Raw genomic sequence first — 72,089 nt, 5'->3', positions numbered from 1 at the left:
CCACGAACAGGCAGAAAACGCGTGACTACAAAACGCTAGGACAGAAAGTTAATACGCGAGTCAGTGAAAGATAGGAAGAAAACTTCCTTGGAGCTTGCTGCTGCCTTATTTAAAGAGGCTGGAAAGAGGATAAGCGAGAGAACAGTGAGAAGAAGACTCGGAGAAGTGGGATTAAAGGGATGTAAAGCCAAAAAGAAGACATTTTCAGAAGATAACAAAAGAAAACGGCTAGAATGGGCTTTAAGGCACCAACACTTCACGGAGAAAGATTGGTCTAATATGGTTTGGTCTAACGAATCCAACTTTCATCAATATTATTAACAATGAAAACAATTTCCTTTATACTATGTGTCAGCGATATGTTCGTTTGCGAAGGCCGCATGAATAGTGTAAAAAGTACATAGATGTACTAGAAACTGCGCTTATACCTTCGTTAACTCGTGTTTTCGGTGGCACCACCTTAGATGAAGTCATATTCCAACAAGACAATGCTGCGTGTTATAAATCATTTTATAGCGCTGGTTTAGTGAAAAGAACATTGATTTGTTGAATTGGCGTGCTCAGTCCCCAGATCTAAACCCCATCGGACATCTTTGGGATATTTTGAAACGAAAAATCAAAGAGCACAGCATTATATAAAAACCGCAATAAAAACGTGTTGGTGTAAGAATGGGACGCTATATCTAGTACTCAATGTACGCAGCATGCCCAGCAGAATTGCTGTTGTGATAAGAGCAAAGGGTAGACCAGCTAGATTTTAATAGTTTATTATTGTTCTTAAGCAAATAAAGTAATTTAAAAAGTAAAAGTCCTTTTTTCCTTTATGTAAGAAATATTGAATAAACTATGGGGTGCCTAATACTTTTTGCCAAGGCTGTAGACAGGTGAATGTTCTAGTAGCAAGAAGTAAGTAAACACATTGTAAAATGTGTAAGAATTTAATGAATATATAAAAAAATAACGACATTTAATCAATTGATACTTTTGGTCATTTGAAATTTTGATCAACTAAAAAGGAGCAGTACAAAAGAATAAATTTATTTTATTTATTTATTATTATTTTTTGAAGAATTTAATTACAGGTTGCTCAAAGTAATAACAAAAACAGGAATTAAAAATACAATAATGTTTGTAATTATTTATTATTGAACAAAATTTAACTCCATATTAGGTACCTTGATATTCTGAATTCGCCATGTTATAAATAAAGAACAAGGTTAGCATTTCACCTTAATTTTTTATTGCAAGGATTTATGGTCAATGACTTTAAAGTCAAACAATTTAGTAGTTATTAAGTTACATGCAATTAATTACTATAATTATGTTTATAAATCCTAAAAGAAAATACAGGGAGGGACTTCATATTGATTAGTGTTTAAATATGTAATCTTATTATATATAGTTAAAATATCTTGAACTTTTACTTATCCTTATAGGTACAAATTTTCCTTATATAATAATGTTTTAAGATCGGAATCTTTAGGATCCTTTTAAGAGATTATTCTATCAGTGAAAGCGATATTTTCCTTCTCTATCACGGCACGACGATTGACATCACTTGATTCGTCTTGGTTCATCCTTTATTAATTTGTAACTATAATTAATTATATTTTTCATGTTTAAACAATTTTATTATTTTAATTTCTAAGTACGCTTATATTTATACCTCTCAGGCATCTGTACTGTATATTATTTAAGTTGGTATTGGATTAAACTTTTGTGTTTTTATACCCTTATAACTATGTTCACGAATGCTTTTTCTATTAAAATAGAGGGCGCTAATTTTGCAATTAATTCAAGTGCGAGCTCGTGGACTCGCTCCTAGTTTAACAACTTTATATAGTTATTCTATTTATTTTATTACACCTTTCCAGAAATAACTAAGTATTATAAATTAACTTATTTATAATCATGTTAAATCTTAACATTGTACAACTGGTAATTTAAAAATTCTAGTAAAAATACTGAACAGTCATTTGAATATCTTATTTTTTTTACATAAGTGAATACAATTACTTACAATAGTTTAGTCTCTTATAAAACATTGATATTGATTAATTTATTAGTTTGATAGTTTCAAATATTAAATATTTCTGTTTTTAGCAAAAGGAAATACACTTATTTAATTCATTTGAATAGAAATAATAGTCGAATGAGAATATTAATTTCTGTTTGTAGCAAAAGGAAATATAATCACTTATTTCATTCATTTAAATAGAAATAATAGTCAAATAAGAATCATAATTCTGTTTGCAGCAAAAGGAAAATAATCGCTTATTTCATTCATTTAAATAAAAATAATAGTCAAATAGGAATCTTAATTTCTGTTTGTAGCAAAAGGAAATATAATCACTTAATTCATTCATTTAAATAGAAATTATAGTCAAATAAGAATTTTAATTTCTGTTTGTAGCAAAAGGAAAATAATCACTTATTTCATTCGTTTAAATAGAAATAATAGTCAAATAAGAATCTTAATTTCTGTTTGTAGCAAAAGGAAATATAATCACTTAATTCATTAATTTAAATAGAAATAATAGTCAAATAAGAATCTTATTTCTGTTTTTAGCAAAAGGAAATATAATCACTTATTTCATTCATTTTAATAGAAATAATAGTCAAATAAGAATCTTAATTCTGTTTGTAGCAAAAGGAAATATAATCACTTATTTCATTCATTTAAATAGAAGTAATAGTCAAATAAGAATCTTATTTCTGTTTTTAGCAAAAGGAAATATAATCACTTATTTTATTCATTTTAATAGAAGTAATAGTCAAATAAGAATCTTAATTCTGTTTGTAGCAAAAGGAAATATAATCACTTATTTCATTCATTTAAATAGAAGTAATAGTCAAATAAGAATCTTATTTCTGTTTTTAGCAAAAGGAAATATAATCACTTATTTCATTCATTTAAATAGAAGTAATAGTCAAATAAGAATCTTAATTCTGTTTGTAGCAAAAGGAAATACAACCATTTATTTTTATCGCGGATTAACTTTATGATTTAATAGAAAATTCAAAATCATTTGTGTTTATGAAAATATTTTACATTGGTTTATAAAGGTAATACCAAGTAAATTTTTCCTCTTTCGCTAAATAACGCTTGCGCCGATATATATTATTAAAATAAATAGAGAACCCTATGAAAATTATAATAATGTAATTTAAGGTATTAAAAATTAAAAAAAATAATTATTAATTTCTATTTACCCGTAAAAAGCCCCGGTGCTTCGCTAGTTATTAGACAAGTATGTAAATCGCTGCCTAGTTAATTTAAAAATGAAATCGCGCGTTTGTCTATACCAATGGCGGTAATTTAGTAGGTGATGAAATGATGAAGCTGAAGTTAAATTAGTTTGACACATCGTGAAAAATATTCCTTGAAAAAGCCATGCTGGTTTCCAGAGGGGGACAGCTTAGAGGTAGTATGTAGTTGTTATTGATAATTTCGTCATCAGTTTATATAATATGGGTAAACCAATTTTATCGATTCTTATAAAAGATATCAGTATAATATTAATTGCAATATTCATAAATTTATTACATTTACAATTAAAAATACCTGTTCAGCAAACATCTCTCCCATCTAAAATTGTAGTTGCACTATTTTTATATACTGCGACTACAATAATACCCAGTAAATTTTTTCTATATTTCTAGTTTATAAAATGTATATTAAGCGTTATGAATACATACCCCCTTATTCATATAAACATTACAAACATGTTAACTTCTCAAAAACCTATTTTAGTTTTTAACTCTTTTGTCTTTTTCTTTTACTCTCAATTCCCAATTTGAAAAATAAAGCGTTAAAACAGTATAATAGTCAAAGTAAGTATATAGGTTTTAGTTTTTATGAATTATGGGGTTAATATAAATTTGAAGAATGAATTTTTAGTTAAAGTATTTACGAGTAAGATGGCTTATATCTAAATACACCATATTTATTGATTCCATTTTTTATTACACTAGGTATCTTCTACGTCAGCGCACTTGGCTAGAAAGTCGTTTTATGTTTTTAACCTAAGTGTATGAACATCAATTAAAATTTGCTACGTAGTTATAATATAGCCCAGAGGAAGGTTTATGTTAGTGATAAAATATAGGTGTATTCACCTTGAAAAGTGCATTTTAAATAAGTAGATCACTAATTAATTATAATGTAGACATATATACGATAAATTACATCAGTAAAGATAGAACAACCAAGTGTGTTCCTTATTAGGAATTGTGATTTAGGTATTGCAATCAAAAATAATAGTAGATGTGTTGTTTGTTTGAAAAGAGTGTTTTCTCATTGAATTATATAAATATAGAATAGAATAGAATAGAAATCATTTATTCAAATAAACTTACATTGAAGCACTTTTGAAAAGTCATTACATTTTTTTTAATTTACCGCTCGTTCGGAAAGCTGTCTCATCACAAGAAGAACGAGCAAGAAACTTGCGTGATGCTCTTTTAAATAATTTTATTATTATTTTACATTTTTAAGTTTAATTGTGTGAATACAAACCACCAATTAGCACTAATTCAATTAAATACTCAAAAAGAAAAAAAAAAATTGAATACATAACCAACTGGTTAAACAATTAATAAGAGGAAATCAGTCATAGTGATTAGAGCAGACCAGTCCCTACAAGCAGCACCCGTTCACGAGTATGACGGATGAGCCAGCCATCACTGCGCTCGACCATATTTTAGGGAGCCCAATGACCCGGCCCACCACGCCGCCACAAGTCTGGACATTTTAGTGAGCATGACTACTCAAAACACTAGACCACGTCAAAGCTACTCACAATTGCCATCTGATAGTTATAGTATTCACATTTTACATAAGAATGCATGCGGCAATTAATACAAAAAACCGCTACGCTTTCATATTTCTAAAATTAATCAATTAAATCAAGAAAGCAATGAGAAAAAAAATAACGTTGTATGCTAATAAACTAATTATTTACTTGATATGTTGTCATCTATGAATTCGTCTATCCTGTAATAGGCTTTCTTACATAAAAATTGTTTAATATAAGATTTGAATTGCCTCTCTGTCAGATTTAATGCAGATTCCGGCAGTTTATTATAAAATCTTATGCAATTACCATAGAATGAATTACTGATTTTGTGCAGACGGCATTTAGGTAAAATAAGCTTATTTATATTGCGTAAGTTTCTACTTGTACAGTCTTTGAGTTTTTTAAAACTCGCTAAGTTCTTCCGTGTATACATAATATTTTCATAAATGTATTGTGAAGTAACTGTGAGGATATTTGAGTCTTTAAAGCACTGACGTAATGACTCTCTCGAACCCATACCATAAATAGAACGTATGGCTCTCTTTTGTAAAACAAATATAGTATTTATATCGGCTGCTTTACCCCACAGCAGTATGCCATAAGACATTATGCTATGGAAATAACTAAAATATACAAGTTTAGCCGAGTTTACTAAAATATAGAAGTTTAGGTTCTCAAAAACCAATTAAACTGCAACCCAAAATCAAATAAAGATAAATAACATGCCTATTCAAAATGTTAAGAACTTTAAGTACTTAGGAAAGTATAATCACAGAGGACGTTAGGTGCACATTGGATATTAGAACTAGAATAACGGTCGCAAAACAAGCCTAGGATAATAAAAACATATATTTGGATCAAAAATAATTCTTAAGAAATTTATAAAAACTTCTATTTGGAGCATAGCATTATATGGATGTAAAACATAGACAATGACGCAAAGGGAAAAAAAGGATGCTTGAGGTATTCGAAATGTGGACATGGAGGAGAATGGAAAGGATAAGCTGGACAGAAAAACTAACGAATAAGAAAGCCTTGAAAAGAGTATATGAGAAACGAACATTAATTAAAATAATTGAGAATAGAAGAGGCAAAATGCTGGGCCGTCTTATATGACATGACGATTTTTTAAAGACCGAGGAATAACTACATAGGACAAATAAAAGAAACACTAGGTGTCATGTCGTATAGGGAGGTCAAGGATATGACCTGGGATAAAACTGGTTGGAAGAAGATGCATGAATTAGTTGCACCGACAAAAGAAAACTCTTAAATGAAAAGAGAGAGGCTTTTTATATACCTTAATAGCGGTCATATCGAAATTTAGCCACGTGTGCAATATTTATAGAATTTGCCTGTATTTGTTAACTGTGATTTTTCGCGTTTTTAATACAACATCGAGATTTAACGCGATGGAAAATTTTTGCAGGTAAATAGTATATACATATCAGCTTTTTTTATTGCCGACGTTTTGATGTGGTCACGATGTGGTGCTCGCAAAAATTATTCATCACGTTAAGTCCCGATAGTGTATATAAAATATTGTCTGTATTTGTTTTTGTATTATGTGATATTTTTACCATCACATGTGACCCGAATTTGTTAATTTGAACCAACAGATTAGTCCTATTGATCCCATAATTATTTAGTGACGATTAAAGAGTTCCTTGATTGAAGATTTCATTGTGAAGCAAAATCTACTTATGCACATAATGCATTCATGATTATGTGTTTTAAATTCAAATAATTTTAAACATCTCGTTGTTTACTAGTGTATTTATATTAATATATAAATACAACATATATATTTTTATGTGATATTAATAAAGAATTACTGGTTTTTGTCTTATAAATCGACATTTGTCGAGACAAAAATATTTGGGTAAGTATGCACTGATATGAGATCAATACACGAATAAATCTAATTACAAAATCTTTGATAATTAGTTAAGTAATGGAAGTACTTAACTAAATAATAGATGTGAAAATTATCATTATCTCCAGTTAAAGCCATTTGGTTTGATAAGATATGGAGTACCATTAATATTTATTAATGGTATTTAACGTCGTCTTTGGAGGGAAGAGATTGTTAGTTATGCGGACTATCAGTTCCATTGCTAGCAAGATACCCCGTCAGGTCGACTTCCACGTGGCCCCCCCTGGAAATCATCGTGCTGTTTTCCAGATGTATTCATCACGATGAGCTAACTAACCTGCCTTTTCATCCTTATTTATCAACCCTCACTGGTGCCTCGCCAACGTTTACCGTTTGCGCAGGCGGAGTTACCGTAGTTATTATCATCCATTAAAAAAAACACATCGTCTTAAGTAGAATACAATGGCTTTAATGTCACTAGAAAGAGTATGAACGGTAAAGCTCGATAATGGATCTGCATATCTAGTTATTAATGCTCAAGGCTCGTGTGCCTTATACTAAATCGTCATATGTAATAGTAAAAGGAACAAATGAAATTGAAAGGCTATCTCTGACTCAGAGGCGTAGGCTATTCGAACATTGTAATGTACAACCACTGGCTCACCTTGGCAATGAAAGTGAAATGGACAATATAGACGGCACTTACGCGTATAAAAACCAGAGCATTACTTGTCGAAATTATTCAGTTGCCAACTTTAGCAGCATCAACATGTACGCCAAGGTGTGTTCTAGAGTTTGACTTATTTGGTGCATCACATCTACTATCAATATATTGGTCAAATTAGAAGTTTACCAGATGTTCTTGTATATGAATAAAAGAAAATAAAGTGATTATAAAGTGATGGATTTTTCAAAGCAATATTTTATTTTCTTTTCTAGCTGATCGTCGCTCTGTGCGCTGTGGGCTTCGCCCGTGCTGGTGGTCTCTTGGGAGCTGCCCCTCTGGCATACACCAGCCAAGCCATCGCCGCACCCGCTGTGGTGACTAAGACAATCACCCCCGCCGTGTCATCCTACTCTTCTTACTCCACCCAGACCTCTCACGGATCCCCCGTTGCGGCTTACGCTGCTGCCCCCGTAGTAGCTAAGACCTATGCTGCTCCTGCAGTAGCAGCCTACGCCGCTCCCGCTGTAGCGACTTACGCCGCTGCCCCCATTGTCACAAAGACCATCGCTCCCGCCGTCTCCTCTGTTTCCTCCTATTCTACCCAGACCTCTCATGGATCTCCTATTGCGACTTACGCCGCCGCTCCCGTGGTAGCTAAGACCTACGCTGCTCCCGCCGTGGCTGCCGTCGCTGCCCCCGCCGTCGCTGCGTACTCTGCTCCAGCCATCGCTGCTCCTGCTGTTGCTGCGTACTCAGCTCCCATTGTGACCAAGACCATCGCCCCAGCTGTCTCTTCAGTTTCCTCATATTCCACCCATACTTCTCACGGCTCTCCCATCGCGACCTACGCCGCCGCCCCTGTGGCCTCTTACGCCGCCGCTCCCGTCGTTGCTAAGACCATCTCCACCTACGCCGCGCCCGCGGTAGCCACCTATGCTGCACCCGCCGTCGCCTCCTATGCTGCGGCCGCCCCCGTCCTGAAATCAGCTATCGCGTACTCTGCCGCTCCTGCCGTCTCACACATCGCGTACAGCGGCCACGGTGCTAACTATGGTTGGTAAACTGAATCTCCTATCTTATCTGTAAATAGACCATTATAAAAATAAAACAAATTGCCATATACTTTAAATTTTTTTAATTTACATCCTTGTGTAGAGAACCCAATGAAATAAATTATAACTAGGTACGATTGAGTAGCTACTTGTGACGATAACCGGAACTAGTACTATTTAGAATGTATTGAAAGAAATCAATTCAGATGGATACTTTAATTTTTAGCATATGAATGAGTAAGGCTTGATATGAATCAAGACCTTATTCACTGGTATCTTTCCTGTTTGTCAAAATCAATTTAGCACTGTCGACACTTCAAGGCAACAAGTAAATATAATTTCGTTTAATTGCTTTCAAATTTAATAATAAAAATATTTTATCTTATAAATATCGATTACTTAAATGTTCTCAATCATAACGAATAAGAATAAATTTATTATCACAAGATATGTTTATGGTAAAGATTATTAACAGAGAAAATATACTTACCAAAGGGAGATTTTGTACAAAAGTCATTTGCTTGGGCTTTTTACTGTCCCATTTGTGTTTCTACCGTGAAGCGGTTGTGTTTGCATGGCGATTTCGGTTTGAAGGGTATGGGTATATGGTAGTAAATTTACGGGGTACAGAGGAATAACATCTGAGTCGTAAGGAATGGCAACGAATGGGGGTGTCATGGGCGAAACAGTATACTCTGTTATGTCCATGGTCTGTCATGTCTTTAGGTAAACAACAATAATGATAATAAAAATAATAGGTCAGATTTTTGTAACGGGTGAAAATGGAATAGTCAACCCGCCTGCGCTATCGGGATATGCTAATCGGATACCAGTGAGGGATGACAGGCGAGGATAAAGCAGGTCAATTGGACTATCGTGTTGAATTCATGAAAAATTAACCACGATGGTTTCCAGAAGGAACCGCGTGGAGGTGGACTTGTTTTTTTTTTATGAGTGATAATAGAATAACTGGGCGAGGCACCAGTGAAAGATGATAGGTGAGGATGAAGCAGGCCAGATAGCCCATCGTGACGAATTCAACAAGAATTGTTCACGATGGTTTCCAGGGGGAACCACGCGGAGGTCGACCTGATAGGGCATATTACTAGCAATGGGGCTGTCAAACTCCATTGCTAACAATCCCTCCTTTATTTAACAGTTGCGTAACATAAAAAAAACGAGTATTCATTATTCTATTTTCTACGATTGGCGTTTACTCTTTGAAAATTAGAAATTATTTTTTACGGTATTTGTCAACACTTATAAAGTGGAAAAAAATCTATTAAAAACATTACGAATATAAAAATAAGTAATTTAATTTGTTGGCAACTATATAATTGTTTATTTTAATTGCTGTACGTTTGTTGATTTTAATGTACTTCAATACATTTAAATTTTTTGTGTATAATTTAATTTTAGGTATGTTAATGGCTAAAGTTTATAATTATGAGCACATAGTGTAGAGTCATGATATAGGTATATGAACTACTAAGTATATGAATAAATAGTTTGTGTTAACTTTATAAAAGTTAACGCTGGTTAGATATTTAGGTATTTTGCAAAAACAAGATTACAACATTTTTTAAAATAACTTTTTTGAACATGTATTTATTAAATTAGTATTCTAAAATACGGTTTCAGAATAATTTAATGAATTCTTTATAGTGCTTAAGGTATTTGAAATTGGTAATTAGACAATTAACAATAATTGTTAAATAACATCAATATACGCTTAAATTATTATTAAAGTTACTGGGGATCACAGGAACAACTCTTAATCTACGCTGGAGACTTATCAGATGATTTTATTCGATAATAGGACTTGTTAGGATGAAGAAGAATATTTGAAATAGGATTTTACATTTTGAGGGAATACATTACTAAGACATTTTATTCAGTCATGGTTAATGAAGAGATGAAAGTACTGGATTGTTGTTAATAGATGCTAATAAAATGGTAGCTTCGCCTGCGTTAACGATATATGCTGGCGGGATCGATGATAGGTAAAAATGAAAAGGCAGGTTAGTTAGCCCATCGTGATGTATACATCTGGAACTCAGCACGATGGTTTCAGGGGGGACCACGTGGAGGTCGACCTGACAGGATTTATTGCGAGCAATGAGACTGGTAGTCCGTATTACTAACAATCCCTACCGTTCAATGTCCTGGATTAACAGATAAAATCGATTTTACCTTATCAATTTGGTGGAATTACTTATAATACTAACTACTGTACAAAAATAATCCTATGGGATCAAATCACTAAGGCTAAGATTCGTCTCCAATGCGGCGTTACTTCCTTTTTTTTACCATTGAGGTGGCAAACAAGCATACGGCCCACCTGATGGTAAGTGGTTACCGTAGCACATTATATTCTAATATGCTCAGCACAAATTGAGCTTGTCAAACGTTACCACATTTGAAACAGTAGATATTATGCCTCCATTTACTCCATTGGAAATAATAGCAGTGAGCATAATTCTTTTAAATTCTTTGAAAGCGAAGTTATGAGAAAAATAAATAAAATATGAAAGTAAAATAACAATAATAGGCACCTATGAATACAATATTTTAAACACGAAACAATAAATACAAAATGACCTTGACAAGACTGGTCATTGATCGTAAAGCTTAACCATTAGCTATAGGTATAATTTTTTTTATCTAGATCGTGGTTACCTATTTCATTTCGTGGACTTGTCAGTGCCAGAGGCAAGTTAATAAAATATAAGTAAAGACCAAAGATATTTTTGTTAGCGTAGCTTTTAAGGCTTTCTCAATCTAGAACTATAAAATATTCAAATACATTGTATTTTTTTTAATTATATTTAAAAAAAAATTGCTGTCCGGTCCCGGCAAAGAATTAAGCACCCTTTCTTTCTCGTGAGGGTCGTTAGAGACAAAGAAGGGAGATTAATGGTCGAGAGATGGGCAGCAGCGTCCCTCTCAAATTATCACCAAAGTCTAACTGCAGTTGCTAACTGTACTGATGTGGTATGGTATGGTATTGCATCATTACAATATTGAATCGATTTCAAAAAGAAGGAGGTTCTTTTAATGTTTGTTACCTCATAATTCCGTTAGTTCTGAAATGATTTGGCAATTTTTTTTTATACGAAAGGATATACTTACTGATCGGTTTCATAGAAATTTTAACAAAATCGGTCCAGTAATTTAGTTTTTAGATCAAAATAACTAGTTTATAAGACGGTTTTTTGTGGGACACAATCTTTAATTATATATTTTCTATATTATTTATTTTTTATATGACTTCGTCCACGTGACTAGGATGTTTTTTTTTTTGATGGGTGAAAATGGTATGGTAACCCGACCGCGCTAACGGGATACGCTGGCGGAGCACCAGTGAAGGGTGATAGATGAGAATGAAAACAGGCCACTTAGCCCATCATGATGAATTTATCAGGAATTAACCATGATAGTTTCCGGGGGGAACCGCGAGGAGGTCGACCTGATTGGGTATATTGCTAACTAACTAACTAAATGTGTATAGTAAACAACTATCGGTTTAACTTACGTGTAATTACATTGAGAAAGCTCTATTTCTATACCATGAAGGTGATTATTTTTTATACCACTGAGGTAACAAAGAAGAATACGGCCCACCTGATGATAAGCGCCCATGAAAGCCGACAATACCAGGGATATTACGCAAGCGTTGCCGATATGGAAGAAACCTCTTTATTTCCCTTTTGAAGAACCCCATACGTCTGTAGGAAAAACTTCGGCAGGGAGATCATTTCACAGCCTGAATGTTTGCGGGAGAAAATTCCTTTGAAGCCACACTGTACGTGACCATTTAGGTTCAAGCGTGTGAGAATGAATTCACTGTCAATGGCGAGCGGTCAGACGATAAAACGTAGCTGTAGGCATCATTTTAAACAAACAAAAAGCTTGGTTATTTTCGGGACCAATTCGGGACCCTTAATCGTGAGCGGTAGTGATGTGAGCGTGAGCCGGATTGCACACTTCGGTCCGCTAAGCGCGAGCTGTAGGCGTTTGAGGCAGCGTCACAAATAAGAAAGACGGCGTTCGGAAATATTCGAGTATGAACGGCTGGGCTCCGTAGCCTTCCTCTTCGTCTGGCGTTGTTAATAGAGTACAATGAAGAATGAAACGATAAGGATGAATTTAGTTTATTATTAACCAGTAATTAACAGGATAGGGGTCGCGTCGAGGTAGATCTGAGAGAACAGTCTGTCATAATGGGATCGCTAGTCTCCATTCTTAAAAACCCCTACCTAATTAATGAAAGTTGTTTATCTTTTTTAAATTAAAAATCATTCAATGTCAATGATAGAACTTTGCGACACTTAGCTTTCATTAGACGGCTTCATTTAAATAATAAATGTATAAATCATGCTATATGTAAGTATGGAAAATTTTATGCTGATTGTTGTAGTCGTTAAAGTGCCAAGAATTTAATAAACTTACTTTTACATTTATTTAAAGACTAAGAATAAGGAAGTAAGTGTATAATAAATAAATAGTGCATAACTACCATGATTCTGTATGAAATTCTGATAAAAAACTCAAGAACCTAAAGAACTTAATTACCGTTACATTACTAACACAGGTATTAGGTCATTTATCTATTCTTCCATTTTTTTTTCTATTGATACCCAAAGTTTTAATCAAAATTATGTATAACACATATAAAAATTTACTTTTCAAATTAACGTTGATAAGTTTATGTAAGTCTGAGTGTTAACAAATATTTGAAGCTCTGTTTTGCAACTATAATAATATATATGTTTTTGTGTTTGTTATTTAAAGTACGGGAATGGATAATGAAAATGTCTGAGCAAATTGTAAATGTCTATATATTTACAGTACTTACTAAGTTAGTTTTATACAGCTTTGAGGTTTGTTAAAGGTTTATTTTGAATTGATGATAATGGAATGATAATTCCGTCTGCGCTAATGGTATGCACTGTTGGGATACCAATAAGACAGGGAAATTTCTAATTGGTATGGCTAATTCGGAGTCATATTAGTAAAATTAAAGGGTCTTATATGATAATCCCTTAGTTTTTAGGAGTAGTAAAAAATACGGGGTACTATGGGTTTTAATTACTGTATACTCTATGATGCTTATGGTGCCGCTCATGTCTATAAGCAACGGTTACTATAATATCATTAAGTCGGTCGTAAGTTTGTTTACTTATATGTTTTAAATGACATTTTGTTAATGATAGTTGTTGATTTATTTGAGTTGTTTGCTTACGACAACTTTGCATTAATTGCTTTATTTAAATAATACGTTAGGTACGTTATATATATACAATGTTGATCGATTCGTCACTATTCTAGATCCACTGAACTACCTTATATTCACGGACTTATGAGTATTTCGAAAGTGAAATGCAAAGTGCAGACGGCATCTATTTGATATAAAAACCGCAGTATTACTTGACGAAATTATTCAGTTGCCAACTTTAGTAGCATCAACATGTACGCCAAGGTGTGTTTCAGGATTAATTAGAATAAGATTAATGTTTTATAATGTGATATAACATAGTTGTTAGTGAATAATCTCGTCTTTTTTAGAATATTAAATAATGAACGTAAATTTTATTTCATCTCTGTGAATATAATTGATAGCTTTTTTTTAATGATACAATGGAAAATAAGCTGACGGTTTATTTAGTGGAAAGCCACGGACACCACAGAATGCACTGTGATATCCATGGTATCTCTTATGTGTACATTCCTTAGAAGTTTTATGCATCTGTACCCTCTAATTTTACTTCCATATCCCACACTGTCACCCGAGCAAATCACTTTTGTATAAAGTATAAAAATACTGTAACTAGTGTAAAATCAAATTGTAAATTAATATTTTTTAATGTTATATTTACAGCTGATCGTCGCTCTGTGCGCTGTGGGCCTCGCCCGTGCCGGTGGTCTCCTAGGAGCTGCCCCTCTGGCCTACTCTAGCCAAACCATCGCCGCCCCCGCTGTCGCTACTTATGCAGCTGCTCCCATCGTCACCAAGACCATCGCTCCCGCTGTATCGTCGGTCTCTTCATACTCCACCCAGACTACTCATGGCTCTCCCATCGCGACATACGCCGCCGCCCCCGTTGTGGCTAAGACCTATGCTGCTCCCGCCGTGGCTGCCGTTGCTACCCCTGCTGTCGCAGCGTACTCTGCCCCCATCGTAACCAAGACTCTCTCTCCAGCTGTATCTTCGGTCTCTTCCTATTCGACTTACTCCGCTGCCCCTGTGGCTTCCTACTCCGCTGCCCCCGTTGCCACCTATGCCGCCGCCCCTGTAGCCTCTTACGCTGCTGCCCCTGTAGTCGCTAAGAGCATTTCCACCTATGCCGCGCCCGCCGTAGCCACCTACGCCGCCGCCCCCGTGGCCTCTTACGCCGCCGCCCCCGTGGCCTCTTACGCCGCTGCCCCCGTGGTTGCTAAAACTATCTCCACATACGCCGCTCCCGCTGTTTCACAAATCGCATACAGCAGCAATGGTGCCAACTATGGTTGGTAAATTGAATCCCATGTAAATAGACTTATTATAAAATTAAATGAATTATCTGTGATAACTTATCATTTTTATTTTTATCCTTTATTAAATTCCGTTTCTATATTTATTACGAAGGTCTACCAGTTGCAATAAGTTACGATGCCTGTTTGATAAATGTCAGATTGCCGAGATAAAATAACATAATTGTTACGAGCTATATACAATGGATTAATTTAATTAAACAATATAAAGTTTTGTCAGTTACTGATTACTTGCAATTTTTTGCAAACATGTTTATAGTTAAGTAATCGCGTAGCGCAGTGCTATAAAAATAGTTTATTTTAATAGATGTTTATTGTCATTATTTGCAAATATACAGATTAAACTTTACATTTTCGATATTATATTACATACAAAATTCGGTTTAAGGTTTTTTACAGTCGTCCAAGATTATATTTAGAGTTTCGTGCCAAGAAGGTACAAAGGAATCTTCTTGACTATGACCGTCTTTTCGTCTGTGTTTCATAGTTATATCTTAGTGACTACTAATATTATCAATTTGAATTTTGTTTGGGATTGTTTTACATATTGTAAACCCACATATACTGCAGTGGAAAAGTGCCAAAGAAAATAAAAACATATTTTTATTTTGTTTGCCAAAAGGGATACTTAGAATTTCAAAATGGCCTTACTAGTCCAAATGAGATATCAGATGAAAAGGCTTCATTTGTATATTTTGAAATTAATTTTTATTTATTTCCGAAGTTTGCGAAGCAAAAAACCAGAATTAATTAGGATATAAAACATATACGCGAATATTACAGGAAAAATAAACCGATGTTTCGAACTAGCACGGTGTTTAATATGTTAAATTATCAAAAAAACCTCCAATAACAAATTTAGTTTTCGGTCCAGTTTTTAACCACATTTATAGCCTAAAATTACGAATTTCACTATCAACAATAATAATTATTGGGTCTCTATTAGATAATGTTAATAAGTGCGATTTCTGTATAATTTTGGCGAACTTTTTGATTTTGAGTATTCAGAAAAATTAAATTTCCCGGAAAGTCTTTTATAGAATCCTTCTGTTTTTCTGGTACTTCGGCTTTCCTGAAGAATCTAATTAAAAAGCAGAGTTGTAAGATTCATTGCAGCTGAATAGGGTTCGGTACTTGCTAAAAATAATCCTATTTCGTATAACAATTGGAAAAAATATCAACCAATCTTATATGTATATTTTCGGAACCGTCTGCATGTAACTCTTACTTGGACGATTTTATTTTAAAGTAGTTATGAGTCTGCCTGTGATATGTTCTACATAATATTTTATCCATAATTATTATACTATATACAAAGTGAGAATCGAAATCATCACCACTGATCACACCACACTGACATTATTTTAAATGAAAAGTGTGTCGAAAAACGACACAAAATTTTCAACTTTCCATAATTAAACGATGTATTCATAATAATCAGCGTTATCATTAAAACGGAACGGGATAACGGAACTTGTATTAAATATGGACAGCAGAAATATTGGCTTTTTAGAATTATTTCCTACATATGTTCCATATTATATCTAACACAACCAATAGCCAACAAAGCCTGTGAATACGACTATGTATTCACTCGTAGTATTTTACATATATTACATTACATAGAAGTTAATTATATATCTTTTTAGAACATGTGACTCAATATTTATACAGCATACGAATGTGGAAATGATAGGGAATGAAAAAATAATTATAATGCTACACAATCAGACCAATTTTCTGATTTTTAATCTGAGATGTGCTGTGTTTTCTCTTAACCAGACAACGAATACTTGAGAACAGATTCCAAAAAGTCAAATAAAAGAAAATTGACATCATCATCATCATCTCAGCCGTTATCCATCCACTGCTGAACCCCAATAGATTGCCATAAGGGACAGCTTGAGTCACCTGCATCCACTGACACCCTACAATGCATTTGAGGTCGTCATCCGTGGATGCGTCCAGCTTTTAAGTAAATACGGGAAGCTTTTTATTATTAAAATTTTTATTATATTACTTATTTTTATTATATTATATTACTATATTATTAGAAAAATTATTATTATATTTCGACATAATTCTTTAGAAAAAAAAAGTTTTTTTTTTTTTATTACTATGATATGGTAGTTAACGAGCATATGACCTATTTGATGGTAAAAGGCGTATGTGACATAAAGACGCTTGCAACAACAGAAGTAACAAGCACGCGTTGTCAACTTTCAGTGAGGAGAATCAAGTTTTAAAGTCAAAAGATTTCGAGGTCTAGTCAGGATAGCCTAAAATTCGATTACAATGATACATTTCATTAAAAAGAAATAGTATGTTATTGGTTTGTAGGTGAAGAAGTATTTTTTATAATTTTTTTTACAATTATGATTGGCAAACAAGCTGACGGCCTACCTGATGGAAAGTGGTAACCGTCGCCTATAGACATGAGCAGTACCATGGACATAACAGAGTATATTGTTTAGCTTATGATACCCTCCATGCGTTGCCATTCCTGAGGACTCAGTACCCATGAGATAAGAATAATTAAAACAAGTTGACGTAGATCCAGCCAGGAGGGGGGAGGGGGAAGAAGCATCCCTCCTATGACCCCCTCCTTAGGTTCGAAATAGATATAGAGTATCGAACCAGGCAGTAAATTATTATCATATCAAATTTCATCAAAATTCATGTAAATTCGTGATGCGTACTTAGGTGCAATCTGGTTACAATTTTGATAATGTATGGAAGGCATCTATTTTTTGTTTATTTATTTAGCCGTTTTTAGATTGAGCCAATTCAGAGTTTATAAATATTATTCTTGAACAACATTCACGGTTTTATAAATAAATGTATACGATACGTGGATTTGTATTTTTATAAATAATTAATGGTGTTTTTTTAAATGAGTTTTTGCTATTTTAGATGCAAAGTTATTTTACGGTTTAATATCTGTCGATAAATTGTAATATATTATTAGGTTACCTATAATTATGTAAGTATAAGAAGATAGCGACTTATAAATAGGTGAAAAGAAAGAGAATGAGTATACCATAAGTATTTTTCTTTATTTTTTAAATTAGTCTATTTACATGAGATTCAATTTACCAACCATAGTTGGCACCACTGCTGCTGTACGCGATTTGTGAAACAGCGGGAGCGGCATATGTGGAAATGGTTTTAGCGACCACGGGGGCAGCGGCGTAAGAGGCCACAGGGGCGGCGGCGTAAGAGGCCACGGGGGCGGCGGCGTAGGTGGCTACGGCGGGTGCGGCATAGGTGGAAATGGTCTTAGCGACCACGGGGGCAGCGGCGTAAGAGGCTACAGGGGCGGCGGCGTAGGTCGTAATGGGAGAACCGTGAGAAGTCTGGGAGGAGTAGGAAGAGACTGAGGAGACAGCGGGGGCGATGGTCTTGGTCAGAATGGGAGCAGAGTACGCTGCGACGGCAGGAGCAGCGATGGCTGGTGCAGAATACGCAGCGACGGCGGGGGCAGCGACGGCGGCTATGGCGGGGGCGGCGTACGTCTTAGCTACCACGGGGGCGGCAGCGTAGGTCGCGATGGGAGAGCCATGAGTAGTTTGGGTAGAGTAAGAAGAGACCGACGATACAGCGGGAGCGATGGTCTTAGTGACGATAGGGGCAGCTGCATAAGTAGCGACAGCGGGGGCGGCGATGGTTTGGCTAGAGTATGCGAGAGGGGCAGCTCCCAGGAGACCACCAGCACGGGCGAGGCCCACAGCGCACAGAGCAACGATCAGCTGTAAACACAATAATAATAATTGTTTTAATTTGCATTGTACTGTTGAAGAATTACTTTTTTTATGCAACTTAGAATGGCAAACATGCTAACGGCCCACCTGATTGAAAGTGGTAACTGTCGTCTATAGACATGAGTAGTACCATGTACATAAAAGAGTATACTGTTTCGCCCATGATTCCTCCTTTGCGTTGCCATTCCTGAGGATTCAGGTGTTATTCCTCTGTATCCTGTAGATTCACTGCCATATCTCACCCTTCAAACCGAAACACAGCCATGTAAACACAACTGCTTCACGATAAAAACACGAATGGGACAGAGGTACCCAAGCAAACGACTTTTGTACAAAATCTCCCTCTGGTAAGTATATTTTCTCTGTTAATAATCTTTACCATAAACATATATTTGATAATTTCTTTATTATTCGTGTGAGGTTATTACCCTCTGGTGTCAAAGAGTTATTGGATCGCCTTTATTACACGAAGACCTCTGAGGCGGCTTACGAATGACAGCTGTACGTGCCCTCGTAATCACAAAGTAAGTGACAATCATTTTTAAATGACATAAAATTAAAATGAAAATTTAAAGATTTTAGCTGGGATCTCTTGATCGCCGTCAAACTTTATCCAACCGTCTTGTCAGTGTTGAATATATATTAAAATAATAGAATAACTGGTTGCAATTTTTTTTTTATTTTTGAGAGAGAGAGAGAGAGAGAGAGATGTTGTAAATCTATAGAAGTACTGTAGTATAATTATTAAAATGAATCCTGTAACAAACCTTGGCGTACATGTTGATGCTATTGAAGTTGGCAACTGAATAATTTCGACAAGTAACGCCCTGGTTTTTATACTGCATTACCGGCTGTACTCTACATTTCACTTTCATAATACTCGAAGTCCATGAATATAAGATATATATAGTTCAATAGAAACAGTTGCTTGTTTTTCAATATCTTTTTGCTATATTTTTTATAGATTTTTTTTTAGATTACCTATCCACATCCATTTCAATGGCTCAGCATAAAAGTATAGCTAGGTAAACGAGTAGGTATCATAATTATGACTATTCTAACATATTTTGATTCATTTTTAGTTGCATTAATTAACACTAAGTAGATACTACATTTTAGAATAACATTGATTAAGTATTGGAAGAATGAAATAATTTAGTATTTATTTGCATTTTTATGTTTATTATATTAAATATAAAAAGATTTATAACAAATATTACCTATACCTAATTAAAAAATCTTTAACCTAGTTATCTAATTAGGATTCTGGTAAAATCCACAAATATTTTTAATATGTTAAAATATTCGCACACTTATTAAATATTTAGATATTTCTTAAGCAATGATACACACGGCTTTGTAAGAAACTAGGTTTTGGATTATCCATTATATAGTTTATTTCAATATAATGTTCTTTGTATCTAACCTAACCATGAAAAATATATACCAAAGATAGAAGAAGCCAAAAACTAGCTACCGTTTGCTAGTCGATTGACTATGTTCTCATGGTTGTTTTTTTACTGGACAATGATAGAATATTAAAACCCACCTGCGCTATCGGTATACGAGTATGCGGACACTAGTTTTATTTTTAATACATAATAATGGAATGGTAGCCTTTTTTTCGTATCCTGTCTTCGCACATTCCCTGGAGTGGGAATGGGGAAACCAGTCCGGGGCTGGTTGGCCCCTCTCTGGTTGTTTTCCACGCAATGCGCGACTACGCATGGGTCGCTGGGTGAGCCTTATGCTGGTGGTGGCTTGTCGTCTTTGTTTGCGATTCGATTATGTTCCTCACGTGTGTGCCGACCGGCTCGCTCAACGCGGTCTGGTCGGCACACACGTGAGGAACATCGCCTGCGCTAACGGTACTTATACGCCTGGCCGGGCACCAGTGAGGGATCATCTATTAGCATTTAATTGTTCATTGTTGAACATAAGCCCCCGCCCACCCCGCATTACTAACAATTCCTTCCCTTCCTCCCACGGGGCAGTGGCAATAGAAAAGAAGGTGATAGGGCCGCTAGTCCCTATATGTCTCCTATATATCCGTTTACTTGGTTTTTGTATAAATGATAAGATATGGTAGTAAAATTACAGAGCATGAAAGCATAGCACCTTAGTCCTTAGTCGACTGAAGGTGTCGTGGTGTATTCAGTAACATTCATGGTGCTATTTATATTTACAGATCACTTTACTGACTACTTATTACACTTACTAGATTACTGCATTTATTTAGGTGAATTCGTAAATCTTTGTTTAAATAATACATGAATTAAATTATACTTGTATTAATTACCTAAACACCTGCTTCTAATTTCATGCCTTTTTTATTAATCATAATTTATCCCAATTTTAATTTATAACATGTAGAATTCTACAAGAGTCATCGTATAAAATCTATTAATAAATCAAAATTATGTTATGTAGGTAGTTCAACGCTAAAAAGGCAGTTTCGCAAAAAAAAAAACGAGAATTATAAATTTATTAGAATAAATTTTGGACAGACTGTTTGGTGGGTGACTGATTATACGATTTGATTAGGGTTGGTTATTACTTAAAACACGAGTAAGTTTCAAATAATCTACTTGTATTCATTAACTATACAAGTTAAATAAAAAGTAAGAGTTAAAAAAATATATTTTTTAGTAAGTTTTAATCCAAAGAATATTTACCAGTATTAAGTGAATATTTTTCCATTTTGTTTGATATATATATATATAAAATTATCAATTTACATGCAAAATATTTTTCAACATTCTGATTTAAAAAAATAATTGACAGCCCTATTGGATAGATCGAGTCAGTATGAATACGGCGTTTTTGCCGAAATCTATTATTAATCTTATTTAAATGTAAAGAAAAATTTGAAGAGACACAATTATTGAAAATTTGCATACCAAGTGTGATAATTTGCAGATGTATCATTTCCAGTTTTAGGCAATGGTATATAAATGAGCGTTTGTGAATTTGAAACTATTCTGTTGTCTAAATACAAAGATCCAAGATGTACGGCAAGGTATGGTGAAGTGGTTCAAATTAAAAGGATTATTTATAGAGCGATTCCTATAGATTCGGTGTTGTGTATATAACGTTATTTGTGGTTTCAGTTGATGGTATTCCTGTGCGTGGCGGGCATCGCTTCTGCGGGCAACCAGGCCCCCGCTGGATACACGACCGCTGCCCCCGCAGTGTCCTCTGTTTCGTATGCGTCACAGCCTCGAGTTGTGTCCACGTACGGTCCCGTCGCTTCGTACCCCGGATCATCTGCTCTCTCTAGATCATACACCGGCCCTAGCATCACGACTTATTCCTCGTCTCCAGTATCGAGACCTATTGCCAGTGTTCCTCAATATACCGCTGCTCCAGTCGCGTACTCTCCTCAACCCTACAGTGCAGTTTCAGTAATCCCTAGAAGTGGCGTCCCTGCTGTATCGTACTCCACCCCCGCAGCTATACCTTACTCTGGAGCACAGGGATATACCGTAGCTGCGCCATACACTGCCCAGGCGTACTCTATTCCCGCATACTCTGCCCCCGCGTACAATACAGCACAAACGTATTCAGGTGTTGCTTACCCCGGTTACTCTGCTGTTACCCCCGGATATTCTGGATACCCTTCACCAGTCCAGTATTCCTCCGCACCGGCTGTATCTCAAGTAAGCTATAGTGGTTTAGACGGCAGCTACTCTTTTTAAACACCAAATCTAATACCAAAAATATGTATTCAAACCCGCAAGAGACTGTAAAACTGTTATAAAAAATGTTAAATAAAAATACGATAAAATATACGTATTACAATTTAATGTGATTTTTATTAGTTTTCCCTTAGAATAATAATTTTATTATTACAATAAAATTATAAATAGATTTCTAACAATAGAATAGTTGTAGAAATAATTAAACAAAGATATTAGACATCTAGTTGTTATTCTAACAATAAGAAAGCAATAGGTTAGTTAAAGGTGTTTCAAAATAGGATCCGAAATATTTGGTTTAAATTTTCAAACTTTTTTTTAAATATTTTATAATTCACGTATCTAGCGAAGTTGGTGGCAAAATAGATAGATAACTAGGAAACTATATATTTGATGTAAAGTGGCAGCCATCAAATCTTTGGTTTAAAGGTTTAAACTTTTTTTTTTATATTTTATACTGGACGTATCTAGCGAAGTTAGTGACAAAATAGATAGATAACTAGTACTGTATATTTGATGTAAAGTAGCAGCCATAAAATCTTTGGTTTAAAGTTTTAAACTTTTTTTTTTATATTTTATAATTGACGTATCTATCGAAGTTGGTGACAAAATAAATAGACAACTAGCAAACTATATACTTGATGTAAAGTAGCAGCCATCATCTATAAATATGAACAATGGAAGATATTACATTCAAATTAATAGAATTTTAGTAGGATTACAACGCCTTTGATGCTTTGTACGAGTATTTTATATCTTGGTGAAATACCTAAGAAACTTTTTTTAAGGGACCGTCCGTCCTAAGAAACAGAATATTTTTGTCCAAAGAAACATATTTCGTAAAAAGACAAAAATAAAAACTACATTTTTTTTTATATCACTGAGATGGCAAACAAGCATACGGCCTATCTGATGGTAAGTAGTTACCGTGACCTATGAACACCTGCAATATTATTACGTGTGCGTTGCCGACCCTGAAAAAACCTCTTTACCCCCCTTTTGAAGAATCCCATGCTGTAGTCTTTTGGGAAAACCTCGGCAGGGAGCTTATTCCACAACCTGAGTGTTCGTGGGAGGAAACATCTCTGAAACCGTTATTGAGGCTGTAGGACATGAGGATGAACTCCCTGTCGATGGCGAGCCGTATGATGGTAAAATATAATGGTATAATGGTGCGTTCAGTCAAAATGAATAGTAGATAAAAGAATCATGGTGCAAAAAGAGATCTGTCGGGAGACTAAAAGACTGAAGAGTTATGTCGGATGGACTGTAGAAGTCGTAAGTTCTGATGCAATCGATATCATATTATTATAATTATTTTAGCCGTCAACTGTCCAACTGTTGGCAATCGCAGTTAGGCTTTTAGAGATGTTTTAAGAGGGACGTTGCTGCCCATCCCTCGTCCTCCCTTAGTCGACTCTTACGACATGTTCACCATAAAGGTGATAGCTTGCAAATAATTTGTCCACTCCATTAGAGATTTAGTACTCAACATATTTTTTTTTTAATTTAAATATTTTCATCTACAGGGTAAAACTAATTTTACAATATGTTTAAAAAATACAAAAAGATATATATATATATACATTATATATACATATATAACGTTGTCTTAATTTGTTATTTGATAATTAATTAGTGTAAAGAAGTCATGGAAAAAAAACATGCAAATTTGTGAGGTCATTTTAGATATAATATGTATTTATATTGTATTTGTATATTAATTTATTAATTTTATTATTTGAATAAATGGCATTGATTTTAAGTTTCTTGACACGTGAATGTCATGCTATATTTCTCTTCTATTTATGATCTGAATATATTTTCCATTTGTCTACCGTTTTGAAAATGAAGGAGGTATTTTTTGTAAATAAGTATATTAAATAATACGTTTCGTTTTATATCGATTTTGATGATACAATCTTTATCAAAACGAGAACAAAAATAAATAGTTTATTAAATAAATAATGTAATAATAAAACTTTATGTTTATATAAAATAAAATGTATTTATATTACATTTTCTTCATATAAATTAATTTACAATACACTCATAAATAGTCTACATCTACTGTACATAAATCTAAAAACACAGGTACACTGAGTCTTATTTACCAGCCGTAGCTAGCTCCTATTCCAGAGTATGATACGTGAGATACAGCGGGAGCAGCTGAGTATGTGACTGCGGATTTTAGTACAGGGGCAGCCGCGTAAGAGATAGCGGGTGCGGCAGCAGCGTAAGTTACAGCGGGAGCGACGGTCTTAGTAACTAGGGGAGCGGCGGCGTAAGTCGCAACTGCGGGGGCTGCGTATGACTTAGCGATCACGGGAGCTGCGGCGTAGGTTGCAACTGCAGGGGCAGCATATGTCTTAGCGACTAGAGGAGCTGCGGCGTAGGTCGCAACTGCAGGGGCAGCGTATGTCTTAGCGACCACGGGAGCTGCGGCGGCGTACGTTATAGGTGAAGAGTGAGTGGAAATCGACTGGTAAGATACAGCAGGTGCTACCGCCTTGGCAACAACAGGCGCCGCATAACTTTGTACGACGGGGGCTGGAGCAGCGTAGGCTACTGGAGCAGAGATAGATTGGTACGAGACAGCGGGAGCTAAAGTCTTAGCTACCACGGGAGCAGCGGCATATTGGATGGCGGGTGCTGCCGCATAGGCTATAGGAGTAGATTGTCTAGTAAAAGATTGGTATGAGACAGCTGGAGCGATGGTTTTGGTGATGACGGGTGCAGCGGCGTATGTGGCAGGAGCGGTCGCGTATGATATGGGAGCTGTCTGGATCAGGTTGCCAGCGGAAGCAATGCTTGCCGCGCAGAGGAAGACTACGACCTGAAATAATAATAAATAATACGTTATTTTTAACGTTAATTTTACACGAATAAAATTCAAAAAAATATTTGATAATCATATAATGTGATATGATTTTAATATTATGTTAATATTAAATCGTGAAGCTTCTGTACCTTGGTGTACATGCTTGTTGTTTGTCGATCGTGTTTATGATATTTCAATAATCTTTTCTTACGCTTTTATACAGTCACCAAAAACCGGTATTGAAATTATATTTACATCTAGTTAGTTGATTGCCCCGGTCGTTCGCTGCAATGTCAAGGCTTAAGACTGTCCGATTCGGTAGGATGTAATTGTGCAATAATCGTTTATATTCCATATCTTTAGCAAAATAGATTATTTAATTCAATACTTCTTTCAAATATTTGCAAGGTTGATAATGGAAGATGTCTTTATTTGTTGTAAGTATATTCACGTATCTATTGTATGTTTTTTAAGGTATCAAACTCTTTCCTATGTGAGTACAAATAAAAATTTTAAACAAACAATTTATCCAAAAGTAATTACAAATTTACAATCGAGCGAAAATTATTATAATTGAAAATTGTAGATTTTTTGCGTACATACGTTATTTACGTATAAGTATAATGTAGATATATGTTTCTATGCGAATTAGATACCTCTAATAATAGTTCATAGTTAGTGTCATCTAATAGGAAGTTGAAACTATTGGTTTATATAATCTGTTGCTAATCCGTGTGGTATTACTACTCTTATTACTCTTTTGAGGATGCCTTTTGATGTCAAGAGAAAAAAACTTTAACATGGCTCACTAAACAACAGTTTTACATGTCCTTCGAAGCAAGAAGCAAACGACAATCACTTTAAAAATAACCTAAATATAAATTTCAAATTTAGAGCAAACAAGATTATCAAGTTTGAGTCCCATACTCGATCTTGGAAATAAGGTACCTACACCCTATCCATTACAAAAACAAACACATATATATCTGAGTATATACCTGTGTTGATGCTTCATTAATATTAAAGCTGATGCTTTTCTCTGCGAAATGAAAAACTGCTTGTTGTGAAGTTAAATGTAGACTCCCTATTTTATATTTATATATTTTCAATACATAATATATACAAATTATTTTCAATGTATAATACATTTATTTTCAATGAGAGAAATTTCGTTTTTCGTCGGCATATTCCTGTATATTCATAATTGAAGTTTTTTTTTTGTAAATTTGAGCATAATACACTTTTCCGTCATATTGTTTTTGTCAATAAAGTAATTTGAATAAATAAATACTATTTAGGCATCAACTAGTAAATATATAATTTATAAAACAAAGTCTAATGAATTAAATTAGTTAAATAGATTAAAACGACGCCCACGATACAATTACTAACTAGCAAGATGAAAACAGTAGCTAGTTTAATAAACTAGTTAAACTACTAAGGTAGCTAGTTTAACAATCGACAAGAATACTATCATAATTGTAAGTACTATCCTGGAATTTGATTATTTCTATAATAGACAATATCAATCACTATCAACTATACCATATTTATATTTAGTAAAAATTGCCAATTTTCGATAATTGTAATTAAAGTATTAATTAATAATTATGTATATTGGAAAGGAATGTAATTATGACTGTTTGTTATTATGTATATTGGAATATAAGGGAGTTGGCAGGATATTTATTTAGTCGTTACTTGGGTAGTAGTGGATACAGGGACGGACTTGGTAGTAGTAGACAGATACAGGGGAAGGATTTTGTTCTAAGTAGTTACTAATTAGTAAAATAATTTGAATACGAAAATCAGTATATTACTAGTTTAGTAATAGTATTATAAAATTAGTAATTACTATTTATTGGAATAACAAAATTATTTGGATTTGCGCACCGCTGATATAGACGCTATGGGTGTCACGTGCTCGCTGCTGATCCTGAAGAAACTATAATATATTCTTTTTGAAGAACTCCATATTGTGGTCTCTGGGGAAAACCTCAGCAGGGAGCTCACTCTACAGCCTGAGCGTTTGTGGAAAAAAAAATCTATGAAACCGCACTATACGTGACCACATAGGTATATACCTATTGTTAAAACATTATTCCAGAACACATACTTAACATCCTAGAAAGTATACTTGATATACTCTACGTGTACGTGACACCCCTAGTGTTGCAGGCGTCCATAGGCTGCTGTGGTCGTTTACGATGGTAATGGCATTAGACGGGCTGTATGCTTGCTTGCCACCTTTGTTGTATAAAAAATGTAGGATTATTTATCTTCATAATTCTTTTATGAATTTTGTTGTAAATTTACGTAACATAGTTATGCTTTAATAATAATATTTTCACTACAAATTCCATTCTTTAAACCTAAAGATAGTCACCATAATAAAAATAATAAACTATGTAGAAGACTTTTGTATAAAGGTTTCTACTGATACTAAAACATACTGTCATATGATTACTGAAATATAATGGATACAATACGCATGCTGAGTATAGGTACTCCTTTAAAAATGCCCATAAGACTACAGATAGTAGTGTTAATACGTTTGCATAATTAATAAAGAAAAATAAATTCTTTAATAGTACATTACTGCAGCGGCCAGCAACTGAGGCATTGATGGACGAACGTGCAAATGTGGGCCGAGGTGTAGCCGAGCCGAGCTCAAATAATGCCCGGAAATCAAAAACACAATTTTACTTTTTAAGTTCAATGACGAATAACGAACAATAATAATTTTTCACGCGCCATAATGTTTTGTGTGTGTTTTTTTTTTTTCAATAAACAGCTTTCTATTTGCAAGCCAGTTCGAAATTTAAATAAAACCTTTTATTAGTTACCTCCTTGGTAGCCATGTTTCGAAGCAAAAGATCATTCCATTTTCAAATTACAGGACAGATATGAGTTTACATAGTAATTTATGTGGCCACAAAACACGACAGATATGGATTTTCATACAACTTTTGCCGGCCGCTGCCCGCATGTATCTGATCAGTACGCCAATTTTGATTTATCTCTAAGAAGATTGTCAGAATAATGCTCACATTTCCAAGCATGTTTGAGAAAAACAATTTAATATACATTCATCATTATACTAGCTGTTACCTGTTAGGCTTTGAAGATGTTTTAAGAGAGACGCTGCTGCCCAGCCATCGACCATTAAATTTACTATATATATATATATATATATATATATATATATAATACTCGTGCATCAGTAAATAGTTGACTGTATTTTGTATTATTTTTTAAGTGGTGCAATAAAGAGTTAATAAATAAATAAGGGACCTGGCATGACTTAACCTGTATACTTGTAGTTCAATAGCATTTTTATGCTTTTATGATTTATAACAGAAGTTGTAAATATGTATTAACATTGTTGTAAATGTTTTTATTTTTTTTTTAATTATTTAATGAATTATTAATAATAAGTCATTATTAAGTTTTTATATTATTATGGTGGCAAACAAGCATATATCTGTCTGATGGTAAACAATTATTGTATGATCTTTTATACTTTCATTAATTACGCCTAAGACAATTAGACAATTTTTTAGACATTTTTTTTTCATTTTCATTTTACATATTAAGTCCTTTTTGAAGTACCCCATTATCCATGCTGTAGTCTGTAGGAAAAATTTTAATTGACTTTATAAGAAAATTGCTCCAAAATGCCTTTTTCCTCTCATGGTAGTTAGTTTTTCGCTGCAATTAGGTGTATTATAAATGTAAATTGCGGTCATAATATTAGCAGCTTAAAATGTTATGGTTATTATAGATAATTAGTATTATAATAACGTGACGTCCTCAAATTTTAATACACATATATATGAAGGGCATAGCTACAATTATAATGAATACTATGAATACTTTCTGTTGTGTAGTGTGATCCGACCTCCACAACGTGAAGTGACGACCTCAAGTGTTGTTGGAATCGATGAGTGCAAGTGGCGCGGGATTGTACCACGGTGTAAAGAGGAGGGTTCTTGATAATCTGATTGTATTTGTAATGAAATATAATAGAAGTTTTAATAGTTTCAATCTGTTTATAGTTATATATTTTTCAGTCTTATTGAAAAAATAAATGTTCATAACATGACTTTGTATTATCATGTTATTGGTTTCCAGTTTGGATCTACATTTTTACTATTGATAGGTTAAAAAACCGCATGGTACTTGAAAATAGATAATGATGACAGTTAGTGATTAACATACAACTTTAAGAGTATTTTTAGTTAAGATTTAGTATATAAAGAAAGTAAATATGCTCACAAATATAAACCTTAAAAGGGTCAATTTGGTGACTTTGGCGTGTCGTTGTGGTTTAACATGTCCACATTTAGCATCAGAAGTTTACTATAATGAAAAAAAGCATAAAGTTCAAAAATTTATATTTATTTTTATAAATAATAAATTAGTTACTTGTGATTTGGTTCGTGAAATTAATAACAATTAATCAGTCGTTTACCAGCCGTAGCTAGCGCCAAGTGTGCTGTAGGAAACGTGAGAGACGGCGGGGGCGGCAGAGTATGTAACCGCGGATTTGAGTACCGGGGCAGCCGAGTAAGATATAGCGGGTGCGGCAGCGGCATAAGTCACAGCGGGAGCGACGGTCTTAGTGACTAAAGGAGCAGCGGCGTAAGTCGCTACTGCTGGGGCAGCGTAGGTCTTGGCGTAGGCCACAGGAGCAGAGTGAGTAGAGATGGATTGGTAAGAGACCGCTGGAGCAACAGCTTTTGTTACAACTGGAGCTGCGGCATAAGTAGTCACTGCGGGAGCAGCATAAGTTTTAGCAACCACTGGAGCCGCAGCATAGGCTACAGGTGCCGAGTGAGTGGAGATTGACTGGTATGAGACAGCAGGAGCAAGAGTCTTGGCGACTACTGGAGCCGCGGAGTACTGGATAGCAGGGGCAGCCGCAGCGTACGCTACTGGTGCAGAGTGAGTAGAGATCGACTGGTAGGAGACAGCAGGAGCGAGAGTCTTGGCAACAACTGGGGCTGCAGAGTACTGAACAGCAGGCGCGGCCGCAGCGTAGGCCACAGGTGCAGAATGAGTAGAGATCGACTGGTAAGAGACAGCAGGGGCGATTGTCTTGGCGACGACGGGCGCAGCGGCGTATGTAGCGACTGCGGGGGCAGCCGCGTATGTCACAGGGGCTGCGTGTAGGAGGTTGCCGGCGGAGGCGATGCCCGCGGCGCACAGGAAGACTATGACCTGAATAAAAACAATAGAAATCTGGTTATTAAAATATTCGTTGACCTTAAAATAGGAAGAAATCTCTTTGGCATTATGTAGGTGTAAAAAACATAACATAATAATAATAAATATATATATATAAATATGTACCTTGGAGTACATGTTTGTATTGTACGATGGTATTAATGGTAATGATTTTTGAAGCACTTACTTTCGCTTTTATACTGGTACATACAAACTGGTATTAATATTGGGTGCATGCTGGATCGCTCCGAGCGTTGTTTTTCGCTACAATGTCAAGGTGAGGCTCCACCCAGTGTTCAATTAATCTCATGTAATCAATGCTCACAATGTCGGCTATCAATATGTTTTATGGCTCCATTAGGAAATCATTATTGGAAGTATATCAAAAATTAAATTAAATGAAGATTGTGCACAGTTTTAGTTATATGAAGAAAAATTTACGTTTATGAAATTAAACTACTACTATTATTACTATATATTAGTACTGTGATGTACTCATTAAAGTTGAGACTGCAAGTCCCCCCGCTCCTGCCACTCCTCTGGGTGACGTCCGGGCGGGTGGTCGTGTGAGTCGCATTGTGACATATTATTGTTTATTATTTCCTACACCTACCTACCATACCAGGAGGACAGCACAAAATTGGCGACGAGGTGAAAATTTGTAAGTAAAAAAATATATATATATATATGTCATACGACTACAAAATTACCTGTTCTAATCAGTCCAAAGAGTGTGTAACTATCGCGTTGTTATTTTAATGTAACTTGACACGAATAACATTAAACTGGTAAATTTCTAAATTCACAAGGAAGAGAGAAGATAATTTATTAATTCTCAATCAATTTATTAAATATAGAAAAGACTAAAAGCAATTTCAAAAAGAAATAAAGACTTGATTCTATAAATTGTATAGAGAAAGCAAAATATTGATAAAACATATTACGGTGCATAGTACGTTTTGTAATTTAGCGACACACTGTGACTGATTTTAACGCGTTTGCGCATCATAGTCGTACAATAACTTGCTATACATGCCTAAACAAATGGTCGGCGTTTGTTGATGTCTAGGTATATCGTACCGCAAGCTTTCTGTTTATATTTACATCACAGTATAAGTGATTATAACAGTTGAATTCTTAAGATAAGTGGTACGGGGATACCAGCGAATACTGACTATACATACAACAAAATGTGTCTGCATGTATTAGCCGAGTCGGAGTAATTATTCTGACAAATAAAATACACCGTACAATCCGAATGAGCAAAGCCCATCAAATACATAATTCCACATAAACTGTAATCTATTTAGATACAAGAAGTTTATGCAATTGGTGGTTCCGATTATAGAGGTTGCTTCCATAATAAATAGATTTGTATGTAGGTATAAACCTAATACAAATGTAATTATCATAAGATAATTATGATATATTCAAACACTTCACATTAACTTCATTATTTGACAGATATTTGGTAAGAGTTGAGGTTACGATTTTATTTTTCTTACAAGGAACCAGCAGAATATTAGCGTTGCCGGTAGTTCTCTGCTTAATTCTGAGTTGGTTATCCTTTCGCCGTTGGGGCACATATATTTACCTACGTATTTATGTTGGTTTATAAGTTCAAAAGGCTGTGTTTGTAACTGAGAATAATCCATTTATCCACCTGTACAACAAGTACAAGTATTCGCATTTACAATATTGTTGCCTACAATTATAATAGCATACATTATTACGGTAGGTAGGTATAATCATTTAATAAAAAATAAAATAAAAATAGCCTTTATTCCTGAATTACAGATTCTTTTTTTTAAATTGTAAATACTCGTATGTGTAAATAATTAATGTTGACATCAGCAACATCTTATTTTTCAGGTTGTTTTAGAACAACCATTTTAGTATAATCATTTATAAACACAAAATTCTCGAAAAAAATATAATAATAATAACTTATAATATTTCATTTAGATTCAATCCTTGACGGGGTAGTCAGACGCATTTGTTGACTATGATATACGGTTAATATATTTATTAATAATAGTAACATAATTGGTTATTTGTCGATTATCATTAGTTGACAGTATTTATATAAATACGTATAAATAATGTACCACCCATAAAATTCCCGTTTTGCAAATTGTCTTATTATGACATCTCAATTGTCAAATCGTAGAAAAATGCATTTCCTCAGATCTTAAGTTAAAAGATAATTCTACTAAAATAGAAATAAATATTGTGGAAGCAATTCAATAGAGACTGATGAAAGATCAGTAAAAGGACACCAAAGAAACCAAATCTTGTAAAGAGATTTCAAACGAAAAGAATATACGGTGTATGAAATGCGAGAGTACATATCAAAATAGTTATTTAATGTGTTGCAAGAAATAACTTCTGCTAAAAGTGTGGATTTATAAGCCATTTAGGTCAAAAGCAATATCGCACTAATCGAAATAAGTGCATGAATGTGCTAGCGCTAGTTATATGGCGAAATAAATAGTATAAACCAAATAATCCATCAAGTAAAAAATAAATAAAGTTACCAAACAATCATTCAACTCTCCTATAACTACATTCATACTGAATGTTGAACATACTCTATTCCACTATAAAATATCTTGCCAAAATAGTGGAACTAAATGTTAACCAAACTCTATTCCATTATAAAATATCTTGCCAATATAGTGGAACTAAATGTTAACCATACTCTATTCCATTATAAAATATCTTGCCAAAATAGTGGAACTAAATGTTAACCATACTCTATTCCATTATAAAATATCTTGCCAAAATAGTGGAACTAAATGTTAACCATACTCTATTCCATTATAAAATATCTTGCCAAAATTGTGGAACTAAATGTTAACCATACTCTATTCCATTATAAAATATCTTGCCAAAATTGTGGAACTAAATGTTAACCATACTCTATTCCATTATAAAATATCTTGCCAAAATAGTGGAACTAAATGTTAACCATACTCTATTCCATTATAAAATATCTTGCCAAAATTGTGGAACTAAATGTTAACCATACTCTATTCCATTATAAAATATCTTGCCAAAATTGTGGAACTAAATGTTAACCATACTCTATTCCATTATAAAATATCTTGCCAAAATTGTGGAACTAAGTGTAACTCTATTCTATTATAAAATATCTTGTCAAAATGGTGGAACTAAATGTTAACCATCCTCTATTCCACTATAAAATATATATCTTGCCAAAGTGATGGAGTTACATTAAACATACCCATTGATTTGGGTACAAAACTAGTATACCCATAAATTCGGGTACAAAACTAACATACCCATCAATTCGGGTACAAAACTAACATACCCATTAATTCGGGTACAAAAGTAACATACCCATCAATTGGGGTACAAAAGTAACAATAATAATAATAGTCGACAAAACCTAGGACTACTTAAAAAAAAACTAACCAAGAAAAATCTGACAAAATTCTAGGACATATAGTCCTAAAGACTCGCTGATGTACTGGGCCCATTTAAAATGTCAGTCTTGGTTGGATTTGGAAGAAGTAGAGAAAAATTGTACTCGTAGCTTATTGTGTACCTAAGAGACTGCTATGATTCTTTATATATTACAATTAAGTTGTATATTAATTTACTAAACACAAAACAAACAAAAAAAATCCAAAATTCAAATTCAATATCTAAATGAACATCAGTTAGATATTGATCATAAAATCAAGTATTTAGTAAAATAAAATAGTATAGCTCAAATAAACAGAAAATATAATCGAACTTATAGACAAAGCTGCGAATTGAGTTTCTCTAGTCATACTTATTTTAAAGAATAGAAAAAAGGAATATAAATCTGTCTGTCAAGGGAAAAGTCCTAAACAAAAAATGTGCATGCTAATCTTGGTAAAAAACATGTTACAATTACTACATAATTAAAATACCTAATATGTATTTACTGCACACACACAACAAGATAAATTTATTTGTTTATGCAAATAAATTTATCTTTATCTAAACCTGGCTTAAAAGATGCTTTTTATCAAATTGAGATTAGAGAGAATGTACTTAACTTTTTATAACAAGCAAGTGGTTATTTCGTTTCGATTACGAACCTACTACAATAAATAATTAAAACTCTGTTTATTTAAATCTCTGTTTAAAGTGACTAAATATTATATTATTTAGTCTGTGTAACAATGGTACTTGTAATTTAACTTGTCAAAATCTATAAATTATATAAATATAATTTATTACTTTAAGTATCTTTATTTTTAATAACAGAGACTTACTTTAGTTTAAATATAAACAAATATTGGTCACGGTTTTGTAGCAAGACATGAAAACCACCAACTAATAGGTATATTAATATACACATGAATGTTTTAAATGTAACAATTGGAAATAATCCCAAATAAAGGAAATGAATAAGACACCTAAACATGTATTGAATATCTTACACAAGATTAACTGTTTGTTAATATTTTAATTTCGAACAAATGATGTAAGGCTAAAACATGTCCTATATCTATTTAAATTCGCGATTCACAACGCGAAAGTTTAAAAATGTGTTCAACGTATTTTAACTTTGTAAGGCAAAATAATATACCTACATATCCGTACACGTAGGTTACAAATAATGTATTAATAAAGGATTTATGTTCATGTTTAATCAATCGTAAGTAGAATTTTTAGGGCATGAGCTAATCTCAGAAAGTATTACTTGTAAGTCCCTAAAGACTATAGAATCACTTAGAAAACCAATTGTTTTTGGAAAATTTTAAAGTTATAAAACTAGTAACCTATTTTGAGAAATAAATATGATAATGTGTTATAATATTATTTAGATTTTATGTGTAAATATTTTAGAGATATGTATACAACTCTATATTATCAATATCTTAAATTACAAGTTGTTCACAGTCACACTTATCTATCTTTATCAATTTATTGGTACACAATAAAAGAAAATGGACTCAAAATTTGGCTACAATGATTGAACAAATACATAAAATGTTAAGGCGTAAGCTCGCTAAATATACTGTGTTCAGAGTTCTGGAAAGAAAAGTAAACATTTACAGTAATTCGTAATTTCCAAGCAAAAAGAGTTAGTAAATTGTGGATACTAAGTTTTATAAGCCATGCACGTAGTAGTTAGATGCTCCCAGGAAAACTGAACCTTAAAGTCAATCATTACAAACTCTTTAAATACGAATTCTGAGTCCTTTATTAATGGTTTTCTATTTTTATTTCATTTGAGATAGCGTAAACGAGCATTCGCTACGACTCAGGATAATTATTCTGGCACCCCGGCACTGTTGCCGTAAACAGTAGATTATGTATCAAGGTACAAAGGATTGATATCAGTTTTGGTACATATAATAGATGTCGTAATCAATGTTCATGAAGAAATAAAATTTTGTCTACATTACATCTGATCTAAAACAATATATTATGTAACATTCCTAAAATTAATCGATGTCTAAACTATAATAAATGTGACATACTTATGTAAATATTGAGATTATAAATAGTAACGTCTCTAATATTGTCAGTATATGTATTGTAGGAATTATTAATTGGAATTCTGATATACTTAGTATAAGACCATAAATCTTCTTAAAAGTACATAAGTAAAAGAAATTTTACAAGACTTGACACTTTATTCAGCACAACATTGGATAACTGCTTAGAATTTGGTATTAAACTATACTATTCGACACCATATTGACCGCAGTAGAACGAAGCAAGTAGAATACAAAAATGTGACATTATAATACGTGTACAAATAAATTAAAACCCAAAATCTGACTGGAGGGATAAACTCCTGCTATACCTCATAAGTTACAATATCATGCCACATTATTGATTTGTCATTAGAGATAAAATATCTTCTATTGTAAATGCTAAGAATAATGAGATTTATTTAGAATGGTAGAGACAAATCAATAAAAGAACATTTTAAAATTGGAAGGGAAAGATATAGTGACATAGATATTGAAAATAGGAGAAAGTGTATTCGGAATATAATTAAAGAAAATATATATGCGATACTTCAATCCCTGTATACATATACTTATTGGCGCTATATCTATAAGAAAATATGGTACTAGACAAGAATTGAGATGAAATATACACAATAATATACTTAAGAAGATGGAAGATCAGTAAGAAATTATAAGGATGATGAAAAGAAAGATCTCGATGGACTTCGAGAGGAAATAGTCATATAGTTATTTTTATACAAACCAGTCTTATTATATTTAGTTGCCTAAGTTATATTTTGTAACATAATATATATGGTAATATCATGATATTATTTTAGTTACCTATGATTGTAATGTAAAACTATATTGTTGTAGTTGTATCTATATGAAATTTGTGAGTAATTGTATCCTTTCACATTTTGTTGTAAATTCAACTTTGTTTGAAAAAAGCAACAGCTAAGTTTCTTGCCCGTTCTTCTTAGCTGAAATTGCATTCCGAATGGGCGGTAGATTTATAAAAAAAATGACTATTCAAAAATGCTTAAAAAATAATAATTAAGTTTCCTAGAGTAAAAATATTCATATTCTATTATTAATTTAAAATATTTTGAAAAGGGAGAGATGTGATGTACTCATTAAAGTTGAGACTGCAAGTCCCCCCGCTCCTGCCACTCCTCTGGGTGACGTCCGGGCGGGTGGTCGTGTGAGTCGCATTGTGACATATTATTGTTTATTATTTCCTACACCTACCTACCATACCAGGAGGACAGCACAAGTACTATCCATTATACATTCACATATGGTATTAGTAACGACAGTATTAAACAAAAAATAATATAAGTAAATTAGATAAATAAGCGGAAAATAACATTTGACCCAATAAAATGTTAAATAAAAAAAATATTGGTTTACGTTAAATCCTACTTCATTTGTATTATTTATTAATAGAGAGTATTTGTTCATCAAATTTTATGAAGGTGTAGCCGTTATAGAAAATTCTTTAAATTCATTTTAAAATGTTTTATTCGTGGGATAACGACTTCCAAAGTGCCAAAAAGTTCTTTTTAACAATATTAGTTTTGGGTATTTTTTGTACTTTTCGTTCTAATATAGCGCGTCAAGCAATCAAGAATGAGTAGCTTTTGGAGTAGCTTTAAATTTATTGATTTTTCTAGATTTATATTTCTTTGGATAACCTAATTATTATTTAATTTATTGTCTCTTTTGATGTCAATTTAGATTTTAGTCTGTATCAATCATTCGCAGCTACAAACTTAAAACATATAGCTTTAGAAATCCTGTTAATGCATTCAGATATATTTAAAGTGCAAGAGTGTAATTAAATTGACTTACCTGTGTTTTAGTTGAGAATGTTCTACTAGTTTCGGGATCCTTAACCTATTATTAAAATTCTACCTGCAAAAACCTACAATTGATTGTTTTTTTTTCTTTTTATCGCATTCTCTGGTATTTTATAGTTTTCTTGTTTGAATGTTAATTTTCATGGCCAAACATGCACCGTCAGAGGAAAAGGATTATTGACAATGGGGCCTAACAGCCCCATTACTAACAATATAATATGTATAATAAACGTCAAATATATATGATAAACGTCGATAATATCAGATCAATATCCATGCGGCTCCTCCTGGAAACTATCGTGATTAATTTTTATGGAATTCGTCACGATGGGCTAACTAATCTGCTTTTGTCCTCATCTATCATCTTTCATTGGTGCCCCGACGGAGTATATCAATAGTGCAGGCGGATTTACTATTACATTTTCACACATAAATAAGAACGCGCCATCATTTTAATTTGAAAGCAATTTTTTTTATATAACTTAGAATGGCAAACAAGCTGACGGAAAGTGATGGTAAGTGATAACCGTCGCCTATAGACATGAGCTACTGCTTAGTACCATGGACATAACAGAGATAACAAAAAGAGGATGTATAAATGAAATGCCGTGCAGTCCCGGCACAGAATGGACCCTCCCTTCCTTTCCGGTGAATGTCTCAAGAGGCGACTAAGGAAATTTAATGATAGAGGGATAGGCCGCAGCGCTCCTCTTCAAACTTTACCAAATCCTAACGGCGGTTGCTTGTCAAGCACGCATAGATAAAAGTTTCATACAGTTGATGTTTTAGATTTAATTATAAATGTAAGAGAGCTCATCGTTTATTGTGTATTGTATTACCAACTATCATTTGCCTAAACAGATTGTATACTTAAATATACTAATGAATAAATAAATTGTTTTTGACTTTTAAATTAAAAAAGATGAATGTTTCCAAATTGTTTCCAAAAATGTTTCCAATAATGTACACAATGTCGCTAATTTGACCCTATTTTCATAAGTATATTTGTAATCGATAAGTTTTACTCCAGTGTTATATTAATTTTGTGATGATTGAATTAGCTCTTTTCTTTATGAAGCAAACATCTTATTTTCACTTGTTAATATACAAGTCTATTTTGTGAATAAAAATATTTTCAACATAATGTATTTATGAAAAATTTTAAATTGTATAAAACTATATCTAGTCGTCTCACCTATATTTGAGTGTTCATAACTGGGTTTTTTTTGAGAATAAAATGCACTTATTTTAATATTTCAGAAAGTTTAAATTAAGTTTGTTTTTTCAGTGTGTCAAATGAATATAACATTAGTTACACTGTGTAAAATATCATTTGGCAATGGGCATGGATTAGACTTTTGTTATTTTTTTATGCAACTTAGAATGGCACAAAAACAATGTTTGACGGCCTACCTGATGGAAAGTGGTAACCGTCGCCTATAGACCTGAGTAGTATCATGGACATAACAGAGTATACTGTTTCGCCCATGATACCCCCCCATGCGTTGCCATTCCTGAGGGCTAAGATGTTATTCCTCTATACCCTGTTAATTCACTGCCATATTCCATCCTTCAAACACAACACAGCTATGCGCACACAACTGCTTCATGGTAGAAATACGAATAGAACAGAGATACTCAAACAAACGACTTTTGTACAAAGTCTCCATTCTGGTAAAAATACACGTATAAAAGTAAACTAAAAAGAAATGACTTAAAACTATGATCCCTTGTTTATTTAATATTGTCATTCAATGTATTTACATGAAAGACAAAATTGAGTATATTTCTTTAGGAACATAATATTATTTAAAATTTTCGATGTGTTTCAAATTCGAATGAAATTTGAATGAAACAGATAACAGAATAAGTAATAGCTAATTGTGATATTTTAATTAACCAATAAGTATTATAATTTTGATACAAGATACATGAACTCTTTAAAGGTTATAAGAAAATAAAAAAAAAATCAATCATGTTACTTCTAGGCTGATTGACTTATAGTTCGATTTCGAAAATTTTGATCTTTACATATATATCCGTAAATATATTCCATTCAGAAATCTATATACATTAAAATTTTTGTCTTAGAAATTATTCTAAGGCTGCTGTATATTCCATCAAACGGTCAACAGTAACCACCCAATTACAAAATTACCTTAAATATTAAAATAGATAGAGGGTATGATGTATTAAAATCACTTTTACATATTTATTTAATTTATTTACATTTTATACATAAATTAAATTATTTCGTTTGGTATCAATAAGTTAATATAAACAATTCCTCAGTTTACCAACCGTAGCTAGCTCCTATTCCAGAGTATGATACGTGAGATACAGCGGGGGCGGCAGAGTATGTGACCGCGGATTTGAGTACAGGGGCAGCTGCGTAAGAAACGGCGGGCGCGGCAGCAGCATAAGAGAGGGCGGGTGCAGCAGCTGCGTAAGTTACAGCGGGAGCGATGCTCTTAGTGACTACGGGAGCAGCGGCATAAGTGGCCAATGCTGGAGCGGCGTAGGTCTTGGCGTAGGCCAGAGGAGCAGAGTGAGTGGAGATGGATTGGTAGGACACCGCTGGGGCAACGGCTTTTGCTACAAATGGAGCAGCAGCATATGTAGTCACTGCGGGAGCAGCATAGGTTTTGGCAACCACTGGAGCCGCAGCGTAGGCTACAGGTGCAGAGTGAGTAGAGATCGTTTGGTATGAGACAGCAGGGGCGACAGCTTTGGTAATAACTGGAGCCGCAGAGTACTGCAGAGCGGGTGCGGCCGCAGCGTACGCAACTGGTGCAGAGTGAGTAGAGATCGACTGGTAGGAGACAGCAGGGGCAGCTGCGTATGCCGCAGGGGCAGCTGCATATGCTGCAGGGGCAGCTGCGTATGTCAGAGGGGCTGCGTGAAGGAGGTTGCCGGCGGAAGCGATGCCCGCAGCGCACAGGAAGACTACGATCTATAAAGAAATACATATATTTAAAATTAAATATGATCACGAATAATTATTTCAAATCATTGAATGGTAACTTTTTTTTCTGTACCTTGGAGTACATGTTTGTATTGTACGTTGGTGTAGTTTGTAATAATTTTTGTAGCACTTGCTTTCGCTTTTATATGAGTACGCTCAAACTGGTATTGATATTAAGTTTGCGTGTCGATCACCGTGGGCGTTTTGGTTGCAATGTCAAGGTGAGGTACCACCTTCGATAAATAGTCAATTGTGTAATTGGTATATACACATGAAGCTGTCATTAATGTAAACCATAAGGAAATCCTTCTCGGAAGTAATATTATGGACTGGAATTTGTGTTTTTCATTTATTATTGTCGACATGTTACTTATAAGGTAGGTATGTTATTTGTATGATGGTAAGTATTAGTATTTTAGAATGATAAACAAGTAGTCTATCGTCGTCTATAGATATACATGATATAGATGTTCATGGTACATGAAGTGTAATGTTATTTATTTTGTAATTTCAGTATGTAATAGAATAATTATTAAAGTATTCTTTCATCCAAAAGCGTCCAATTAAAAAAAAAAAAAGATATCCAATTATGCCTTTCATTTATAGCAGAGAGTTAATAGACTTTCTACAAAATATTGCCTTCAATTTATCTTCAATTGTAAATTATTCCATAGTGTGCCATATATTTTTTCTTTATATGGGTATCACTATTATTTATTCTGTGATATGGGGTCAGATTACCAGCTGTCGCATTTCGACCCAAAGAGAGAGATCTTTTATACATTCCTCATAAACTCCTACCTTACAAATTTTGATTATATATATGTGCATGTATTTAAGGTATATCTGCATACATCGAGTATATATTTTTTATATTGAAACAACACAGCATTTTAAGTTTTAAGAAAAGAGTTTCATAGTACATACGTACATATCTGTCACGCCTGTCTCCCATTAGGGTAGGCAGAAACAATGAAACGCTAAATGCTTCGATTCAAACAAACCTCTTTCGCTTCTTCCACATTCATCAATCTTTTCATACACGCTCGCCGGTTACGGGTACTTTTAATTTGGCCCTTCTTCAGCACGTCGCCTATTTGGTCGACATACGTCCGTCTAGGCCCTACTGACATCTCCATTCATTCTTACTCGATAAATCTCTTTCGTAATTCTTCTTTCATCCATCCTCTCCAAATGACCAAACCAACGCAACATTCCTTTTTCGATTTTCGATTGACTACATCGTCTTTCAATATTACAATATCTAATTATCGTATAAATGAGGTTATTGACATAAGAGTTGGTTAAGCCAATTAAGAAAATTACTTTTTTTAACTGTTTTCTTTGTCTAGCATGTATAAAAGACTTAGACTATATGAATCTGGTAATTAATGTGACTTACTGATACAAAATAGTGCTGAGTAATTATCTTAATGGAATTATAGGGTCCTAAATTCTTTTTCTTATGCAACTTAGAATGGCAAATAAGCTGACGGCCCACCTGATTGAAAGTGGTAACCGTCGTCAATAGACATGTACATAATAGAGTATACTGTTTCGCCCATGATACCCCCATGCGTTGCCATTCCTGAGGACTCAGGTGTTATTCCTCTGTATCCTGTAAATTCACTGCCATATCCCACCCTTCAAACCGAAACATAGCCATGTAAACACAACTGCTTCACGATAAAAACACGAATGGGTCAGAGGTACCCAAGCAAACGACTTTTGTACAAAATCTCCCTCTGGTAAATAACATTTGATAATTTCTTTATTACTTGTGTGAGGTTATTACCCTCTGGTGTCAAAGAGTTATTGGATCGCCTTTATTACACGGAGACCTGATGGAAAGTGGTAACCATCGCCTATAGACATGAACAGTATCATGGAAATAACAGAATATACTGTTTCGCCCATGATACCCTCCATGCGTATTACAGACATGAGTGAAGATTGAATACAATTATTGTAATCTAGGATTACTCGCAGTATCTGTAACCAGAATTCACAGAAGAACTTGTCTCAAGAACTTTTCTTTTTGCTGAATGAATCTGTCATATAGGTCGACTTATTATCATTATAGTTTATTGAGTTTTTGATGTTATATTACTCAATTCGGTTTTACTCTGAGCATTCTAATTTAAAAGGCTTTAAGTCATTATTTCAATAAAAATAAAAATTGCTTTTTAGTATAAAAACACATACGATTTATTCAATCTATAACATCTAGAATACCCGTTTCACAATATTAAATTTACCAATAGTTGTTGCCATGACCATAACCACCATAACCAGCGGAGGCGTATCCAAGAGAAGCAGGAGCGTGGACACGGTATTGCGAGATGGTTGACACGGCTGGTGCATAGGAATTGGCGTAACTGACTGATGGGTAAGAATGAGCGTAATTCAGGGCCGGAGCGGCGATATTTTTAGTAACAGATACGTGGGACACCGCAGATCCACCAGCTCCGTATCCGCCATATCCACCATAACTGCCATGTCCAGCATATCCGCCATATCCGCTGTATCCGCCATATCCGCTGGATCCGCCATATCCGCTATATCCGCCATAACCGTTGTGTCCGCCATAACCGCCGTAACCGCCATATCCAGCATATCCGCTATATCCTGCGTTCAGTAAGGCTCCGGCACGAGCCATAGCGACAAGGCATGCAATGACGGCGATCTGAAAGTTGCATTTGGAAAGTAATTATAGACATAGCTTTATCCATATAGGATTTATAGATATTTATGTCTAATTCATATTTGAATTAAATTTGTTATACAGTGTTAAAGTACCAGTTATGTCTTTAAAGTAAAATACAATAAAGTGAAATGCATCACTTATAGTTTAAATTCAAGTTTATTTTTATTCTCCAAATAAGTAAAGTACGACGTAACTGTCAATATTTCTAAATTTGAGAAATTATAAACAATTCCAAAGTAGCTTATTAGTAACATATACCTTTAGGAATGTGTAATTAAAATTTATTGTTATATCAGTATATTTTAATAAAATTGTAAACTTACCTTAGCGAACATTTTTGGTGGTTGTTTATTACTCTTCACTGGTGATGAGTACAATGTCTTTGTACGTATTGTTATATGCTTTTATATTAAAATCTTAGGAAATGAGCACCATATTTCAAGGTTCAATTATCATAAATTTGGAAAACGGAGCGTGACGACTTTTAATTAATCATACTTACGGTTGGTACATACTCGTATACGAGTTAGTATTATTATTTACATTCATGATATTTAATTGCCTTACATATATTACACTTTTGAGATGTAAAAGGCAACAAAAGTAAATATTAATCATAACGGTAATTTCAACAATTTAATAAGTCAGAGTTGTTAAGTGTTTACTTTTATTCTAAGACAATTTATGTAATATGTAATAGTTTGGGGACCATCTTAAAGTATTGAAATACTAACTAGGAAACAGGAAGCCAAAGCCGAAACATCCATATTTTTATATGCCAGTAGTATAAATGACAGCTTTGTCAACTGTCATTAGTACGATGACAATTGAAAGGTTATTGATTATTATTATCGATGTTTTGCAATTGTTATCGCAGCATTTTGTAGTAGACAAAGTTTTAGATTGTCTTATTGTTAAAGTTTTGAAAGGGAAATTCTGATCCCTTTAAAAGAGTATACGAAATATATTAAGAACTTATTAACTTATTATATTAACTTATAATATTAAGAACCGGCTGTTTTGTGTAGTTTTATCCTTGTGAATTCTATGTGTTAAGTTAGGGTGTACCTTACTCTCATACCAAATTTCATTCAAATCCGTTGAGCCGTTTAAGCGTGATTGAGTAACAAACATACAAACATCATTACAAACTTTCACATTTATAATATTATAGTAGGATTATGTTCTTAGCGATACAAAAACTGAAAATGTACTAGCCGCTATATATAAATATAATTATGAGTTATATATAACTTATTGTTTATGATCATTAAATTTAATATTATATATGATTATCATATATTGTTAATAAGATGTCTAAATTAAATATTGTTATCCAGAGAGTAATCTTGCTAATATACACTTAGTCTTGATGTGGTACGTTCGTCGACTTTAAGATTAATAAATATATATATAAATAAAGAAATATCTTCTTTAATTTTATCTTTTTTAATTCTATCCTCTTTAATTTTATTCAAGTTTAATGTTTTTTAAAATATAATTAGATAGACATAGATATATTATGCGTCACTTAAATTTCTCATTAAGGTAGGCAGAAACAATAGAATGTCAAATGCTGCAATTCTTACAGATCTTTATCGCTTGTTTCACATTCATCAATCCATTTATGCAAGTTCTCCCGTATTTTTATCAAAGGGTTATAATCGAGTAGTAGCCCCACCTCCATGTACCCTGCTAGTAGGGTATTAGTAGTGATGAAAGGTAAGGACGAAGTTATGTCAGTTGGGCCATTGTGATGAATTCAACAAGAATTAACCACGATGATTTCTAGGGGGATTTCGTGAAGCTCAGCTTGATAACTATTATATATATATATATATATATATATATATATATATATATATATATATATATATATATATATATATATATATTTATTTTTATTTTTTATTTATTTAACAAAGTATGTTTGTATTAGCACAGAATTTATCATTGCTTCCTACACTAGGCTGAGCCTGTCCTGTAGGAAGCAGGCAGCAGCAACACATAAAATATATATATATATATATATATATATATATATATATATATATATATATATATAAACTCATATTAATATTTACAATTTATACGAGTAGTATAATATTTAAATAATAATAGAAGTAAAATGTAGTTAATAATTATTAAAATCGTTATTATTAAACGACTTCGCATATTTTTAAGTGAACGCTATAATACATTGTCGCCTTTACCAGACAATACCTCTCACTTTGCGGGATAAAGCATGACGTTAAAAATATATTCACAAGTGAAATATTAACAATTATTTAAGAAATAAAAATATTTCAAATTTTATTTATTTTATCATTACCAATAACCTTGATCAAGCCACCTCATCCTTCAATATAATGTAGTCACAGAAGCGTCTAACTATTGTTTGAAGAAAATTCTACCAATAGTAAGAGTACCTATATGAGTAGTATGATCAATTTTCAACTTAAAGGCCAAATTTAACATTTTTCATTAATGACACGCTCAAATAAAGCAATCAGATTGAATCAATTAAATATATCAAGTTAAAGAGATTAGAATTTTACTTTGTAAAAGTATAGCGATTTCAATCGTAAGAATAATAATAAAAAATAATACTCTAATCAACGTGAAAGTATTATTTATTGAAAACGAGGTATTTTAATGAGAGTACTATTGATTGAAAACAAAACTATCAAAATTAGTTAGGTGTTGTCATTGATATCGCGTAACGTTCACATAAAAAAATACGATTGAATTGAGTGCCTTTCTGGTTTCGCGTAATAAAAAAATCTTATTGTCAATGAACTGTCACTGTTGTTTACAATACCGAGAAACGATATAATAAAAATGTAGCACTAAATAATTCATTCCCAATTCTTTTCTTCCCTATTTTTATCCTTATTTCCTGTTTTATCTTGATGTTGGTCTGATTGTTTAATCAAGGGCAAGGTCATTGCCTTGAACTTTCGTAGTTCGTCTTTGGAATTACGAATATTCTTGTAAACAAAACGATCAATGTAATATATATATGGATAATATATATATATGCCAGATTGATGGGTTAAATAGGCTACGATATCGATCTCTAAAGATAGACGACGCCAATGTGGAAGACTACGACGACTTTGAAGGTTTTATAATGTATCGTAAACTTTGACTTGGGATAAAGATATCTGGCAAGATAGGTCTTTGTTCAGCAGTAACACACTTTAAAAAAACAGGCTATTGAGAATATTGATAATATGGTAACCTATATTAAGGATATATAATGCAATGTATATAGAATGATACAGATTGTGGCCATGTGGTCTCGGTATGGAAAAGGCCACCGCTTCCTTTCTTGTATGTGTCGTAAGAGCTAGAGAAGAACTCGACTAAGGAAGGGCAAGGGATGGGCAGTGTTCCTCTTTAGACATCACCAAAGGCCTAACTACGGTTGCCGATCCACCTGCTAAGCGTGGCAACTACTAACAACCTCCCCCTCCCCAATTATGGGGAAGCCTATGTTCACCAATAATAATAATTGACAGCAGTGCACAATTAATGGCTGATATGGTATGGTACATATCAGCGAATAAATTAAAATTGTTAATAATAAAAAAATTAAATTAAATAAAAGATATTATTCAAAAGATTTTATTTTACGCACAAATATTTAGAAAGAGAAATCCATTGTATCATGCATTGTTAACAAGAAGGTTTTACAAATAAATAATAGAAGAACCAAATCAATTAACACAGTTATTTACCAGCCGAATCTACCGTAACCGCCGAGGCCGTATCCGCCGTATCCGGTAATCCCGGCGTAATTCGCAAGAGGGTTATAGGCACCGGCGGCTACGACAGGGGCCCCGTAAGCACCGTATCCACCATAGCCTAAAGAGCCATAACCATAACCGAGGTTGGTGCCAATATAGGCAGCCTGAGCTACGACGAAGAAGCAGAGGACGGCAACAATCTGGAAAAAAGAAATAGGTGTATAAAAATATTCGATCGCTGTGTGTAATGTAATTTCAAAGTTTGAGCTTACTTCTTTGTATTAGATATTTAATTTTAACATTGTAAAATGATTTACTTATCAATATACAATTTTTTTTCTCTTTTAATAGTTTCAGTACTAAATAAAAAAATAAGATTCTCAAGTCTTTTAAGAGACCATCTTTATCTAGATTTTTCAGTTCTCAGATAGATACATAGATGTGTGGAGTTGGTACGTCGGCGAAAATCGCGCGGCAAAGATGAGGTGTAATGAAACAGCGAAGTGTTGGTATTCAAGCACTATTGATATTATACTAATGATATATTATATACCACCACACCATACATGCATGACATATAAGGGTACAAATATCAATCCAACCGATTACAATAATATTCCCTCAGCGTACATATAATACGAGTAGCATCAATGTTTTTTTTCTCTCTCTGTCAAATCACCTGTTAAAAAGACAGGGTTGCCACAGATACATTTTAAAAACGTATTTATTATCTAATACTATCCTAATTGTACTTCTAATAAGGGATGAAAAACGATAAGATTAGGAATCATATGAATTGTTTGTACTATTACTATGATATTTCTATCTATACTTTTTTTTGGGAACCCGAATTAATCTTTATTTTGTTCGAATTATGAAACTGGATGAAGCAAGATGATGACGGAGCATAGGGATTGTGGTTTTATCTAAACTTTTTTAATTTTTTTTTATATAATAACATGATGTGTGATCATCCTGAGCGAACACAGGGATAACATGGTCTATGAATGCAATCGACCGAAAGAATATTCTATTTTCAACGATTTATCGTACTATCTTTGCTCATTAAGGGTTTTTTTTTCACACTACGTTAGAAGAAAATGACTAAGTAGCAAATGAATTTATGGATGGATACGTGATCGCACGCTTGTGACATACGAAGAGACAGTAACGTAAGGCATCTTATTCTTTCCTGACGGAAACTTACTGGTATCTATCGTGAGGTCTATTTGCTACCTGTCTAGAGGGGGCTATTATAGGAGTTGTAGTAAATTGCTAATTTTGTTTTTAGAACCATTTCCAACAACATTGCAAAATATTTACATGAGGAATTTTTATAACTGCCATTACTGCCAAGAATTGCTTAATTATTATTTTGCAAAGTTATTACTTTAAAACTTACCTTGGCGATCATGTTGTTAGTTGTTGTTTTGAGGTGTTTCTACAAGAAGAATGATTATTGTTGTAAAAATATCTGTTTATATATGTATTTACGTATGTATGTTAGACTACTTATTTACGTACACTAATCCAGGAAACTGGATTTATTCTCAAGGTTTCAGGTTTAATTTATTAATAATAACAATATTCAAGAGGTTTTTGTAATTAATACGTTTCCTTAAACACATAATTATATAATTTAATGGCACATAATTAATAAATATTTTTTTTTGTCATCGAGGGAAAAGTAATTAATTACTTTGGTATTGTTCTTTTTATGTACTAATAAAAAACTTTTTAATGAAAATATAATCTTAATTTTAATATATGCCTAATCTGTAAATCATTAAACTTAAATATATACAAACATTACTTGTTTAATAGAAGTGAATATATATATTTTTTGGATTATTATAAGTGATAGCAACGTTTTAAATAAGGTATAGATAGGTTTTTATGTATTAAAAATGATTTAGAGAAGTAAATAAGTAATTTTGTGTGATAAATGACTCAATAGAGTAAAAATTCAGACGTCTTTATTGTTATATTTTCTTCTTGAGCCATTACCGTAACTTAGCCTTTGTCAAGTAAATATTTTTTTATAACTAGTTAAATTATGACATCGCCAGGTGGCCTATATTCATTTCAATAATGAGACCCTAAAATTAACATAACTTAAAAATACGGTTAAAAGAGTTTTGTAAATTTATTGACAGGAACATGTTATTGAGAGTCATTTAGATCTAATCTAATCATTATTATCTAATAATCCAATAATAATAACAAATTAAACTTGTTTCAAATTAAAGGCATATTAACATAGATATACGTTTAAATAGATATCGCAACTGCGTACTCTTTGCGTGAAAATTTTTGTTTATAAAATAGGCTCAAAAGATGGATCTGTTCACATTAACACTAGATATCGATCTGGAGTACCTACATGAAAATCAGAGTAATAAACTATTACTGTTATTTGAATTATTTAAAAACAATATTTGTTTTTAGAAAGATTTCGTGTAGGACAGATTTGATTTTAAAGGCCTGTGTTTTGATAAATAAAAGAAAGAGTTGGCAAAACTGTTACAATTAATACTAAAATATTTCTTTAAGAATTAACGTTTTTTTTATAAATATATATTATATGTCATATATATTTATTTACAATTTGACATTTTATTATTCGCCGTTAATATATATGACATATAATTATCAATTTGATTTTAATTATATATATTTTATTAATATTGTACAATTAAACTCGTCATGGTTTATATGGATTTCTAATTTAATTTTCTTTTTCATATAACCAATTTTTAATTTAAGAAATGGGCATCAATTTATTTATTTATTCTTTATTGCACAATAAAATTTTATACAAGTGGCAAGCTTAATACTATATGACATTCTCTACCAGTAAACCATTAGATAAAAACAGAAAATGTATAAAGGGCATATGTGGTAAAAAATTTGTGGCATAATTATAGTAACATACTGAAATAAATATACATAAAAACTATGGTAAATATTATAAGATATATATATCTTTTTTATTCAACTTAGAATGGCAAACAAGCTGACGGCCCACCTGACGGAATGTGGTAACCGTCGCCTATAGACATGAGCAGTACCGTGGACATAACAGAGTATACTGTTTCGCCCATGGTACTCCCCATGCGTTGCCATTCCTGAGAACTCAGATGTTATTCCTCTGTACCCAGTAAATTCACATATATATTTAATATTGTATGAATAATTTATTATTGTATTAGATATACATCTTGTACATCCATTCATGGTAGGCCACTCCTTCCTTTCCCGTGGGTGTCGTAAGAGGCAACTAAGGGAAGGCAAAGGATCGGTAGCAGCGTCCCTCTTAAAACATCTGAAAAGCCTAACAGCGGTTGCCAATCCGCCTATCAAGCGTAGAAGCTACTGGCAAACCCCCCAAGTCTTAAGTTCAGCAGTAGACGATTTAAGGCTGATATGATGATAAGTATTCTAAATGTGAAAGTTTGTAAGGAGTAATGGATGGATCGATAGAAGGATAGATGTTTGTTGCTCTTTTACGCAAAAATTACCAAATTTGAATGAAATTTAGTACACAAATAGGCCCAACGTACTTTATGTACTAATTTACGCCGGTTATAGCTAGTCTATTTTACGATATCTAATTCATGTCTAGACCCATGTTTCTGCAAATAAATTATAGATTGATTGTTTGATCATGGGAAGTAATTAAATTGTGTTTAATTTTCGTACAAACTGAACTCGTTTATTTCTATCTATATCAGTGTGTAATAAACATCCAAATTTCAATTTAAAATTTTATCCCTTTGCAATATATAATAAAACATAGCTCCTTATAGTAGAAATCTCATGTAGTACCGTTAATTATACATGAATAATATACTCGTATTATAAAAGTACGCAATTTAAAAAACGAATTCTCGCAATTGATATATGGTTTTATCATTTACATTGCGTATGTCCATTTATCAGAATGTAATAAATATATCTTTATATGCGAATCATTTCTACATAAAATCTAGTCTAAAATTGTAATTATACGAAGATTCATATATAGTATATATTCCTTTGGTATCAAATACTTTTAAGATAAGGCTAGATGGAAACATTAATTTAATAAGCTCCCTACAGGATACTATTCTTTCAAGAATCTGGCTTTATGGTATAGAAACAAAGAATTTTATTAAATTCTTTCGTTCCTATAATTTTAATATTCATTACGTTTGTATTTGTTTAATGTAAAATATGTCTTCAAAGAAAAATGTTAAGCTTATGAAAAACATTTAATTACGTTTGAATTACCTAAAATAATCAGATAACTAATTAAAGTATTTTAATAGCCCAGTACTAGATATAGCGTACCCAACCTTTATAAGGAATGATACCGAATGCCATATGTTCTATATGATGTTAAAAATCAATGTATAAAATTGTTGTTTTATTGTTAAAAGTTTTATAAGTACACATTATATTTTAATGTAACAACTACCGGTTTAGGTTTAGGAATGGTAACATATGTAGGATATGATGGGTGAAACAGTATACTTGGTAATGCTTATCTCTATAGTCGATTGGTACCTCTTTATATAAGTTCGACCGTCATATTGTTTGCCATTCTAAGTTGCATAAAATAACTTAGCTTCTTATTCATATAAAGTAAAACTTTTTACAAATATATTATAACTATTACACTGTTTTGTAATTTTTTTCAAATATGAAATTTAGTGTAAAAGTGAATGAGATAAAACAGTTCAATAGCTACAATAGATTTATGTGAGGTTTACTGAGAGGGGTTCCTGTTTACTATTTAGCATATTTTTGGAAAAATACTTGTAAAATAAATTAACTTTGGCTTTCACAATATGTCGATAATATTCTAAAACAAGTAAGACTTGTTTCACATTCTAATAAGTATAATTTAAAGTCTATTGTGTGCATATGTCTAGGTTCCTAAAGAGAGTTAAGTGTTTAAAAATTACTTTATCTCTTTTTACAGATTATTGATAGGTACCTATTTATTGTATATATATATATATATATATATATATATATATATATATATATATATATATATATATAGGATACTTAATATTATAATAATAAAGAAAACAAAAGAAACACTATTAAAAAACATACTTTATTTTACACACAAAACGGATCATGAATGGACATAATTAATGATTGAAAATCAAACATTTTTTATGGTTATAAGTAGAAGGATCTAAATACTTATTATTTACTTTGTTATTCACCAGCCCAATCTACCATATCCATAACCACCGAGGCCGTATGCACCGTACCCGGTAACCCCGGCATAAGCCGCTGCAGGACTGTAACCGAGAGACCCGGCGGCAACGAGAGGGGCCCCGTAAGCTCCGTATCCGCCATAGCCGAGAGTGCCATAGCCGACTGCGCCATAACCTAGACCATTATATCCGAGGTTGGAGCCGATGTAGCCAGCGTGAGCCAGGCCGATGAAGCAGAGGACGGCAACAATCTGGATAATGTAAAAAACATATAAATTAATATACAATGGTCATTGCGTATGTTCTGTGATATCTATATTGTTATGTTTATGGGTAATTATTACCATTTCCTTTCATATGGACTCTTAGTCTGCTTGCTATCTTAAAATATTATAAAAATATTTAGAATCAGATATTGAATGTACGTAATTAGTAAAAGGCTTGTATCTTTATTTGTTACTTTCATAATAAGTTTGTTCCTTAATAAACCGGTCTAGTATTTATCAATACAACTTTATTGTGGAAGAGTACATATGTTTTTCAAATTTACAATATGCATACAAAGTTCCAAAAGGGTCGACAATTACCACTATTATTAACAGATAATGATTATTTGATTTAAGGGAAATTGTATTAATTTATTTGGAATTATATTTCTATAAAAATATTTCAGAATTCTTACCTTAGCGAACATGTTGTAGGTAGTTTTTTGCTTTGTTTCTACGAGTAGAATAATTTTTGCAGTGAAAATGTCTGTATATATACATATCATGTAACCTGTCTAATTCAGGAAACTGAGCCTATTTTCAAGGTTTCAAACGTAATTCATTAATAAAAAATTCTTAGTACCTAAGAGCCCTGGTTTTTAATGTGCATTTTATTAAAATGCCTAGCGATATATCGTAATAATACATGCCTAGTAATTAGTCATATGCCCTTGTTATTTAAAAATATTTTGATGCTTAAACATGTAAATTTCTAAGCCCAGTAAATATTTTAGTAGCAATTAATGACATATTTTTGATAATTACATTATTATGAAAAACAATCAAATAACATTATTTTATAGGACATTAATTGTAAATATTATTTACTCTTAATACGGTGGAGTAACAACAGTGTGTTGCTAGTGTTTTTTATTTTCAAGATATCATAAGAAAATATCCACAAAAAAAAAAAAACTGTACAGCAGCAATATACAACTTGAAACAAAAGTGTTTATCAGACAACCTATATATGCTGCTTAGTAAATACTTTTATATTATAATATACACAATACATGTATACAAGACAGTACATAATTTTTATTGTCTCTTAAAAGATTGCATCAGATTAGCAGATTAAAATACAGGAAATGGGCTAATTACAGGGAAAACTAAAACTAAAAAACGCATCATCATGATTCTCAATACGCAGCGCCCAAACTTTAGCCATCTTCAAGAACCTAACTACCTGTTCTTGTGCTTTCCTACCTGTTTGTATTGTTATTGTTTGCGAAATAATTGTATATATTATAAATATGTATATATTCATAGTTATATATACATTACTTGCACTTCTTATACCAAATAGCTACTATCTTTTTGCGTTTCTTCTCTTCTGCGTTTGTTTGTAGGCAAATTTTTGGAAATTCCCCATATTATATTGTAAAATGAAAACTGAAGACGGGAGTTTATTCCACAACTCAGATGTACGAGGTAGAAGGATACACGGACAGTAGTAGAGTGCCGTGCACTCAAAAAATAAAGGTGAACTCCAGCTTTATGGCGAGAAGTATGATGGTAAAAATGTGACGATGGCATTGGCATCCTATAATTCCCTGGAAAATTTCCCATTGTGCAGACGATAGAAAATTGTAAAAGAGGCAACATCTCAAACTCAAGGAATCCAAACCGTCCACTAGCATGGGATCGTCGATAACTCGTATCGCTCGACGCTGTATAGAGTTAAGTAGGCTGATATTGAGGTGTTTCTGTTCAAAGATGTGAACAGTATTCCATATGTGAGTGAATTTGGTTTTTGTAAAGTAGGAGTCTATGCTGTTTGAATAGAACAAAACAAAAAAGGTTTATTTATTTATTTGATCAACTGAATAAGTATTACAGTCTTCCAATACGCTTACCCAGAAAAGCATCAGTACTATAACAAATAATGTATAACTATAAATAAGAATAAATACTATATTGTATGTATATGTAGGATATGGCAGTGAATTTACAGGGCACAGAGGAATAACACCTTAGCCCTCAGGAATGGGAACGCATGGGGGTATCACGGGCGAAATATTATACTCTGTTATATACATGGTACTGTACATGTTTATAGGTGACGGTTACCACTTTCCATCATGTGGGCCGCCAGCTTGTTTGCCATTCTAAGTGGCATAAAAGTCTATATAATAAAAATAAATAAATAAATAATACAAACAACATTTTGTATTTTCATTAAAATATAAGATGTTATTTCCAGTGAACAAATGCTCAAAGGCTATATATGACGAAACTTCAGCAAGTTGGAGGCAAATATGTCTAGTTGTGGATATTTGTCCTTTTGAGTAGTTTCAACGCAAGAGAGAGCGAGTTTGCTTGGTCAACTCTGTTCTTCTAAACCAAACATCATATAAATATCGTCTACGTGCTCGCACGTAGTTACTGGACGCTCCTATAGATGACAGTACAGTTTGGTTATATTTTTCCCTACGTATTAATTATAGAAAAATACAGGCAGTTAGTTGCATTTTTTCAGAAAGAGGAGAGAGAAATCGAAGAGAGAGAATATACGAGTATTTTTAATTAAGATTTACCGCTTAATTGTAGCCTTAGATATTCGTCTCATTAATATTTTGTCTTAAATAGGCGATTTTAATTTCTGACATTTCCGCAAGAGTTCCGATTTTTCCATCTTAACTTCTAATTGACATATTTATTGAATTCTTCTTTCATAATTTGCAATTTTTTGACGAGTAGGATAAAAATGACCTATTATCTCTCTTTGTATAAAATATTCATAGCTGTTAATCCATTTAGATCTAGTGCGCAACAATTATCTTTATCAACTATGATGTGAGACTACTAACTACATTCGGCTTACTTAAGATTTAGTTTTGTAATAATCATAAGATAAGAAAAGGTTGTTTATGGTAGAATGTATATTGGGCGCTGTATATTAACAAAAATACCAAATAATGACAGTAAGTGCATATTTAGTGCTTACAGCACATTTCATGAGCGTAAAAAAGATCGTGATGCAGTGCTACCACACATAGGGGAAAAACCTTGTTTATTAATTGGAGTTGCAAACAGATATTTATAATATAAATAAAAATTTATATTTAGCTATTAAAAATAATAGTGATACAGTATAATAATTTTCTCTACTGTTAATGAGGTTTTAAATTTCAATTGGGTGACAGCTTACGAAGATTCGGTATAAATTACTAATGATATATAATTCACGTCCCGGGATATAAGCTTAGACACTGATAATAATGATATAAAGAAAATTTTAATAGAACATTTTTTAATTATGAATCTTTATTAAGCCATTACTATATCAAATCATCAAATGGGATGTCAGCTTGTTTGTTTCCCTTACTAAAATTATAATTGTGAAAGTTAGTTTCTTTGCTACCTTTTAGTGCCTTAACAGCTTATCCAATTATTTTGAAATTTGGTACATACATAATACATATATGAAGTATTGTGTAATAAAAGTATTGCTACCCGTACTTCTGTAATTTTGTAAGTCTATTATAACAAAAGAAACAAACAAATGCTTGTAAAGAATAGATTTTATTAAATATATATTTTTATTTCAGACTGAGAAGTACATAAAAATGTTAAAAAAAAAGATACAAAATCTACCAGGCTAAATTGCCATATCCATAATTACCATATCGCGCATATGCGAGTGGATTATAACCATATGAAGCAACAGCTAAAGGAGAAGCGAGAGTTTTGGTTGCAACTGGATTCGCAATAACGGGTGCGGCAACGACGGGAGCGGCTGCGACCGGGGCAACGCCATATCCGGCATATCCGCCAATACCGCCATAACCTAAGCTGCTATAGCCGAGACCGCCATAGCCGAGACCGCCATAGTTGAGACCGCCATAGCCGAGACCATTATATCCAAGAGCTCCATAGCCAATGTTTCCGGCATGAGCCAGACCAAACATAAAGAGGATGGAAACAATCTGAAAAGAAAATTATTGATATTAATAATTGTATATTTTATTTTCGGCAATTGTGATGCGATGTTAATTTGTCACTGTGCATTTTAAATACAACGAGCTTTTAATAATTACTAGCCTTTACTCGTGACTTCGTTCGCGTGATTGAGTTATATTAACTGATCTGGATAAAAAGTTACGTATGTTCCTTTCTAGCCCTCATAGTACGTGTATACTAAGTTTCATAGCGATCAGTTAAGCTGTTAAGGTGTTAAAAGGTAACAAACAAACTCACTTTCACGTTTATAATATAAGTAAGAACTATGAGTTTGCAGTAGTATTTTGCAAATAATTTTAATATATTTATTAGTTTATTGAAATTATTTTTACGTAAGATAATGTCTAAAAATAATAATACAAAATTTTTATAGAAAGATTTACATTGAAAACTGATGGAAATTTATTAGCTATATTTACATACTGGTGAAGTTGTAGTGACCATTATTAATATAATGCAAAACAAGTTATTTAATAAATCCATATATGGTATTTACCATATATGGGTACTATATACCAATTTACCATGTATGGTATTACCTTAGCAATCATTTTGCGAGTGGTTAAGTGTTAACTGTAGAATTAGTAGAAATGTACTGTATTTGTAATTGAATTGTTCATTTATATACCCTTACGAATGCGTATTTAGGAAATTGTACTAATTAATTGTCAAGGATCTACGCATTGTTAAAAAATTTGCACACATCTAATACGCAATAATTGCTTTTTTAATTTATTTTGTTAGAATTAATTAATGGTTATTATGTTTTTTTTTTATTATTATAACTCATACACTCCAATATATGGTATATTATTATCATCATATCAGTCATTAATTGTTCATTGTTGAACATACGCTTCCCCCATAAAAGGGAGATTTCTGGTAGTATGGAATGCTTGACAGACGGGTGGGAAACCGCTGTTAGACTTTGGTGATGTTTAAAATGGGACGCTTCTAGCTATCCTGACCATTAAGTTCTCCTAATCACCTCTTACGAGACCTTTTTTTTTTATGCAACTTAGAATGGCAAACAAGCTGACCCACCTGATGGAAAGTGGTAGCCGTCGCCTATAGACATGAGCAGTACCATGGACATAACAGAGTATACTGTTTCGCTCATGATACCCCCCATGCGTTGCCATTCCTGAGGACTCAGGTGTTATTCCTCCGTACCCAGTAAATTCACGCCATATCCCACCCTTCAAACCGAAACACAGCCATGCAAACACAACTGCTTCACGGTTGAAACACGAATGGAACAGAGGTACCCAAGCAATCGACTTTTGTACAAAGTCTCCCTCTGGTAAACCTACAAGAAAGAACGAGCTGTTCTTTGCTGGGGCCATACGGTGATATATGTATATACAAAACTAAAATATCATAATCGTGCTAGTTAAGCTTCTCTTATAGATTGCCATAAGGTACGGTGAAAACCACCTAAATCATGCATCTACATTGCGATCATCATTTTATCTAGTGGGGGGTAATTTTACCATCTGTTTGCCTATACGGGGTCATCACTTGAGTAATTTAAATTTGGTTAACAGATAGGTTATATCCTAATTTGATATACGAGTATAGGATACTCTATATATTAATTCATGAAGATAAAGTCACCGGTACTGCTGTTTTATTAAATTGTTGAATATACTATATTTATATTTATGCTAGCAAAGCCGCGGGATATAGCTAGTAATAAAATAGTTACGAAATGCTATGGTAAAAGCTGATAGACTATTTGGCAGGTACTGATCGTCGCCTGTTAATACAAATAATGTATCTTACGGTATACTGTGTTGCCTATAATCTTTTTATGTATTTGCATTGTGCCTTTTATAATAATTTATCTTCGAACTATAACGGATTGGCGGTAGAAACACGAACAATAAAGTACTCATATAGCCGTTGATTTTGTATAAAGGCTTCCTCTGGTTGATATTTCTAATATTTATTTTTTCTTATTTTTAATACCTTCTAAATATTATAATTCAAAATAAAAAAAAAATATTGTAACAGTTGGCACAGTATAATTAAATTTGAAAAAAAAGTAATAAATTAATAAAATTATCGGCCATTGCATTCTATAAATATTTCAAATTACAAAATGTAAACAAGTAATAAAATTTCTTCTCTAAAAGATATGTTCCTAGATATATATAACAATAATAAAATTAATTTATTGGTTGTATTTTTAGAAAAGTTTTTAATTTCAGTTGTCTTCACATGAAATTTATGAAATGTTTCCAAGCAATCCAAATAAATGCTTAAATATCGAATACATTTACTTGTATTTACTTGGTTCTTTAAAAAAGGTAATGTTTTATCTAGTAGAATCATAAGAATAAAAATTATTACTATTAAAACTATGAAAGAGAGTAACCTCTTGGCATTTTGATGGTTTAACTAATCATCTTAAATTTTGGAATACACTAGAGATGGAGAAACAGGGTATTTTTTATGCCGGGCATTCAATATATGCCGATTGAGTGGACAAAGTTGCGGGTAAAAACTAGTAATATGAAAAGCTAAATCGCTTAGGCCTTTATGTTTTGCTTGACTCACGGCAATAATTCCATGACTTTTTCATATGTTGTAAGTGTAACAGAATATTTATATTATACATATTTCAACATTGAAATAGGAATATTTTTTATGTCGCTTAATTTGTAATACATATATTTAATTTATATTTGAAATATATATTGTAATAGAGAAATTAATAAAAACTATTTTAGTATCATCTGATAACACGTGAACCATCGTGTACAAATGGCGTGAAAATATGGCTTTTTTATCCATTTATTTTAATCCTTTCTTTTATTATTTCTTTTTTTTTCGGGGTTATGAGTTCTTTATAGGCTTTACAACAAGTTTTCAAATCAATATCCCTAATTTTGAAAACATTTTAAATTAAATTGGTCGAGTTGGAGAAATTTGGATTGATACAAGCATGTATGGATTTTTATAAGGTCAAAATGGCCTAGTTTCTGAACCAGCTAATTAGAGTAAAAGATATTTATGAAAAGGTTAAATATCTATACACCTTGTTTATTCCAAATATTTATCACTAGCTGTATCCCGCGGCTCCACCTGTGTTAATCAGTACATAAAGTATTCTGTGTGTGAATCAGTACATAAAGTATTCTTTGTGTGCTGAAGGATGTATTTTTTTTTTATTTTTTTTTTATGCAACTAAGAATGGAAAACATGGCAAAAATGGCAAACAATGTAACCTAACTAACCTAACCTAGCGTATCAAATTTCATTCAAATCCGTTTAGTAGTGTAACAAACTCCTCTTCATTCATTCATCTTTACAAACTTTTGCATTTATTATATTAATAGGATTACTATAGTTCGATTTCGGTCATCGATCATTTTCGAAAAACCTGTTCAGTTTTATATTTTATATGTTTTTACCGTGAAGCTGTTGTATTTGCATGGCTATGTTTCGGTTTAAAGAATGATATATGGCAGTGAATTTACAGGGTACAGAGGAATAACATCTGTTTTCTTAGGAATAGCAATGCATGAGGGATACCCTCATAGGCAAAACAGTATACTCCGTTATGTCCTTGGTACTGCTCATGTCTATAGGCGACGGTTACCACTTTCTATCAGGTGGGCCTACAGCTTGTTTGCTATTTTAAGTTGCACAAAAAATATTCACAAATAGGTTTATACTTAAATTTATTCTCTGTTTAAGTAATTAAACTGTGTTATCTGCGTAAGCACCATTAGATATTATATAGTTTTTGTTCTAATAAAAATCCCGTGCCACGATATTTATTCATAACGACGAAACTTTTCAAGTGATTTTAAATTTAATTTTGTAATTAAACACATTACTATTAACATATGTTCCAACCTTATCGGAATAAAAATATTCTATCTCTTAAAACAATTTTTATTTTTTAAAGACAAATTACGGGCTGTAGGTGTCAGTACCTTAGTACATAGGTGGAAACAACGTTTGCCGGCTCATTTGGTGACAATATATATTTAGAGAAACGTGAATATATTTAATGATATGAGTTATATTTAATCATGTTTACTGTTCAGTCGATTTATGAAAATCAATATTGAATCAGAACGGATGTCAAATCACCCAAATTATAGAATAAAAGAACAAATACTTGTAATGAATAAATTTTATTAGATATTTTTATTTCATACAAAGAAAAAAAAAGTTTTTAAAGAAAAGATAAAGTTTACCATGCTAATCTGCCATATCCGTAATTACCATATCCAGCATATGCTAGTGGGTTATAACCATATGAAGCTACAGCTAAAGGAGAAGCGAGACTCTTGGTTGCAACTGGAGTCGCGATAACAGGAGCGGCAACGACAGGAGCGGCTGCGACCGGGGCAACGCCATATCCGGCATAACCGCCAATACCGCCATAACTTAAGCTGCTATAGCCGAGACTGCCATAGCCGAGACCACCATAGCTGAGACCGCCATAGCCGAGACCATTATATCCAAGAGATCCATAGCCAATGTTTCCGGCATGAGCCAGACCAAACAAGAAGAAGATAGTAACGATCTGAAAAAAAAAATATTGATATTAATAGTTGTATATTTTATTTCCTGTAATTGTGATGCGATGTTAATTTTTTACTGTGTATTTTAAATATAACGGGCTTTCATTAACTACTAGTCTTTACTCGCGACTTTGTTCGCGCGTATAAAAAGTAAATATCCCTCTCTAGCCCATAAAGTACGTAGTACCAAATTTCATAGCGATCGGTTAAGCTATTAAAATGCTATGAGTTAACATAAAATTATACTTTCACATTTATAGTATTAATAAGGATATAGTACTACTAATATTTTGCAATGAATTTAAACATATCTACTAAAATAATTTGTATGTAAAAATAATAATATTTTTTTTATAGGAAGGTTTACATTGAAAATGTATGGAAATTTATTATCTATATATAACTTTAAAAATTGTGATGACCTTTATAATTGTAATGCAAAACAAGTTATTTAATAAATCCGTATTTAGTAGTTATTTACCTTAGCAATCATTTTGCGGATAGGTATGTGTTTACTGCAGAATTTGTTTTAAAAAAATGTATTATAATCGTAATTGAATTGTTCATTTATATACCCTTACAAATGCGCATTCAGGAAATTGGAGTCATTAATTGTCAAGGATCTACGCATTGTTAAAAATTTCGCATACATCTAATACGCAATAATTTCAATTTATTTTGCCAGAACAATGTTCATTATGGTTTTAATTTATTATAACATATCATAGACTCCAATATATACCATCATCATCATATCAGCCGTTAACACACATATTCCCCCATATGAAGGATTTTTTTTATACAACTCAGAATGGCGAACAAGCTGACTGTTCTACTGTTTCGCCCATGATAACCCCCATGCGTTGCCATTTCTGAGGACTCGGGTGTTATTCCACTGTACCCTGTAAATTCACGGCTATATCCCACCCTTCAAACCGAAACACAGCCATGCAAACACAACTGCTTTACGGTAGAAACACGAATGGGGCAGAGGTACCCAAGCAATCGACTTTTGTACAAAGTCTCCTTCTTGTATGCTTTATAGGCGGCTTGTTAACTGCAGTTAGGCTTTGGTGATGTTTAAAGAAGGAAAAGTAATGGGTGGCCAGTTCTATACTGGGACTACACATATATACAAAACTATATTATTATAATTTTATTAATGAATTGTCCATTACGAGACATAGAGATACGGTCAAAGCCACCTATAATTTGCACTTGCATTGAGATCACCGTTTCAACTTGTGGTAGGTCATCTTACCATCTGTTTGCTTTTATGGGGTCGTCACTCGAGAAACTTCCTTCCACATCAATTAGCTGTTCCGTTGCAATTTCAGATTGTCTATTATAACATTTTTAAATAATATGAAACAAAGTCTTTGTCTGCATCCGTCTGTTTTCTACTCATATCTCTTAAATTATACTGTTCATGTCTATAGGCGACAGTTATTATTTTTTATCAGATGTGCTTGTATGCCGTTCTATATAGCGTTGCAAAAATATCTGTATGTATTAGGCATGTCTATACATCTCATTTATCCTAAATATTCAATACTGAGCTGTATCCTGGTACAGATGGCTCAGGACTGGTCTTTATGGCAGTCTATGGGCCTATGTTTTTTTTAATTGATGATAATGGAATGGTTACCCCACCCGCCCTAACGGTATACACAAACGGGGCACCAGTGTGGGGTGCAAGGTGAGAGTGAAAGGGCAGGTCAGTAGCTCATCGTGATGGATACACCAGGAATTGAACACGACGGTTTCCAGGAGAGACCACGTGGAGGTCGACCTTATGGGGCATATTGCTAGCAATGGGATTGACAGTCCGCATTACTAACAATCCCTTCCCCCCTGGAAGGCCTATGTTCAGCAGTGCACAGATAGTAGCTGAGATAATGTATCCCGTTGCACCGCTCGCGTAAGTTAGTACCTAAACTATCCTATGGTATACACGGATAGGATGATATACTCGTACACCTATCCGTGTATCAATTTTTATTCAAATCCTTTCAATAATTTATGCATGAAAGAGTAACAAACATCCATCCATCCATTCATCCATATATCATTGAAAACTTTCGCATTTATTGTATTTTTTTAATAAGTGAAGATGGAACGGTAACCCCGTCTGAGCTATTGGTATACGCTGGTGGGGTACCAGTGTAGGGTGACAGGTGAGAATGAAGGCAGGTCAGTTGGCCTATAGTGACCAATTGAACAAAAATTAACCACTATGGTTTCCAGGGAGAATCGCGTGGAGGTCGACCTGGTAGGGTGTATTACTAGTAATGGGGCTGTTAAATCTCATTACTAACAATCCCTTCCCCCGTATTTATTGTATTAATAGAATGTTTTAAATACTTTTCAAAACCCTGTTCAGGTTTTTATACACAAGTATAAGTAATTAAACTATGTATATCACCTGCATAGGTATCATTATATATTACTTTTTATAATGAACATATATAAATAATTAAATAATATGATATATCACTACATAGTATAAAACAAAGTCGCTCCCTGTCTGTCTGTTCCTATGTATGCTTAGATCTTTAAAACTTCACAACGGATTTTGATAAGGTTTTTTTAATAGATAGAGTGATTTAAGAGGAAGGTTTATATGTATAATACATGCATAATATAGTAGAGAAACACTGATCAATTTAGAGGTTGTGTAATGTGTGATGTAATATGTACCTGTGCGAAGCCGGGGCAGGTCGCTAGTCTATTATATAAAAATCCTATCTCACGATGTTTCAACAACAACGATCAACCGATTTTAATGAAATTTTGTAAATATTAAACATTTAGTATCGTATGCTTAACAACGTTCAACCGATTTTAATGAATTTTTTTAAATATTAAACATTTAGTATTGTATGCCTTATTAGGATAAAAAAATATCAATTTATTATAGAAATGAAAATATTTTTATTTGTATAAGAAAAATTGGACTCGATAGGTGTCGGTACGTCGGTAGGAGGAAAAACAAATTTATCCAGCCCAGCCCAGTTAGTAACAGTATATATTTAGAGAAACATAAATAAATTTAATGATATGAGTTATATTTAATCATGTTTACTGTTCAGTCGATTTATGAATTTTGATACGTTATTTAATCGGGACGGACGTCAAATCACCCATACCTAGTCCCATTAATTATGATCACTACAGTAAACAAAAGTTCAAATGATTAATGTCAACAACAAGTCATGTATGTTTGGAGATTGTAAATATATCGATAAATCAGCATGACTGACTATAAAATGTCAATTTTTTGTAACTATACTAGATGTATTCTATAACTTTGCTCACATGATGAATTATATATAATTAGATTTGGATATAGTCTACCCGTATACTAAATTTCATTTAAATCTGTTTAGCTTTTTAAGTGTGATTCAATTGTAACAAAAAATCAAATATATTTATAAACTTTCATATTTATAATATAATTAGGTAATCCAACTATTTTATAAATTTCATAGAAATTAAATTATCAAATATGATAGACAGATAAATAACGATACATGTACGTGAAATTTCAATTATAAAATGACGAAAAATTCATTTTATATTTAATTTTTATACAAAAGAGTCTTTTAGAAATATTTATTAATACATATTAAAAACCTTATATAATATTAAAAATGAAATATTTATTAATACAAATTAAATAAATCCGTGTGGGTTACGTAAAATGAAAAAAATTAAAGTATAAATCATTCAAAAATCATTTATTAAATGTGTATGTATCTTTAGACGGATGTTGAAATAAATATCTGTTTTTTTAAACAAAATTACTATTTACAGAAAAAAAAATCATGGCGTTCACCAGGCGTTGAGACCATAACTTCCAATTGTGCTAGCGCCATATCCGTAAGATGGAACGGCGAGAGGAGTAGCGATGCTCCTGGTTAACAGAGGAGCAGAGACGACAGGAGCTGCAATGGTCCTGGTCAGAAGAGGAGCAGAGACAACTGGAGTGGCGATGGATCTGACTAAGGGGGTAGATTGGATGGGTACAGAAGAGATGGCGGGGGCAGCGGCGATAGCGACTGGAGCGCTGATCGCTGGGCTAACTCCGATTCCACCAATGGTGCTGATACCACCAAGTCCGCTATAACCCAGTGTTCCAACACCACTGTAGCCAAGACTAGAGCCAATAAGGCCTGCTTTGGCTAGACCGAGGAAGCAAAGGACTGCAACAATCTGAAAATAATAAAAATGTATTATTATTTATATATAAATATAAATCAAAAAGTAACAGATGCTTCCGTGTTACAAATGAGTACAACAACTATTATAATTAGGTAATTATTACAATAAATAAATAAATATTTTATTATAAATAACCAAAGACATTAATGTCTAGAAAAAAATATTAAGTCAAAAAATATGGAGCAAACTCAAAAATGTATGTGTAATGTCTATTCGTAAATGGGTTTTCACTAATATTTTTACTTAAGTTTTTAAAACAAGGTACTTATGTATTTAAATTATTATATTATTTTTGTTTATTTTTATTTTATGACTATTTACCTTTGCGATCATATTGATAGTTTTGAGGTATATTTCTACGAGTAGAATGATTTTCTAAGCAAAAAAATCTGCTTATATACATACCTACTATGTCTATATTACATGCAAATCTTCGAAATTGACCTCGTCATTGCCAAGGTTTTGAAATTTATTTAGTAAAATTAAAATAAATCTTACACAATCCAGTTTAAATTTGATATTTTATTTTAAATATCGTGCTAAATATATTTTAATTATGAGCCATTGCACTTTAAATAGGAGGCCAAATACCAAACATAACGGAAGTGTTCATTTCCTCTTGTGTGTGATAGGCGTTTATTTATATATAATTTTATGAAATTTTCAAAATGGTATCATTTCATATAGCTATGTGATTGGTTTGTCCTTTTATTTGCAATTTGTGTGTGACCTAATTGTAATTCTTATACGAAAACTATCGAAAAACATTAAATTAATATAATAATAAGAGCAGAAATATTATAGTTATTATTTTATTAATTATATCTAATTTTGTATAAAAATGTGTTTAATTTAATCCCCTATCATATCTAAATGAATAATTATTTGTTATTTGGATGCAGAAATTGAATTTACTTTATTACGGAAAGATCAATAAAAATACCAATCACTACGACCGTTCTCAATAAAAGCAAAATTCCTGTAGGATGTAATACGTAACTTTTTTTCAGTGCCATGAAAATTTACTACATGCCGGCTTATTATGCTATACTTAAAGATAATTATGCTTTATTATGCCAATTTTAACTGACTTCAAAAAGAAGAACGATTTCAATTCAGTTGTACATTTTTATGTTTGTTACCTCATAACTCGTCCGTTCTAAATTGATTTCAAGTTTTTTTAACTGAAAGGATATATTTATAGATTGGGTCCATAGAAATTTTATTAAAATCGGTTCAATAGAATCAAGTTTTTGAATCAAAATAACTGGTTTTATTATAATTGAAGTCAGTTCTTTTTATGGGGCACAATCTTTAATTATACACTTATTCGCCAAAGTTCGCAAAAGTTTACGAGGATTGCATACATATTGCATAATCCTCTTATTAGTGATAAGGAATGTCAAATGTCGGCAATAATAATTAAGTAAGTATGCAAGCATAATTTACTTGCAGTTGTTTCGTGTTAAGTCTTGAAAATTAATTTCAATATGTGTAAAAAACGCAAAGTTCAAAATATACTGTTCTAAAACTTAAAATGACACAGACATGCTTCATCGCACCGTTCACTATCAGCAGGGAATCTATCCTCATACCTTAAAACTAGAATGGTCACGCACCGTGCGGTTTCAAAGGAGCTTCCTCCCGCGCACACTCAAGTTGTGAGTTGTGTGACTCAGTGTCAGGATAATTTTCCTGACGTGGCTTTCCGTAAAGACTACAGCATGGAGTTCTGTCAAAAGGACGCATTAAGGTTTCTTAAGGGTAGGCAACACGCGCGTGATGTCCTTGGTATTACAGGAGACTATAGGCTACGGTAATTCCGTTTACCAGACGTATATTTGTTTGCCACTATAGTAATATAAAAAAACTTGGTATTTTAAACAGTTGAATATAAATAACTTATGCTGTAATTAGAATTATAAAAGGTCTTCGATTCATACTGTATTTAAACTTGCTTTGTATATTTGATTTGTTTAATTCGTACGTCAAATCTATTAGTATAATATGACATCGACAACTTTTGTAACAAATACGAGTATATCGCAAGAGGTTTGATGTTTCGCGATTGATCGATGATTTACAAGTTGTCCTTCGTCGCGCCTATCATTTATGACTATATAAAAGAATTTTCGTAAGTTTTTGACTACTTTATTGATTAATATTAATAAGTAATTTTTTTAATTTATCGTTTTAATTTAAGTTTAAAGGATATAATTTTAATTTGTTATGCCACTACTGAAGAACGAAAAACGATGTAGTTATGTAGGCTTTTTTTTATTATACAACTTAGAATGGCAAACAAGCTGACAAACAAAGTGGTAACCGTCGCCTATAGACATGAGCAGTACCATGGACATAACAGAGTATACTGTTTCGCCCATGATACTCCCCATGCGTTGCCATTCCTGAGGACTCAGGTGTTATTCCTCTGTACCCTGTAAATTCACGCCAATTTTACGCTTTAATGAATGGAGTGCTATTAAAATTATATAGTTGTTATAGTAGTGACAGTATAAATAATATTTACTATATACATAAAATTAAAATTTAATTCTTGGATTACTTTTTTAACTCGTAAAGGATATAGGTGGTATCGTATATAGCTGTGACATTGACCATAAGAATAAGGCATACGTCCAGACTTTACACTTGTGTAAGGATTAAAGTCAAGATAATAAGGGTCTAGCGTACAAAATTTCTTTAGTCAGTTGTCATTTTGGAGTAACTAAGTAATAAGTATATGTACATATGGTATATGGTAGGATACAATACTACAATAAACAGACGCCATTACCAAAATAATATATCATTCAATTCAATCAGGTGCAAACATGATGACTAATGACGTTGGGTCAAGTCATGACATTCTTAACTATTGCAATAAGTTCATTGACCCAAAAGGTAAACCTATCTGTATGATTGTCACGTCACGTTTTCGATTATTTAATTAGTAATTTACTATACGATACAATATTAATGTTTTGTAATATATTTGGCACGGAGTAACGGAAACTTGCCCTATTTTTATAAATATAGGTATTATTTTAAGTATATAAATTTGAATTATGTGGGAATATATACTTACTCTTTTTCATTTATCATCCTGTAAGCAACAACAGAGGTCTTTGTGTGTGATGAAGCTAGGAACCCTTGACACTAGAGGGCGACACGTATTCTAAATTAAGTATTTATCGAACGTCAATATTATAAGGAAAACACGTATCACTGCAATCAAGATTGGTCGCCGCAGACATCGTGGCGACGCGCCATTTCTCCTTGCAATAAAACTGGAATGTTTATTTATAGCCTCCAACGGTTACCTATATTTATTCATGAAGAGTCGGCCGATTATTGTGAAAATGTATAATAAATATTTAACCGACCTCAAAAAAGGAGTAGGTTCTCAATTCGGTCGTATTTTTTATGTTTTCTACCTGAGAACCCCGTCATTTATAAACCAATTTTGAAAATCCTTTTTTTATTTAAAATAATTATGTAGATTGGTCCTAGAGAAATTTTATCAAAATTTGTTCAGCTGTTTAGCTCTTAAATTAAATTAATTGGTTTTATTATTGGTTTAAATTTAATTAAAGTTATTTTTTCTTAGTGCAGTAAAATCTACTTGTACGGAATAATATTAATAAATATTATATTAGCTACTTGACATATTAGTGTCATTTAGATTCAAATTGAGAGAATCTAGAAGAAGAAAAATGATAGATGTAAGTATATAAATATTTAAAACCGTTTACCATCAGACGGTTGTATTCTTATTTGTTACCATTATGGTATATATTTTTTTTAAATACAAACAAAATATACACATATACAAGTATACTTAGGTTAATACAAATATTTATATTATGCGGAATAAAACTCGCGAAACAAACAGAAAACAGGCAGTATGTTAAACTGTTACAACACCTATATTAAAATGTCGGTACTATGTTCTCAAACCAGTTCTTTGTGCTCACTATTTGAACTTATTACTACGACTACATTTAAGAAATAAGTAGTTCGCGGCGCTATCTGATTAATTCGTTTCCTTTATTTTGTTTATTCTTCCGTTTGGCGAATACGGAAGATAAGGAAAATTGAGATAGTACTTATCTGTTATTTTAATATTTTGTTTGGTAAGTTTATAATTATAATAATTACCAATATATTTATAATTTTACAGATTAAAAAAAAAAACATTTAAGAGAAAAAAATTGCGTTTTTGTTTATGATAGATGAACTCAAAAATTATTATATTAATTTTAAAAATTCTGTCACTTATAAAAAGCTATATTTATCAACAAGGAACATAGGCAGTATTTAATCTATCTTTCTCCCTATCTACGCCTGCGATGCCGAGGTGGGTCGCTGTTACTAATATTATAAATATGAAAATGAACTTGTCTGTTTATTTGTTATATTAAAGCGCTTTAACTGCCTATATGTCTATAGGCGACGGTAGCTACTTTTCATTAGGTGGGTCGCCAGCGTATTTGCCATTCTAAGTTGCTAAATATATATAAGGTGTTACCAAATTATTTGCATTTTCTACGTTTTGAATATTTTTTTTATAATAATTAATGATTTATCAAAACAAGTACTAGTCATTCAACGACTCAGTGGTTATAATCAATGAATTTAAAATGGCGATACCATATTGGAAAGGGCAGTCGTGTTTGGAACATTTAATGTGAAATATAATAACTGTCCAAACGAGCAGACTTTTATTTTATGCCGATCACCCTAAAATATATATAATTTAAATGAGCCTTTACATATTTAAACTTATGGCAATGTATGTAGATAATATAAATAAATATAATAACTTATCAACTCTTTTGTACATGGGCATTATCATTATTTTCAATGCAAATGACATTAGTTTTGAAATAATAATCACAATCACTTATTGTATTTATCAATGAAGCTTGCGTGACGAGAGGGCACTTTCGTCATAATATCTTGACAGTCTTGACCTTGCGAGATATAAGCATTAATTAGATTGTAATCTAATTCATTGTTGATACAATTGTTGACGGTAGAGGCATTTTAAAATGTTAATTAATTACGTGTTTATGCCAAACTTGAGTTAATTTACCGGAAATACCGTGTTTCGTTGCATTGACCTAGTAAATCAGCTGTCGTGATTTATTTTTGTAATTACCTACGCATATTTTTCAGCTCTTTACGAGATATGTACGATTGTGAGGTTAAGTGGATAATGGTATATTGATGTTTATTTTGATATCAAAATAAATTAACGAAAACCAGTACACCCTTTATGATTAGCTCGCCGTCCCGGTTTCATACGGATATATTAAGAAAATGAGATCAAATCTTCCTTATAAAATATTAATTTATGGAGCTTTATTTATTGTAAATTTTATTTTTATTTACTCAACATTTTTACTATTTTCGTATATGTTTTTTATTAATTATTTTTTTATATACAAACTATACATTTCTTGGCAATTAGAAATGCAACAATAAAGTAATTAGCCAAATAGGTGCAGCCTTTAAATAATACACTTACATACGGCACCTGATTTTTATCTACATATATAGTCTATATAATAGTAGGCAACATTCTTGTCATTGTGACAAAATTAATGTGGGACTAACATAATTTTATCGACAATCGATTCCAAAAACAATTATCAAGTTCAGTTCAGAATTAGCGGAAAATATCAATATCACTCACAATAATGTAAGGTGAAAATGGAAATAGATATTCGATAAATATCCGATTTCACATTTAATAGAATTAATATGGAACAGTCTTTTAAATAATACATCCTAATATATTTCACTGAAGCCGACTATTGTCGGCTATAAAACCTAATGTTAAAGATATACTTATTTTTTATAAAATATATTACATTATTATAAATAATTGATAATATTATACATATAATGATTATTGTATTATATGTAATAATATTAATTATAGGCATAATCTGAATAATATTTTCGAACCGATACGGCATCGTAACCTTCAAGAAAACAGCATATTCCTTTTTAAAAGGCCGGCAGCACACCTGCGATACCTCTGGTGTTGCGATTGCTCATGGGCGGTGGTGTTCACATACCATCAGGCGAATCGCATGCTCGTTTGCTCCCTGTATTATAGAGAAGATAATCCTTACTAAAATGTGAAAGTGAGATTGCTTGTTTGTTACTTTATAGCGCCTTAATGATTTAATCGATCACTATGAAATTGGGTATACACATACTACATGGACTGGACTGAAGGATATAGGCCATTTTTTATCCCGGTCAGTAAACATATCCCGGTCACGCAGAAAAAGTCGCGGGTAAAAACTTGTAACAATATAATTTTAATTAAATTGACGCAAACACGTCACCAAATTTGTTTTAATTACGTATTGATTTAAAGTCCTTGTATTAGGCACCTACCTTCCCAATACTACTTTAAGTATCAGTTCCTCTACGAACGCTACGTAAGGAACCTTTCGTGGGCGTATTGTGCTAAAAGCTTTTTCCGCTTGACCGCTTTTGGTTACACGGCCTCTTTATGGTTATGGATATTCAATTTTGTTTTAAGCCATAACAAACAAATCACAGTATTTGCCTATGTTGTTTTCGTCAGTATGTCAAATGGGCTTGAAGTAATTTGTTTATTTTCAACCCACTTTAAAATGAGGGATTATAAATTTTTAAGCTATTA

The 72,089-nt window shown here is 32.6% G+C and overlaps 9 protein-coding genes across 9 annotated transcripts; 2 read left to right on the top strand and 7 right to left on the bottom strand.

Moving 5' to 3' along the window:
- The first annotated feature begins 7,333 nt into the window (after nucleotides 1-7,333).
- Nucleotides 7,334-14,966, top strand: LOC113509858 (calphotin-like). Its single transcript, XM_031910908.2, has 3 exons — nucleotides 7,334-7,456; nucleotides 7,615-8,336; nucleotides 14,353-14,966. The coding sequence occupies exons 1-3, from the start codon at nucleotides 7,358-7,360 to the stop codon at nucleotides 14,909-14,911; spliced, it is 1,380 nt and encodes a 459-aa protein (XP_031766768.2). The 5' UTR covers nucleotides 7,334-7,357; the 3' UTR covers nucleotides 14,912-14,966.
- A 3,016-nt stretch (nucleotides 14,967-17,982) lies between these two features.
- Nucleotides 17,983-30,618, bottom strand: LOC113509860 (ice-structuring glycoprotein-like). Its single transcript, XM_052899416.1, has 6 exons — nucleotides 30,564-30,618; nucleotides 29,682-30,431; nucleotides 25,358-25,420; nucleotides 24,502-25,223; nucleotides 19,457-19,568; nucleotides 17,983-18,677 (listed from the first exon to the last, which is right to left on the bottom strand). The coding sequence occupies exons 1-6, from the start codon at nucleotides 30,573-30,575 to the stop codon at nucleotides 18,021-18,023; spliced, it is 2,316 nt and encodes a 771-aa protein (XP_052755376.1). The 5' UTR covers nucleotides 30,576-30,618; the 3' UTR covers nucleotides 17,983-18,020.
- Nucleotides 21,668-22,486, top strand: LOC113509930 (pupal cuticle protein C1B-like). The gene is made up of 2 exons (XM_026893361.3): nucleotides 21,668-21,708; nucleotides 21,800-22,486. Exons 1-2 carry the CDS (start codon nucleotides 21,697-21,699, stop codon nucleotides 22,385-22,387), a joined length of 600 nt encoding a protein of 199 aa, XP_026749162.2. The 5' UTR covers nucleotides 21,668-21,696; the 3' UTR covers nucleotides 22,388-22,486.
- A 9,374-nt stretch (nucleotides 30,619-39,992) lies between the features above and the next one.
- Nucleotides 39,993-40,884, bottom strand: LOC116413184 (cuticle protein 16.5-like). The gene is made up of 2 exons (XM_031910798.2): nucleotides 40,803-40,884; nucleotides 39,993-40,717 (listed from the first exon to the last, which is right to left on the bottom strand). Exons 1-2 carry the CDS (start codon nucleotides 40,812-40,814, stop codon nucleotides 40,058-40,060), a joined length of 672 nt encoding a protein of 223 aa, XP_031766658.1. The 5' UTR covers nucleotides 40,815-40,884; the 3' UTR covers nucleotides 39,993-40,057.
- A 2,053-nt stretch (nucleotides 40,885-42,937) lies between these two features.
- LOC113509861 (prisilkin-39-like) lies at nucleotides 42,938-43,851 on the bottom strand. The gene is made up of 2 exons (XM_026893287.3): nucleotides 43,760-43,851; nucleotides 42,938-43,415 (listed from the first exon to the last, which is right to left on the bottom strand). Exons 1-2 carry the CDS (start codon nucleotides 43,769-43,771, stop codon nucleotides 42,984-42,986), a joined length of 444 nt encoding a protein of 147 aa, XP_026749088.2. The 5' UTR covers nucleotides 43,772-43,851; the 3' UTR covers nucleotides 42,938-42,983.
- A 3,203-nt stretch (nucleotides 43,852-47,054) lies between these two features.
- Nucleotides 47,055-48,711, bottom strand: LOC116413182 (shematrin-like protein 1). Its single transcript, XM_031910796.2, has 2 exons — nucleotides 48,591-48,711; nucleotides 47,055-47,388 (listed from the first exon to the last, which is right to left on the bottom strand). Exons 1-2 carry the CDS (start codon nucleotides 48,600-48,602, stop codon nucleotides 47,176-47,178), a joined length of 225 nt encoding a protein of 74 aa, XP_031766656.2. The 5' UTR covers nucleotides 48,603-48,711; the 3' UTR covers nucleotides 47,055-47,175.
- Nucleotides 48,712-52,282: 3,571 nt separating this feature from the next.
- Nucleotides 52,283-53,125, bottom strand: LOC116413181 (lamprin 1.8-10-like). The gene is made up of 2 exons (XM_031910795.2): nucleotides 53,087-53,125; nucleotides 52,283-52,655 (listed from the first exon to the last, which is right to left on the bottom strand). Exons 1-2 carry the CDS (start codon nucleotides 53,096-53,098, stop codon nucleotides 52,407-52,409), a joined length of 261 nt encoding a protein of 86 aa, XP_031766655.1. The 5' UTR covers nucleotides 53,099-53,125; the 3' UTR covers nucleotides 52,283-52,406.
- Nucleotides 53,126-56,228: 3,103 nt separating this feature from the next.
- LOC128201685 (shematrin-like protein 1) lies at nucleotides 56,229-57,219 on the bottom strand. The gene is made up of 2 exons (XM_052899382.1): nucleotides 57,173-57,219; nucleotides 56,229-56,599 (listed from the first exon to the last, which is right to left on the bottom strand). Exons 1-2 carry the CDS (start codon nucleotides 57,182-57,184, stop codon nucleotides 56,264-56,266), a joined length of 348 nt encoding a protein of 115 aa, XP_052755342.1. The 5' UTR covers nucleotides 57,185-57,219; the 3' UTR covers nucleotides 56,229-56,263.
- Nucleotides 57,220-60,768: 3,549 nt separating this feature from the next.
- LOC113509862 (lamprin 1.8-10-like) lies at nucleotides 60,769-61,718 on the bottom strand. Its single transcript, XM_031910877.2, has 2 exons — nucleotides 61,659-61,718; nucleotides 60,769-61,179 (listed from the first exon to the last, which is right to left on the bottom strand). The coding sequence occupies exons 1-2, from the start codon at nucleotides 61,668-61,670 to the stop codon at nucleotides 60,844-60,846; spliced, it is 348 nt and encodes a 115-aa protein (XP_031766737.2). The 5' UTR covers nucleotides 61,671-61,718; the 3' UTR covers nucleotides 60,769-60,843.
- Nucleotides 61,719-72,089: the final 10,371 nt, after the last annotated feature.

This window comes from Galleria mellonella, unplaced genomic scaffold (genome assembly GCF_026898425.1).
Source record: "Galleria mellonella isolate WM207_F2 unplaced genomic scaffold, CSIRO_AGI_GalMel_v1 utg57, whole genome shotgun sequence".
Taxonomy (NCBI): Eukaryota; Metazoa; Arthropoda; class Insecta; order Lepidoptera; family Pyralidae; genus Galleria; species Galleria mellonella.
Note: the sequence above shows the minus strand (reverse complement) of the source record. Positions and strands in the feature narration are given on the sequence as shown.

Bases quoted from the DNA above. Each gene is read 5' to 3' on its own strand.
- LOC113509858 (XM_031910908.2), top strand. From the start codon at position 7,358: ATGGACAATATAGACGGCACTTACGCGTATAAAAACCAGAGCATTACT. The intron at 7,457-7,614 runs GTGTGTTCTAGA...TTTCTTTTCTAG, and splicing joins GCATCAACATGTACGCCAAG to CTGATCGTCGCTCTGTGCGC. The intron at 8,337-14,352 runs GTACTCTGCCGC...GGCCTACTCTAG, and splicing joins GTCCTGAAATCAGCTATCGC to CCAAACCATCGCCGCCCCCG.
- LOC113509860 (XM_052899416.1), bottom strand. The intron at 25,421-29,681 runs TAAACGACTGAT...ACTGTATAAAAG, and splicing joins TTGGCGCTAGCTACGGCTGG to CGTAAGAAAAGATTATTGAA. The intron at 18,678-19,456 runs GTTTGTTACAGG...TTGTGTTTACAG, and splicing joins GCATCAACATGTACGCCAAG to CTGATCGTTGCTCTGTGCGC.